General features: G+C 40.2%; 1 protein-coding gene and 1 long non-coding RNA gene across 2 annotated transcripts; both read left to right on the forward strand.

The window, feature by feature from the left end:
- Positions 1 to 17979: 17979 nt before the first annotated feature.
- Positions 17980 to 18444, forward strand: LOC127160585 (uncharacterized). The gene is made up of 3 exons (XR_007826788.1): positions 17980 to 18040; positions 18153 to 18233; positions 18322 to 18444. It is a non-coding gene; the product is annotated as an uncharacterized LOC127160585 (long non-coding RNA).
- Positions 18445 to 38211: 19767 nt separating this feature from the next.
- On the forward strand, positions 38212 to 41157 carry LOC127160584 (uncharacterized). The gene is made up of 5 exons (XM_051103220.1): positions 38212 to 38516; positions 38841 to 39167; positions 39264 to 39587; positions 39851 to 39894; positions 41038 to 41157. Exons 1-5 carry the CDS (start codon positions 38456 to 38458, stop codon positions 41155 to 41157), a joined length of 876 nt encoding a protein of 291 aa, XP_050959177.1. The 5' UTR covers positions 38212 to 38455.
- Positions 41158 to 69424: the final 28267 nt, after the last annotated feature.

The raw sequence follows: 69424 nt of genomic DNA on the forward strand, positions 1-69424 counted from the left end.
ATCAGTGTTTTGCAGTTGCTCTCAGATGCTGTTTTCTTCTATGAACTAGTGTGCTTTAATATTTAACCAGTAAGTTTGTTTTGAAATGTTTTTATTTTGTTAAAAATGGAACAAAGTCACACTTCTGGTGCTCACGGTTAAAAATGACCAGCCTACAAAAAACAGCTTATAAATATCTTGTTATGCTATATAGTCACCAAACATTGGATCCAATCTTTTTGCCAACATGTTTTTTCTCAATTAGGACAGGTTTTGTATGTATTTTTTAAACTCATTGATCATAGTTCCACATTGATCTGAGGATAAACTTAATCTTTGTGAAAAAGAAAGTATATAATACACAAAATAGTTTGTGAACATGAGTGTGTGTGTGTGTGTGTGTACTTGTTTGTGCTACATAGTGGGACCAAATGTCCCCACAAGAATAGTAAAACCAGAAATTTTTGACATTGTTAAAAAATTATTAAAAATAGTAAATGGTGTTTATCTGAAAGTATAACAATGCAAATATGTTTCCTGTGAGGGCTAGGTTAAGGGTTAGGGTTGGGTTAGGGATAGATAATATCGTTTTGTCAGTATAAAATCTATAGAAGTCTATGGAAAGTCCCCACAATTCACAAAAACAAACGTGTGTGTGTGTGTGTCACATTTATGTCTGTTTATGTCTTTTGGTTTCTCTCATTGTCTCCCCCTGTCGATCTGTCTGTTTTAGTTTAACCCTAATTACCGTCATCCCCTACACCTGTGTTTGTAATTAGTCTCACTCTTTATAAGTCTGCTTGTGTTTTGAGTTTGCTGTCAGTCCTTAACGTTATTTGGAAGTGTTTGGATGTATCGTTGTGTTCCTGCCTGCTCCTACGAAGATTTTTATTAAATTGTTTTTTGTTTGTATTGTATCTCGTCTCCCGTCTCGTTCGTCCAGCACTGCACGTAACAGAAGGACCGACCGTTTATCCCCGGCGTTTCCCTGCTTTATTTTTTCCGTTTTTTTCTCAGTGTTTTTTTTTGTTTTTTGTTTTTCGTGATGGATAACCCCGTCGTCCTCCTCCTTCTCCTGAAACAGGGGAATCGCTCTCTCATGGACCACACTAGAGACTTTGTCCACCTCGTACCACTCACACACTACCCGGACAGCAGCCTTTGCACATTTTACTGTGCAGGACTGAACATCGCCACAAAAGCGCAGCTGTCTGGGGAGGGTCCACGAGAGAGCTTCGCCGACTACATGGAGTGGGTGCTGGTGTCCTGTAGATCTTCGTTAACCTGCGGAGGATGACACCAGCCCCACTCAAGACCCAGAGCCCAGCCAACCAGCACCCCGACACGCGGAGTTTGAGCCCGAGCCCACCGCGGATGACGAGCCAGTGATTGACTTTTCTACGGAAGTTCTAGAAAATAACTCTGGGGATTTAATAGACTTCTTTACAGAAATATCTACCTGTCACGTTATGCCTGCCTGTATGGAATCCCCACCCACCCTCCCTCTTCTGCCTATGTCAACATCTGTCTGCTCACCGCTGTCCCCTGACAGCCCCTCTGCTCACCCTCAGTCTTACACCTGTGCAGTGGGCTCACCGCAGGTCTGCCAGCTTCCATCGGCGTCAGGGCTGGAGGATCTCTCATCTCCACCTCCAGCCTCAGAGTCCAGAACTCCGCCTCAGCCCTCCGACCCTGCGGCTCCACCACGGCTCTCAGCGGCCTCGTCTCCATTGTCGCCCATCGGTCCACCAGCTCAATTATTAATGTAATTAAAAGATTATAAAAAAGAAGCAAATTTACCAACACAATGGAGCATAATTAAAAATAAATAAACATTTAATTTCAAGTGTTTTTTAATCTTTTAACGTGTAGTAAGAAATGCAACATAAATTGTATATATAATTATACTGAGTAAAACTAAAACACTGCATAGTCTTCACTGTATAAATCAAATGTGCTATGGGTTAATGTAATTATGTGTTTTATTGTTTATTTGGATCCCTGTTAGCTTCTACAAAGTGGTTGCTAATTTTCCTGGGCTCCACAACTCAGTCCAAAACAAACAGTCGTATAATAGATAAAAAGACAAAAAGAAAAGAAAAACACTTTACATCTGTCAGAGTTGTCGTCGTGTGAACGAAATGCAGGAGAGTGGAGATTCATTCAATGCAATTGATTCAAATAATCCAAAAGCACAAACTCAGGGAAACACAGGGAACCAGCAACCACGACAAGCAAAATAACATAAAGACAATATAATCACCGACAAGGGAAGTGAGGCACAAGGAACAATATATACACAGAAACAGGGGAGTGGTAACAAACGAGATAACAAGGGGAAGTACAAATATGGGCACGGACTAAACCAATAACACTAAACCAAGAGGGGGAGCAATCGGAACAAACCAAAAGAACAAGAAACACTGGGGGAAAAACACAAGGAGACATGTAACATTACACCCCCCTCCCGGTAGGTGCGTCCCGCACCGTAACAATACAACTGGGGAGGGAGGGCGGGCGCCCTGGAGGCTGATACGGGACAGGAACATAGTAGCCAGGGAAAGCCTCCAGGGCGGATCAGGGAGCCATGGCGGATCAGGGAGCTCAGGAGGCCATGGTGGATCAGGGAGCTCAGGAGGCCATGGCTGAACAGACAGTTCATGAGGCCATGGTGGATCAGGGAGCTCAGGAGGCCATGGCTGAACAGACAGTTCATGAGGCCATGGTGGATCAGGGAGTTCAGGAGGCCATGACTGGACCAACAGTTCATGAGGCCATGGTGGATCAGGGAGTTCAGGAGGCCATGGCTGGACAGACAGTTCAGGAGGCCATGGCGGATCGGGGAGTTCAGGGAGCCATGGCCTAGCACGCAGTCCACTGGGCCATGGCTGAACAGGGGAGTAGCCCCCCCAAAATTTTTCTTGGGGGAATTTAGGGTTCTGCCAGCCCTGGTGAGCGCTGGATGAAGCGCCGGCTCAGGAGGGCGCGCTGAAGGAGGAGCCGACTCAGGAGGGCTAGCTGGACAGAGCTCCGGCTCTGGAGGGCGAGCTGGGCAGAGCTCCGGCTCTGGAGGGCGAGCTGGACTTTGTCTTGGCTTATGAGACGCACCAGGAACTTGACTTGACTCAGGAGATGTAGCTGTGACGTGACTTGACTCAGCCGTGACGTGACTTGACTCAGCTGTGACGTGACTTGACTCAGGAACGCCCGCAACAACTTGGCTTGACTCATGGGGAACCGCTGTGACTTTACTTGATTCAGGAACGACAGCTTTGGCTTGACTTGATTCAGCCGCTTGACTTGACTCAGCCGCTTGACTTGACTCAGTAGCTGCAGCTGCAACTTGACGTGACTCAGAAACTTGACTTAACTCAGGAACCGCAGCTGTAACTTGACTGGACTCAGAAACTTGACTTGCCTCGGGAAACGCAGCTGCAATTTGACTTGATTCAGTAGCTGCAACATGACTTGACTCTGGGAACACAGCTACAACTTGACTTGACTCAGGAACTATAGCCGTGGCTTGACTTGACTCAGGAAGGCTGGGTGGAACCAGCGGAGGCTTAGGAAGGCTGGGCGGAACCAGCGGAGGCTCAGGAAGGCTGAGCGGAACCAGCGGAGGCTCAGGAAGGCTGGGCGGAACCAGCGGAGGCTCAGGAAGGCTTGGCGGAACCAGCGGAGGCTTAGGAAAATCAGGGGAGATAATAGGAGCCGTGAACTCCATAGGGATTGCCCTGTCCATAATGTTCATTCCAGTTATCATGGCTGGGGACTCAGGCTTGGCGGCCATCTTGGCCGGGGGCTCAGGCTTGGTGGCCATCTTGGCCGGGGGCTCAGGAACGGAGGCCATCTTGGCCGGGGGCTCAGGAACGGAGGCCATCTTACGTGCAGACGCTGGGGTGGCGGCCATCTTGCGTGCAGACGCTGGCGTGGCGGCCATCTTGCGTGCAGACGCTGGCGTGGCGGCCATCTTGCATGCAGACGCTGGCGTGGCGGCCATCTTGCGTGCAGACGCTGGCGTGGCGGCCATCCTGCGTGCAGACGCTGGCGTGGCGCCCTTCTTGCGTGCAGGCTATAGCGTGGCGGCCATCTTGCGAGCAGGCGCTGGCGTGGCGGCCATCTTGCGAGCAGGCGCTGGCGTGGCGGCCTGAGGGACAGGGCTCTGGGCGGTGGCCGGCGGATTAGAGCGCGGGGATGAGGCCAGCCGCATCGGGCTGAGGACAGCGGTGGAGCTCTGGAGGATGACTGGGGATTTGGGACTGGGCTGACGGTTCGAGCCGTTGACACGGTATGTGGAGGTTCTCGGCTTAGGGCAGGCGGGCGCGTTGCGCTGTGTCTGGGAGGAGACCGGAAGATGAGACCTAATCGGACTCTGAACTTCTTCTACTTCAAAATCAGATCCGTTTAAATAGAGAATCAGATTGATTAGCTCGATCAAGGGGAAACTACAAGTGGGAAGATCGCAGCGTATTGTCTCATCATCCAGCCCCAAAACAAACACAGCGCCGAGAGAAGCTTCGTGCCAGCCTACCTGGTGGGAGAGCTCGATGAATTCTTCCACATACCGTTCCAACTCACGACCGCCCTGCCGCAGTCTCCTCAAAGCTACCTCAGCCCGACTCATCTTCTGCTTATTTGGTCGGTGATTCTGTCAGGGTTGTCGTCGTGTGAACGAAACGCAGGAGAGTGGAGATTCATTCAATGCACATTTATTCAAATAATCCAAAAGCACAAACTCAGGGAAACACAGGGAACCAGCAACCACGACAAGCAAAATAACATAAAGACAATATAATCACCGACAAGGGAAGTGAGGCACAAGGAACAATATATACACAGAAACAGGGGAGTGGTAACAAACAAGATAACAAGGGGAAGTACAAATATGGGCATGGACTAAACCAATAACACTAAACCAAGAGGGGGAGCAAACGGAACAAACCAAAAGAACAAGAAACACTGGGGGAAAAACACTAGGAGACATGTAACAACATCTCAGTAGTAGCAGCACTTAAAGTGCCCCTATTATGGATTATAAAAGGTTCATATTTTGGTTTTGGGAGTCCCCAACAACAAGTTTACATGCATGCAAAGTCAAAAAACACCTTTATTGTCTTATAATATGCATTTATTTTTACTTTATTTGCTAGATGTTGCAGGGCATAACACACAACTACGTGTTTTGAACGATCGCTAGAAAATACACCATCAATTATTAATCACACTTACAGGCAGAGGTTCAGAGGAGCAAGACGGTCCAAATAAACTGGTCACTGATCCATCTTTTAAGAGCAAGCCTTTGGAGAATCCCGCATTGTACTTAGGTTTCAGCGTCTTCTCGACATGACGTAAAATACATGGAAATTTTACTGTGTTTCTGGGCGGCCAAGTTGTTCGCGACGTAGAACATGCAAATGTTCATTTGTGACGTATGGCCGTAAGAGAAAAAGATTTTAATTCCTGACGACTCGTTTAGGCAATTGTGAACCAACTCTTTTTTTTTTTTTTTGATAGACAATAACTTTATGAATCGTGTACTGTCGGCTTCACAACTTTGCAGATAGTTTATGTTCACATACAGCTACATGACACACTACATGAAAGGTTATATTTGAAAAGGCATAATAGGAGCACTTTAAAATATACATCTACATATTTATAAGCATATCTTCACATTTTCTTTAAATATATGTGTACAGTTACTCTTTCGTATATTTATGGGAACCATTTTCCAAACAACAGAGTCTCGATAAAGTATGATAAAGTCTTTTTCAACAGCCCATTATTAATATTTTGAACATTATATCACACACGATTTATAAAACTCTACTCTTCAGTTTGTCATTGTGAAATAGTAGTGATCAAAGATATATAATAATATAAAACTGCTTAAAAATCCTACATGGGTCACACAGGCCCTAATAGAATATACTATTTCATAAATCAGAATAGCCTAGCATGATCCATGTAGGAGTAATTATAATAATCAATAATGTCTTTAATTCAGGACAAGCTGAAGGTTTATGGTTTTAGTCTCATATAAAGAAGACATGAATTATACAGTAACACGTCTCTTCACATCAACTGCCACTGAAACACTGATGATGAAACACAAACTGTGTGTCATGTAATGATCAAGTATGTAAATATGATGTTGTTGTCTTACAGTATTATGATCTGAATGTTCATCTTCTGCAGCTCCAATCACTTCAACACTGATTCCAGTCAGCAGATCAAACTCTGAGACGACTTCAAGACAAACTACAGAAGCAGCTCCTGCACAAGGTTCATCATCACTGACACACATCAGCAGTCTCTCACTTCACTGACTTACACTTGTTTTATCACTTGTCACAAAATGTCACACACAAATATCTATAAATGAGAAAGAGATCACATTGGACAGAAAGTTTCTTTTAAAGTGTCATTAGATTAATTTTTGGTAAATGACAACCATCAGTTCCCCTTCAGTCGTTTCACTACGACGTTACATATGGGAACTCGCTTGAGAGTCCAATCATCTCTGAGCCTTATTCAAAAGGCCAATGAACATTCATGAACATTGGCGAGTGGTATTTGCATGCCGAGCCACTCCCCCGTACATACGGGTATATAAGATGGCGGAATGCAACCACTCATTCAGATTTTCTCTTCGGAGCCTCGTAAAAAGAAGAAAAAACAAAACAAAAGAGTTCCTGTGAGTTGTTGCTCTCTCTCCGCTGGCGTGCTGCCAGCACTAAAAGAGCTTTCTAAAAGAGCACTTGGCAGCCGCCAGCGAGATCCTGCGGGCGGCCGTTTACACGGCCAGAAAAAGCCTTTGCTTTCCAGCGAGCTTCCTCCGCTTGAGTGCACAGTTGTGCCGCGGTCCTCCCTAGGCAAACCGGGATACTAAAAGAGCTAATTTCTCACGGCCGTCGAGGGCATTTTTCCTGGGATGTCTCTCCGGCCGTGCGCTTCTCTATGCGGCAGTTTCCTCGCCAGTCTGGACGGACATGATCGCTGTCTCACGTGCCTGGGCCGAGAGCACGCCGAGGCAGCGTTCACGGATGGTTCATGCGTTCATTGCGAACGCATGACCATGGTCGCGTTGAAGTCCCGCCTCTCGTTCGCGAGAAGGCTCCCCTCGTCGTCTTCCCGCGGTACGTCGTTGAGCCGTCAAGGTTTTTCGGCTGCCGTGGCTAGGCACTTGGGGGACTTGCAGGTGACTGTAGAGAATGTTCCGTCGGCTAGCAAAGCCCCGCGGACTTCTGTGTCACCACGCGGTCCCGTTGAGCTACCAAAGCAGTACACTTCCCCGCTCGCCGGGCCGAGTGTCTCCTTTGGTGCTCCCCAGGAGGTAGAGATGTCTGCTTCAGCATCAGAGGGGGAGTCGGAAGGTGAGGCGGACGTCTCGGCGGAGCAGCGCCCCTCCGCGGTCGCTGTCCCGTCCGAGGCGGACGCTGAACTTTCGGCTATGCTCCTCCGAGCTGCCAGGGAGATCGGTTTGGAGGTGCCTAAAACACCTCCGGCCGATCCCTCCCGGCTGGATGATTGGTATCTGGGGAGGTCTTTCGCGGCAACGCCGCTCTCCCCCGGTACCTTTCTTCTCGGAGGTGCATGAGGAGCTGGTGAGTACGTGGCGGGCGAGTGGTGAGTTCCCGTTTCGAGCAATGCCTTGCTTCCTTGGATCCGGACTCGGAGGTCGATATCGCCAGCGCAGGAACCAGGGAAGAAGGTAAGCGCTGCCCAGTGCAGTTAGACTTTTCTCCAGGACGTTTTTCCTTCTGGGATCAGTCCCCTTCCCTTTCCCCCCCCCCAGGCTGCTCAGCCCCTCGCAGTGGTTGATTCGGACGGTACATCTCGGCTATGCGATTCAGTTTGCCAGGCGTCCGCCCAGGTACAGAGGCGTCCTTTCCACTTCTGTCCATTCGGACACACATGCCTCTGTCCTGCATGCAGAGGTTGCAGTCCTACTGGCGAAGGATGCAATTGAGCCTGTCCCTCCAGCCGAGATGAAGTCAGGGTTTTACAGTCCTTACTTCATCGTGCCCAAAAAGAGCGGCGGGTTAAGACCCATCCTGGATCTTCGAGCCCTGAATCGGTCCCTTCTCAGGCTGCCGTTCAAGATGCCCACGACGAAGCGCATGTTAACATGCATTCGTCGCCAGGATTGGTTCGCAGCCATCGACCTGAAGGACGCGTACTTTCACGTCTCGATTCTACCTCGACACAGACCCTTCCTACGGTTTGCTTTCGAGGGTCGAGCGTATCAGTACAAAGTGCTTCCATTTGGCCTGTCCCTCTCTCCCCGTGTCTTTACAAAGGTCACGGAAGCTGCCTTATCCCCCCCTCTGGTGGATGGGCATTCGCATTCTCAACTATCTCGACGACTGGCTTCTCATAGCTCACTCGCGAGATGTGTTGTGCGAACACAGGGACCTGGTGCTCCGGCACCTCAGCCATTTGGGCCTTCAGGTCAACCGAGAGAAGAGCAAACTCTCCCCAGTGCAGAGTATCTCTTTTCTCAGTGTGGAGCTGGACTCGGTCAACATGACAGAAATCGCTACGTGCCGTTCACATTCCAGGAGAACTCAACCGTGCAGCTGACCAGCTCTCACGGCAGTCCACCCATCCTGGAGAATGGCGACTCCACCCTCAGGTAGTCCATCTGATTTCGAGCCATTTCGGCAAAGCCCAGATAGATCTGTTCGCTTCCCCCGAATCCTCCCATTGCCAGCTATTTTACTCCCTCAGCGAGGCTCCCCTCAGCAGGGATGCACTGGCACACAGCTGGCCTCCGGGGTCCAAGTACGCCTTTCCCCCAGTGACCCTCCTTGCACAGACACTGTGCAAGATCAGGGAGGACGAGGAGCAGGTTCTGCTGGTTGCGCCATACTGGCCCACCCGGACCTGGTTTCCAGACCTCGTTTCCCTTGCGGCAGCCCCTCCATGGAAGATCCCCTTGAGGAGAGACCTTCTTTCTCAGGGGATGGGCACAATTTGGCACCCGCGTCCCGACCTTTGGAACCTGCATGTCTGGCTCCTGGACGGGACGCATCAGACCTCTCCGGCCTTTCACAGGCTGTGATAGATACTATCTCTCAGTCTAGAGCTCCCTCTACAAGGCAGGCCTATGCACTGAGATGGGGTCTGTTCGTTGACTGGTGCTCCTCTCACAGAGAGGACCCACAGAGATGTCCGATTGCAGTAGTGCTTTCCTTGCTGCAGGAGAAGTTGGAGCGCAGGCTGTCCCCTTCGACTCTCAAAGTGTACGTTGCTGCCATCGCAGCGTATCACGATGCAGTGGATGGAGCATCCCTTGGTAAGCACCAACTGGTCGTGAGGTTCCTTAGAGGTGCGAGGAGGGTTAATCCCCCTAGACCGCACCTCATACCCTCTTGGGATCTCTCCGTCACTCTCCGGGGTCTACGGGAGGCCCCATTTGAGCCACTCGCGTCAGTAGAGCTGAAATATCTGTCTCTTAAGACAGCGCTCCTGACCGCGCTGGCCTCCATCAAGAGGGTAGGGGACCTTCAAGCCTTCTCTGTCGACGAAGCGTGCCTGGAATTCGGGCCCGGCAATTCTCACGTCATCCTGAGACCCCGGCCCTGTTATGTGCCCAAGGTTCCCACCACGCCTTTCCGCGAACAGGTGGTGAACCTGCAAGCTCTGCCCCTGGAGGAGGCAGATCCGGCCTCTGCGCTGCTGTGTCCAGTCCGCGCCCTTCGTATATATGTGGACCGCACTCGGCACTTCAGACGCACCGAGCAGCTCTTTGTTTGCTTTGGAGGTCAGCAGAAAGGGAATGCTGTCTCCAAACAGAGGTTGGCCCATTGGGTGGTAGATGCCATCTCCCTGTCGTACCAAAACCAGGGAGAGCCATGCCCCTTAGGTGTTCGTGCCCACTCCACAAGGAGTGTTGCCTCATCCTCATCCCAGCCGTGTCCTCCCGTGTCTTAACATAGATATCAGGTAAGCGGGAGTCCGGCTGGTGTCGGCTTGCTGCGCCACTCCTACGGGATCCGTGCGCTATATCCCTCAGTTGTTCCCTCTGGTGAACCTTGGGTCCTCCATGCCCCGCAGTCAGGCCTAGCTGCGGAGTAGTGCCTGACTGTACTCCGGCTGGGTCTCCTTCGCCCAGCAGGTTGTGGCAACATGTCTCATTATTTTTCCAAGGTCAGCTAGAAGGCCGCTGTTTCCCTCATATATCTCTACAAGTTATGGATATATTGAATTATTTTTATTCCACATGTAGGGATCTCATGTGCTTCGCCCCCCCAACTTCTGCTTCAGTAGCAACTGGCATCCTTGTGGGGTCCCCTATTGGCCCTCAGGGCGTTGGGAAGGTTACGTTCATATCCATCTGCTGACACGTCCGCCTGTCAGCACGTGGGTTGTGCGTAACACGGCGTTAGGGTCGTGGCCTTTTCCATGGGTCTGTTCCCATATGTAACGTCGTAGTGACTTCTCATAGCTCTGAGCTCCCTGAAGGAGGGAACGGAGACGTTACATCCCCTGCCACGACCCTACGTCACGCTGACGCCGGGTTGCTTCTCGGCTCCTCAGCGAAAACCTGAATGAGTGGTTGCATTCCGCCATCTTATATACCCGTATGTATGGGGGAGTGGCTCGGCATGCAAATACCACTCGCCAATGTTCATGAATGTTCATTGGTCTTTTGAATAAGGCTCAGAGATGATTGGACTCTCAAGCGAGTTCCCATATGTAACGTCTCCGTTCCCTCCTTCAGGGAACGTCTCGGGTTACTTGACTGTAACCCTGTTCCCTTAAAAAGCGGGAACGAGATGCTGCGCCTCAATGCCGCACTGCAGGCGTGCCTGTACGTCCTTTCAGACAAAGGCATAACCTGCAGATGTGTTCGATTCACATCTATTTATAACCCGCAGGTGCACGTAATTAGTTACGTCACCTACCGAGGTTATTTAAGCCAATTCTTGGCGTGTTTGACACACAATCTTCACAACCGGTCGAACAAAGAATGTTCTCATTAGCGTATTGATACGCAGCATCTCGTTCCCGCTTTTTAAGGGAACAGGGTTACAGTCAAGTAACCCGAGACATTCCCTACCAAAAGCTACACTCGATGCTTCGTATCAATACGCTAATGGGAACGAGAATACCAACGCCGCCGCACTGGAAGTGTCTGGACCCTTCAAGGTTGTGTAGTGTGTGCGCACAAACATAGAAGAGGTCTCAGACATGACTCTGGGATGTTGACTCAAGGACATGAGAGCCCGGAGTAGCATGGACATCCAAACTATAGAATCTGATAAACGTGTGCGGTGAGGACCAGCCTGCTGCATCACACACTTGTTGCAGGGGGGCACCTCTTGCAATAGCCGTGGAGGATGCAACCCCCCTGGTTGAATGAGCCCTAAGCTCTAGAGGCGAAGCTTGGCCGCGCGCCTCATAAGCTAGGGCAATAGCATCCCTCACCCAATGGGACATAATTCGTTTAGTGGCGGCCGCCCCCCGGTTGCGGCCCCCATAGCATATGAAAAGTTGCTCTGACTTACGCCACTGGCTTGTGCGGTGGACATAAATTTGAAGAGCACGTACTGGACACAGTAAGTGTAGCCTTTCCTGCTCCGGTGAAGTGAACGGCGGAGGGGAGAAAGCTTCAAGAACGACCGGATTTATGGTCGAGAATGGAACTTTTGGAAGATAATTAGGGTGAGGGTGCAAAATGGCTTTCACCAGCCCAGGGGCAAAGTCCAAGCAGGATGGAGAGGTTGCCAGAGCCTGCAAATCCCCGATTCTCTTGAGAGAAGTAATAGCCATTAGAAAAAACATCTTTAGAGTCAGAAACCTGACATGTGCTGACTCTAGTGGTTCAAAAGGGGTCCCAGACAGACCCTCGAGCACTATCGCTAAGTCCCATGAAGGGACTGTTGCTCTGGTGGGCGGCCTTAACCGCCTGGCTCCACGAATAAAGCGAGCGACTAGTGGGTGCTTCCCCACCGAGACCCCGTCAATCAGAGTGTGGCAAGCTGAAATGGCGGCCACATAGACTCTGAGAGTACCAGGAGATATTCCTGAGGACAATTTCTCTTGCAGGAATTCCAGCACTGAAACAACTTGGCAGTGAACTGGATCTGCATGGTGTGTCACACACCAACTTTCAAAGACACACCATTTGAGGGCATAACTTCTTCTAGTGGAGGGAGCCCTAGCACTCAGAATAGTCTCTACAACATCAGCTGGAAGCCCAGCATCTCTTAGTTGGTCCCCCTCAGGGGCCAGACATGAAGGTTCCAGAGCTCGGGCCGGGGATGAAATATTGTCCCCTGCGCCTGAGATAGGAGATCTCTCCTGACCGGAATCGCCCACGGCGAGCCGTCGAGGAGGGATATTAGATCTGAGAACCATACTCTGGTCGGCCAACGGGGCGCTATCAATAAGAGGCGATAGCCCTGTTGACGGACCTTGGCTAGGACTCCCGGGAGCAGAGCAATCGGGGGAAATGCGTACAGACGCAGTCTGGGCCACATATGGGCCATCGCGTCCAGACCCAGGGGAGCTGGAGGAGTCAGAGAGAAGTAGAGGGGACATTGTGCTGTCTCCTGTGAAGCAAAGAGGTCCACCTCTGCTTCATAAAATCTTCATTTTATTATTTATTTCATTCTTTTAAAAGAAAAAAGAAATGAAAAGGAGCAGAAAGAAGATAAACTTATAATATCTGCCCCTTATCAACATAAAACAAATTACAATTCCAATGAAGAGCTCTTATACTTATCAAATTTACAGCAAATATACAATGTCATAATTCAAATATCTCATTTTCCAACTAATTAGAAGCACGATATTTCTCTATCAATAATGCTTTTACACACTTCTTGAAAACAAAAAACGATAATGACATTTTGATTTCATTGTTTAAATTATTCCACAAACTGACACCTTGCACCGAGACACACCTTTCCTTTAATTTTGTTCTAAACTCAGCTTTCTGAAAGACTTCAGTTCCTCTTAAATTGTAGCTACTAACTCTCTTGATAAATCTATTTTGCAAATTTTCAGGTAATGTTTTTTGGTGAGCTTTATACATTATTTTTAGTAAACTATATTCTAATAAATCATCGAATTTTAAGGTTTTTAATTGTATAAATATTGGATTTGTGTGGACCCTATATCCACTTCCATTTACAACACGAATAGCACGTTTTTGTAATTTAAAAACTGGTTCTATATAAGTCTTATTAGCACTTCCCCACACTTCAATGCAATAGGTCAGATGTGGAACAATCAATGAATTATATAACAAAAACAGAGCACATTTATTAACAGATTCTTTTATCTTATGCAGCACGGCTATAATTTGGGATACCTTAGATTTAACATATTCAATATGGAATTTCCACGTTAACTGTTCATCAATCAAAACACCCAGAAATTTTAATTCATGGGTCCTATCTATCTGTACTCCTTGTACTGACAATGCTGCATCAAAATCCTTATTTGTACAACTAAAGATCATAAATTTTGTCTTACTAATGTTTAAAGATAATCTATTAGCGTTAAACCATCTCATAATTTTCCCAAACTCATACTCAACAACTTGCAATACATCATTTATATTTTTGCCAGCATAAAATAAAGTAGTATCGTCCGCAAACAAAATACATTTTAGTAAATTTGAAACATTTACAATATCATTCACATAAAGAAGAAAAAGTACTGGACCTAATACCGCTCCCTGGGGTACACCACAAGTAATTTGACAATTTTTTGATTTTGTATTATTGATTTCAACAAACTGCTCTCTTTCTTTTAAATAACTTTTAACCCACTGATGAGCTATGCCTCTTATACCATATTTATATAATTTACTCAATAATATTTCATGGTCTATGGTATCGAACGCTTTTTGGAAATCCACGAAGACACTTACAACGATCTGTTTCTTTTCCATAGCATTCGTTATTTCTTCTACCAATTCCACTATTGCTGTAGCAGTTGAATGATTTGAACGAAATCCATATTGTTTATTATTTAACATATTATTTTTATCCATAAATTTAATTAATCTAAACACAAATAATTTTTCTAATATTTTGGATAACTGTGGTAACAAGGAAATGGGTCTATAATTCGAAACATCATTTTTATTTCCTTTTTTGAAAAGTGGAACCACTTTAGCTAATTTCATACGTTCTGGAAATTTCCCTATTTGGAATGACAAATTACAAATATAAGTAAAAGGTTCTACAATTACATCTATAATTTGCTTTATCAAAGACATGTTCATATCTGTATAATCATTTGACTTTTTATTGGCAAATTCATTCACAATGTTCAGAATTTCACTCACTTGTACGCTCTCTAGGAAAATACTATTTACACTATGTGGAATAATACTACAATCAATGTTTTCATCTGGGATGTTTTGTACTAAATTAGAGCCAATATTTACAAAATAATTGTTGAATTCATTTACAGTTTCTTCGGTCACATATATATCTGAATTGTTTTTAGTTATAAAATCAGGAGTAATAATTTTGGCCCTGCCTTTATGCAAGACTCTTTCCCAGATTTGACTGACTACTTCGGGGTGGAGTTTCCATTCCCCGTGTGTCACAGCTTGTCTGGACAGAAAGTCTGCTCCCATATTCATATGCCCCGGAATATAAATCGCTCTGAGGGACAGGAACTTGTCCTGTGCCCAAAGCAGAATCTGCTGCGCTAACCTGTTCAGGCGGCGCGAACGCAGTCTGCCCTGGCGATTTATGTAAGAGACCACCGCTGTGCTGTCCACCCGCACTAGGACATGGTAGCCTCTTAACTGCTGGAGAAAGTATTTCAGGGCCTGAAATACAGCCATCATTTCGAGGCAATTGATGTGCCAGTTGAGATGATGACCTCTCCAGATCCCTTGGGCTGGACGGCCATTCAAGACCGCACCCCAGCCCGTGAGGGAGGCGTCTGTCGTTAGCATCTTGCGACGACAACACGGACCTAGAGTGGGACCCAAAGTCAGAAACTGGGGTCTGAACCACATAGAAAGGGTACGAACCCCCTGGCGCGTAACCCTTATTTGCCTCTGGGGATTGGCCCTTGGATGAAATCCCCTGGCTCTGAGCCACAACTGAAACGGTCTCATGTGCAGAAGACCCAAAGGTATCACCGTGGATGCAGCTGCCATGAGACCTAAAACCCTTTGAAAGTGATGTAGAGTAACTTTCTGACCTAGCTTGATATTCTTTAGGGTGTTTAGAACGGATTCGACCCGCGCAGGAGACAGTTGTGCCTGGCTTGTAATCGAATCCCATACAACCCCCAAATACGTTGTTCTCTGGGCAGGAGAGAGAACGCTTTTCTTGGCGTTGAGTCTCAACCCCAGAGATCTGAGATGAGCTAGGACGACATCCCGATGTCGAAGCGCAAGCTCTTGAGACCTGGCCAGAATGAGCCAGTCGTCTATGTAATTCAAAATGCGGATGCCCTGGAGTCGCAGAGGAGCCAGTGCTGCATCCATGCATTTTGTATACGTGCGGGGTGACAGAGCTAGGCCGAATGGAAGAACCCGATACTGGTAAGCTTCGCCCCCGAAAGTGAACCTCAGGAACTTCCTGTGTTGTGGCAAAATTTCTACATGGAAATATGCGTCCTTGAGATCGATTGTCACGAACCAATCCCTTGACTGGATCTGGGAAACAATTATTTTGATTGTTAGCATCTTGAACTTGTAAGTTCTGAGGTAGTGGTTTAACCCGCGAAGATCCAAAATTGGACGGAGCCCCCCATCTTTCTTGGGAACCAGAAAGTATCGGCTGTAATAGCCTGACTCTCTGTCTGGCAGGGGAACATGTTCTATGGCCCCTTTGTCCAGCAGAGTCTGCAATTCCTGTGTCAACAAATGCACTCGTTCCGGTTTCACGGAAGTGGAGACCACGCCGTTGAAACGCGGAGGACGATATGCAAACTGAATCCTGTAGCCCTTTTCTACAGTCCTTACGACCCAAGGAGAGATATCTGGCAGTAACTTCCACGCTGCCAGTTTCTCTGATAGGGGCACTAGTTTTGACACTTCGCTTATCTGGGGGGATGTTAGATGTACGGTGTCCTGAAACATGGCAGGAGGCAACCGACCATGTAACACTTCGTCGGAGACCGCTGCCCCCCGAAACACCAGTGGTGGCGGAGGTAATACAGTGGTCTCCTGAGGGTGCCGGGAAGGAGCCCCTATTCTCTGCTGGATTTTTACGCGCCCCTCCCCGAGGGGACACACCCCCACGGTCCTGGGCGCACCACCCTCAGGACCTTTTCTTAGTGAGGATGCTCCTCAGGTCTGGCCTCTTAGAGGCGGACTGTGGAGTGCGACGAGCCGCTCCCCAGTCCTTGCGAGGAGGCGCACGACTCGCCACACTCTCTTTCTGGACATCCCGCCTCAGGGAGACCAGACCTGGTCGGGACTGGGTGGCCGACGGCCCCGACGCTTGAGCACGGCGGGGAAGAAACCTCACAAACGCTTCTTCATGGCGCCTCGCCTCCCGGAACCTGGTGACGACCGAGTTAACGGCGTCACCAAACAGGCCGGAAGGCGAGACTGGGGCATCAAGGAGGAATGATCGGTCCCTCTCCTTGATGCCTGTGAGGTTGAGCCACAAATGCCTCTCCGTGGAGACCATAGCAGCCATAGAGCGGCCGATGGCACGGGCCGTCTGCTTTGTTGCACGGAGAGACAGATCTGTGGCCCGGCGAAGTTCTAAAAACGCCTCTTCGTCGATGGTCCCGCCTGTGCTCAAGTCTTTGAGCAGGTCAGCCTGGTACGCCTGCAAGACCGCCATGGTGTGCAGGGAAGCACCAGCCTGACCCGCTGCCTGATATGCTTTCCCCACCAGCGAAGATGTTAGTCTGCAAGGCTTGGTGGGGAGCATGGGTTTTTTAAAGATGATGAGCTCCCAGGGGAGAGATAGCCCGCGAGCGTCTCTTCTACCTGGGGCATCATCATATAGCCCCGTGCCTGTGAGTCCACGATAGTCGAATAAATCGACGTCGAGGGCACAAAGACACGGGACGAATAGGGCTTACTCCATGAACGAGCTAGCTCGTCATGGAGATCGCCAAAGAAGGGGAGAGACCGTCGCTGAGGTCCCTCCCCCCGGCCACCTGACAGAAATCTGTCATCCAGCTTCGAGCGTTTGAGGGTCTCTTGCTCCTGCGGCCAGTCTAGTTTTAGCCGATCAACCGCTCGAGTTACCACCCCGAGTAACTCCTCATACGCTTTGTCGTCGCGAGAGGAGCGCTCAGAGGTGGCGCTCTCGAGGTCAATCTCTGCAGAAGCAAGAGAGGAAGTGTCCTCCGCCCGCCGGGGCGCGCTTCAGAAACGGACGCGAGGACCTCCTGATCCGGCGAGATCGCGAGAGAAAGAGGCGTGCCCGTCTCACGCGCCTCAGCCAGATCAACACGCGACCCCCAGGACTGCAGCGAGGGAGCGGCGGCTCGCTCTTCCCCCAAACACTCGAAGCAAAAACCATGAGGATCATCCTCCGAGATGAGCCTTACACAGGGAGGCACGCATCTCCTTTCTGAATCCATCATGATCTTTTTTTTTTTTTTTACTTTACTTTACTTTCTTATATATATATATATTTTTTTGTAAACACTGCAAAACAGCACACACACACAAAAACGGTCCTTGAAGACAAAGAAACCTGCAGATGTGTTCGATTCACATCTATTTATAACCCGCAGGTGCACGTAATTAGTTACGTCATCTACCGAGGTTATTTAAGCCAATTCTTGGCGTGTTTGACACACAATCTTCACAACCGGTCGAACAAAGAATGTTCTCATTAGCGTATTGATACGCAGCATCGAGTGTAGCTTTTGGTAGGGAACGAGGGTTACGTTCGTAACCTAGACGTTTCCTCCTGACACCTTGAGATTGAAATAACATGATAATAGATGATGGACTCATGAAGCAGCACAAGTTCATTTATCATTTCTGTGATGTGAAGCTCAAGTATGATGTGATGATGATGATGTTTGGTTTATATGTCAATTATCACAGATTCAGCACAAACTGAAGACAGTTGGACTGCTGGATCAATATTCAGAGGTACAACACGTCTTTGCAGTGTTGGTTGTTTTATACCTTTGATTTCTTTCTATTTTCACAGATTGAGTCTGTTTTTTTTTTCTCTTGATTGTGTGTCTCATCTTTCCTGCAGTGATTGTGATTATTGTTGAGTTTGCAGTGTTTGCTGCTCCTACTGTGATTCTTCTTCAGATCATCTGTGCAAGAAGAGCTGGTGAGTTTTTGAGATGATTCACATTGATCTGGAACAAAGTCTTTAGTCATGAGAGCTCAGTAAATGCTTTTGTTGAATTATTTTGCAGGGAGGAAGAACTTACAGCACTGAGAGGAAATAGTGAATAAAATACTCTCTACTAATAAAAGGCCAAATTACAGCAAAAATGTATCTTCATCTCAATGATGTTATGAATATTTGCTGCAGCTTTGTTTGTTTATACTTGTAATATCTGTACATTTTCTAAACTTGATTCATCTGATCGTTACATTAAACTTTTAAGGCTTTTTACATGTTGTAATAGTTGATTTTAACTGATGCTGTGACATGTCTGTTAATTATCATAAAACATAGTTACAGATGTATCTTAATGTTTTGATTAATTCAGTGATCATTTCACTTCATAGACAAATGAATCGTTGGATCTTAAAGTGATGTTGGTGTGTGTTTCTCTGCTGTTCCTGTCTGGAGTTACCATTTGTGGAGTTTATTAAAGAATTTTGTTATATTTTGTTTTTCCTATGTCTCATTCTACACACAACATGACGCATGCAGTGACTTTATTTTATTATTATTATTATTATTATTATTTGTTATATATATATACATATATATATATATATATATATATATATATATATTTGTAAAATACAAAATGCAGAAATATAAATTCACAATTCACAAGCATCTTTTCTGGTTTTCAGATATGTGTTTATACAGATATGTATTTAATATTTTCATATTGAATTTATGGTCACATGTTAACATTCAAAAACAAGTTGGAAATTGTAATAAATGTGGTATTTCAGAGACAGTGGAGCAAATCTTAATTCATTGTGAAGCATATGAAAGAAAAATAATGCAATTAATAGAAGAATTAATTTAGTTGAATACTGAAAATATAACAATTAAGTCAATACTGAAGAATGTGCAGTGCAATATAAGGTCTATTATGCAATTGTTAATTATTTGAAAGCAATAGGTATAATACATAGAATTTGATCACATCACATAATGAAGCATGAAAATAATTGTGTCTTTATTTAATACTCCTTTAGTTGGTATTAGTATTACAGTGAAATACAACGAGTTTAATCACAAATGGACATGAGTTTAAAAAGTAATAGAAGATAAAGAATATAAACCTCAGGTTAAATGTGAACAAGAGACCTGATTGAAACCTCATTTAGACTTTGTGATACAAGGATATACAGGTATTAGTAGAGATAGACAGACAGGTAATGCTGGAGTGGTGGATATATTTATTAAAAATGAAATAACATATAGGGTTATAGAATTGAGTGAGTACATATTAATTACAGTAGAGGTATTTTTAAAGTGACAGAATGTTAAGGTCATTAATTTTTATAATCGATGCAACAGGTTAAATATTGAAGTATTAGAAAAGGTAATGGGAAATCAGAAAGTGATATGGTGTGGAGATTTGAATGCATATAATACTTTATAATGAAGTGATAATACTGATCATAATGGTAAGATAATAGAAGAAATGATTGATTTGAAGGGTTTGATATGTATGAATGATGGTAGAGCTACTAGAATTGATGTGGTCAGGGGTTGATGCTCTTCTATAGATTTAACACTGGTGTCTGAAGGTTTATCAGGGAAATGTATGTGGGATATTTGAGAGGATTCAACAATAGAGAGTGATCACTGTGTTATTAGCTGTAAAATAGGCATGAATGTTAATGAAAATATAGAGGATATGATAGATAGATGGACATTTTTAAATGGCTAACCGGGAGACATTCAAATACATCAGTGAAGTAAAGTTACAAGAGTTAAATTTTAATGAGGAAATGGAGGATGCTTTGGCTGCACTAGCAAAATCATGCCACTTTTTACAGACAACTTCCCACTCTCTCTGTGGACTGGAACTTGATGCTGCCATTTTCTATGGCTATGCTTTCCCAGAGATCTGTTGTTGTTGTTGTTGTTGTTGGACACTGTTGTCTTTGTGCCATTTCATCCATGAATGGCTATTCCGGCTGGAGTAAAGCTGGGGCTCTTCTCTTTCTGTGTTTTTTGTCTGCCATAGTCGCTGTTGATTATATGTTTTGTGTGTTGTGCTTTTATTGAGAAGGTCATCAAACTACAGAAATTAGTGATTTACACCAATAATGTGATTCAGCTGCTGCACAATCAATCTTGTTTGTGGAGTAAATGAAGAGACTATGGCAAATATATTATGATAATATAAATGACCCTGCCACTGTATCAGGTTAAGACATGATATGTTTGGGCCTGAGGTTACATGTTTGCACAGTCATTACAAATTATATAAAATATTAAGGGTTGAATGTAGTGTGCGATTTGGGTTATTTTTTATAAGATCCCATTAGTCCTGATAATTGCAATGTCAACTATTTCTGAAGTGCTTCTTGTCGAATATCACTCTTACCAGAATGTTTTTCTGCTGAAATTGTGTGTGTGTATATATATATATATATATATATATATATATATATATTTTTTTTTTTTTTTTTCTTTTTTCATTTGTTAAAAGCTGTCATTTATATTTTCCCCTAGTATTTTATGTGGTGACCACTGGGAGGTTCATGGTTTTAAGATTAAGTATGAAAAGTCTATACCTAAGAAGGTTGTTGTTCAGCAGTATTTGGATCAATCATATACTCCTCAATGCTTCATATATTCACTGATGGTCAAAGGATCCTGTGTCAGGACATACAGCTGCAGCCGTATATATTCAGAGATTCAGAGTCAATATTTAGAAAAGGAAAACTAATTCATACTCTATATCAGCTTTAATATTTTATATCAGCTATAATAGTTCATCAAGTGGGCTATCAACAACAAGGCAATTATTAATATAAATATAAATCTGCTCAGAATACAAAAAAAAAAAAAAAAAAAAAAATGGGTACAGTACTGATGTTCACGTTGTTACCTGCACATGTTGGAGTACAAGGTAATGAAACAGCTGATAAATCAATGAAATCTTGGGAAATAAAGGCCTATATAACATTTAAAAACAAGTTGGTAAAGGGAGAGTATGCCTCAACAATAGGAGAGAAGATATTATTATTACACGACTGTGAATAGCACATTCTGGTTTAAATCACTCATTGTTCATAATAGTGAAACATCAAACTGGATTGTGTTTATCCTGTAGTGAAGCGGAGACTATTGAGCACTGTCACGAATCCTGTCCGGTCTGTCCACCACCAGAGGTCGCCTGTGCATTTTATTGACATTCACATTACACAGACTGTTGCACTACACCCTGGACTACATTTCCCATGATCCACCTCACCGAGTACACACACAGGTGTATCCAATCAGACACACTACAAATACGAGGCCGTCACCATCATTCTGGGCCGAGTGTCGTCTTGTGTTTATTGCGCTCCTCGTGATAGCAACATTACAGAGCCATTTCCAGTTTCATAGTGGAGTTTAGTCTTGTTTCTTGTCTAGTCATTCGTGTCTTGATCCTAGACTAGTTATATAGTCTTGTGTCATCAGCAGCCTGACCTGGAATTAGCAATCACCTGTTGTGGATTCAACCTTTGTTTTGCTGTTTCAGACTCTGTTTGCTCCTTGTATGAACTCTCATCTGTTTAGTGGATTCTCCTTTCGTTGAGCCCCCTGGATTACGTTCGCTGTTGATCGACCCTCACTTTGGAAGTTAAAATTGAATTGAATTTATTGTAGCATCTGGACCAATCAGACATACAGTTATTTGTTACATTTAACAAATAATCTTTAAAACCAACAACCCAGCTATATGCTGGAGTTTTGAAGACAACCCCCCAAAGCAACGAACACCCCAAAAGGGCTTAGTTGCCACGGTGACTATCTGATAAGAGGTTTTATTGCTTCAAGGAATGCACATCTGCCCATGCTACATTTGCCACAGGAAAGACACAATGCCTATAGACTCTTTCCTATTCATTCCCAGACAAACCTTTCTTTGACGTTCCTATCACACATAGCCCAGGTCATTGTGTACAGTATTACTGCATTGTATTTTAATTTTGTCTGTTGTATTTTTATTTGTCTTTCTACTGTTTTATGCATGCGTTATGATAGATGACTAGTTGTATAAAGCACCTATGTCATGTTTGGTCTCTTTTAATTCGTATGTTGATGATCTAAAAGATGGTGTAAATTAGATGTTGATACCTATGCAACATATTAGTGTTTTAAGAAACCTAGTAGTTTTTGCATCAACACCCAGTCGAATTACATATGCAAAATACCATGCTCACGGACAAAGAGTCATAAACTTTCTCTCCGAAGGTGAAAGTTACCATTGGTTCATGGACCTCCTGGAGGCGCAGCCTCCAGAGAGCTTAAAGGCAAACGGTTGACCGCCTCCCTAGTTCTTCCCTTTCTTCCCTCTCTTCACTCGTCTGCAACATCTACCGATTGCTGCCCGTGTGGAGGAACCCACGGGGAGCCTGAGCCGGCACAGGGCGTGCCTGGCAGGCCCGACAGGCCCAACACTGGCTCTCGACCACTAAGAGCCAGACACTTCCACTCAACTCCTGAATTCATTTTTATGACTCGCCTCAGTCAGTCAGTGGTTCTTTTAGAACCTAAGAAGATGAGCTAGAACTCTTCAGGACTTCCCTAAGCACGCGCCAGGCCTTGCGGCCTTGTCTTTCCATTCCCCAAGGATCACAGGACTTCAGCTGAGTCCCTCTCAGCTCTTGGTTCTTCTTCACTTTTCACATGGGATGAAACTCCCAGTCACCATCGAGTCAGAACATCTTTGGAGTTCATCACTCTTCGGACCCAGAAGAACGTGATCACGATTCCAAAACCACCACTGCTCCAACCATCAAGACCTTCACCAGAGACTGCATTTGGACACTTGTTCAACGACCAAGGCAATGCAAGTATCGTACATTTAACTAAACAATACAGAGGTTTAGTATAAGCTGTAGACAGCACTGATGGTTTCACAGCAGGTGGTTAACTGACTTTTTTCCATAGCTTCATGTTCCTTCTCTCTCTCTAACTGCTTCTCACTGACCCTTCCCCATGTATGAGTGATTTCATGTTTGTTTGTTTAGATTAGTTATGTGTTAGTCCTTCGTTAATAAACTATTGTGCACAAATTACATGAGTTTTGATTCTGATTCTGCCTTGCAAATTAATGTCCCTTTACGATTCCGATTCGAGCTACTTGCTCTAATGCAATGGTACTTTAAGAAAGTTATTTTCTGTGGCCAAGAAAATATCATTTCTTAGAGTTGATATAAAGATTATACTGAATGTTCGCTGAGCGAACAGATTAGTTGATGGAAAATTGATTCTGCTACAGTTACTACTGGCAGCTGATACAAGTAATTGTAATTAATCATAATTAATTGTAATTATTTATATATATTTCCCTTTGAGCTAAATTCGCTACATTATTTATTTATTGTTCCATGTTGATGCTTCACACTCCAGTCCAGATGTGTCCAGACGGGATCCTGCAACACAAATCTTGTGGCAGTGGGCAGTTTTACCTTCATGCAGTCCTAAAATTTGGCGCATAACAATGATGGTGATACATAAACACTAGTCTTGCTGTGGTAGAGTCTGTCCCCACCATCACCACTGTTGTTTTTGTTCTTTATCTTTTTCTAAAGTAGGACCTAACCATATCAAAACTCAAAATATGTCATTTCTATACCTAAAATACACATTTTACAGTCACTGTTATGCACATTGAAATGAAACATTTTACATTCTAGATGACAAAATACAAGCTACATGATTCTACATGAGAACATTTCAGTCAAATGTAGCATCTTCATCAGAAGCATCTTCATGAGTTCACTGTGATCAGTCTGTATCCAGATACAGTCCAGGTAAGAAACTCTGTTGAAGGGATAAATTGGGTTAGTGTGAGTTTGATTTAGCATGAACACTTAATGTGGCTTGTAATTATTTCAGTTCTTCTGAATGTCATTATAAATGACTAATGCTGAAACAAATGCACAGTCCTGCTGTCCTGATGTTTGTCAAGTGTCCAGCAGGTGGCGTCAGATCTCAATTCCAGAGAACTACTGTGGGGATCGACTTATTATTAACCCATTTAATCCCACCGGTCACAATTGTGACCACAATTTTTGCTTGCATATTTTTCTGTAGTATTAAAAAGCAACTCTTATTATAAAGGACATGTTCATATATAATGAAAATTTAAGATGTCTAAATGAGTTCAGGGCAGGTCTAACATGATTGGGTAGTTTGGCCATGTGACCATAAACATTCATTTCCTAGTACTGCCCTCTGAATGGAAGGATAATGTCAAAGCTCAGAAATGACAGGTAAGTTTTCTAAGTTCATTTTTAAATAGCCAATACATCTTTTGCATGCATCATCATGAAAGGATTATCTATACATACATATTAAAATTATATTATTACATTGTTTTTTTCTGTTGTCAAACTGCTGATAATTGAAGACGGTCACAATTGTGACCGGTGGTATAACACAGGGAGTCTAGGTCTATAGTGTAAATGCATTTACAAAATTAAAAATCTCCAGCCAGCAATTAGTTTAAAGACTGGTTTAACTTGTTGAAATTTGTTTTATTCCATTAACAAGAAGTAAACATTGTCTGGCTCAGTTTCAAAAATAACAAAATAGCAATCTTATGCAGCAGTTTAACACAAATATTCAAATGAAATGATGACAAAATTACAGATTATAAGAACATAGAGGAAATTATTATAAACTTCATTATAAACGGAAATAAATAGCATAGTAATGAAAAAAATGTATATAACAATTAAGGAATAGTGAAAAAATAATAAAAAAACAAATGATGAAATATGAGCCTAAGGTAGGAAACATGTAACAATGTCTAGAAACATGGAACAATACATTAATACAAACCAATTCACAAAGTCACTGTGTTGGAACTGTGTTCCAAGTCACCAAATGTGTGCTGGTGTGGAACTCGTTAATTAGATGACATCTCTCTCAGACATGGAGGAATTATTACAAAACAATCACAACTGTGTACTGGTTGAACTCATTGAACTTATGGATTAGATGACTCCCCCTAGACATTATGGAACTTCTTGAAGCACTCAATGTGCATTGGCCTGGCATACGTAATCTGCTTGCCTGTGTTTATTGGCCAGTGAGCAACACCATCAAACCTGTGTATATCAGTCACAGCAGCCAACATTGAGGATGGCCTCCCATGACCTTTTGGTGCAGTACCAAATTTTTTCAGGAGACTTTGGGCAACTACTCGCTGAAATCCAAGAAGATCGTAGTCACCATTCATGACATCTCTGTGGAAAAGCCAACTGTTGACCACAGCACTGTGAAGAGTCCATGCATAAATTGGCCACCACCACTTTTTTGATCTTATTGTGCTGTGATAACGGGACACCTGAAGATCATGTAGATCTACTCCTCCCATTTGCTGGTTGTAGGAGTGGATTATTTGAGGTTGCTGTAGGTAGTCATATGCCTTTCTTTCCTTGTTCCATCTCTTAACTGGTACCTCAGAGTAGACATCTTCCACATTGCTTGCAACAGGGTATGCACTCCAGCATAAGGCTCCATGTGGTAAAGGTAACCCCCTGAGGATGCCAGGCTCCAAACCTTATAGCCATAGCGGATTGGTTTTCCCTTTATGAACTGTTTGTACCCGTGGCGCCCATAGTAGGGAATCATGCTCTCATCAACTGACAGCCACTTACTGAATGGCAGAATTTTGTATGAGCTATTAAGCTCCTGAAAGATTGGCCTCACTTTAAAGAAGGGGTCATTGTTGCACTTTGTGTTGTCCACTACATGGATGGATGCCATAATCACATGGAGCCTTATGCTGGAGTGCATACCCTTCTTCCAGAAACCGGGCTAGGTCAAGGGCCCAGCGTAGTCCTGAGTTTGGCTGAACAAGCTGGTGTTCCAGGAGGATGCAACTTCACACATGACAACCTCTTCACCACATTATCCCTGATTGATGAGATGACAAAGCGAGGATATGGGTGCACTGGGACCTTGCGGCAAAACAGGTTGTTTGCTGTGCCATTCAAACCAATGGGTGAATTCCAGAAGGCTCCACCGAAGTTCTGTCTGAAGGAGAAAAGCTACTGGTGAGGTGGAGAGACAACAGTGTGGTCACTGTTGCAAGCAATGTGGAAGATGTCTACTCTGAGGTACCAGTTAAGAGATGGAACAAGGAAAGAAAGGCATATGACTACCTACAGCAACCTCAAATAATCCACTCCTACAACCAGCAAATGGGAGGAGTAGATCTACATGATCTTCAGGTGTCCCGTTATCACAGCACAATAAGATCAAAAAGTGGTGGTGGCCAATTTATGCATGGACTCTTCACAGTGCTGTGGTCAACAGTTGGCTTTTCCACAGAGATGTCATGAATGGTGACTACGATCTTCTTGGATTTCAGCGAGTAGTTGCCCAAAGTCTCCTGAAAAAATTTGGTACTGCACCAAAAGGTCATGGGAGGCCATCCTCAATGTTGGCTGCTGTGACTGATATACACAGGTTTGATGGTGTTGCTCACTGGCCAATAAACACAGGCAAGCAGATTACGTATATAAAGATGTTTTCTGAATCATAACATCTGCAAATAGCTATATAAAAGCTATGTAAAAGATAAATAACGGTCTAAGTATTTCTTTTGTTGTGCAGGAAATAGGTTTGTCAGATGTCGTGTCTGTGACGGTCGCACAACATTTTCCTGTGAGAAGTGTGCCAGGCCAATGCACATTGAGTGCTTCAAGAAGTTCCATAATGTCTAGGGGAGTCATCTAATCCATAAGTTCAATGAGTTCAACCAGTACACAGTTGTGATTGTTTTGTAATAATTCCTCCATGTCTGAGAGAGATGTCATCTAATTAACGAGTTCCACACCAGCACACATTTGGTGACTTGGAACACTGTTCCAACACAGTGACTTTGTGAATTGGTTTGTATTAATGTATTGTTCCATGTTTCTAGACATTGTTACATGTACCTTAGGCTCATATTTCATCATTTGTTTATTTATTATTTTTTCACTATTTATTCCTTAATTGTTATATACATTTTTTTCATTACTATGCTATTTATTTCCGTTTATAATGAAGTTTATAATAATTTCCTCTATGTTCTTATAATCTGTAATTTTGTCATCATTTCATTTGAATATTTGTGTTAAACTGCTGCATAAGATTGCTATTTTGTTATTTTTGAAACTGAGCCAGACAATGTTTACTTCTTGTTAATGGAATAAAACAAATTTCAACAAGTTAAACCAGTCTTTAAACTAATTGCTGGCTGGAGATTTTTAATTTTGTAAATGCATTTACACTATAGACCTAGACTCCCTGTGTTATACCACCGGTCACAATTGTGACCAGAGATGAAACCCATTTTTTCATGGACTTTTCAATTATTTTTATAAAAAATTGACATTGATTGTTTAATATCCTTACAAATACCACACAAATTCATATATGTCATCTCTAGGAAAAATTTGGGATTAAATGGGTTAACTGTCATATACATTTTAATTGTCATTTTTTGTGCAACATAAATCTAACGAGTAGTTCATCTACCTGGAATCACTCGGCGATGCTGATTTTTGCTGCTTGTTCTGATTACTTTGTTCAAATGAGATGAAACAATTATTGCTTCTGCTCAGTTGAGGTAATGTTTCTAATACAGTTTAAGGGCCAGATTTACTAAGAGTTTATACCAGCACAAACCGTCTTTTGGTGTTAACATAGTACTGTCAGGATTTATTAAATATGTGCAGTGAAGAATTAGCATTGAAAAGGCATGGACAGTTCTTTTTGCACCTGACCTTATTGAATATGCAATTGTAGGAATTTTCCTTTTAGATGCAAAATTTATGAACGGAGAGTATTAAAATGAATCACGCAATGCAATTTACTAACATTTGTGCTCATCAAATTTATGGAATTTGTGCCATTATTTAACGCCGACAAAAAGCATGTCTTAATGCAGACTTGGTAGATTGCCCTGTTCAGTATGGAAATGTAAATCTGTGTGTGTCTGTGTTCTTCATTGTCTATCTGTGCTTTTATGGAATTGTGCTTTAATGCTAATTTGCTCTGTTTAGTAAATCTGGCCCTAAATTTCATCATGTTAGCCTGTGTGGAAAATTTTAGGCTGTGACAACTAGCCCCGCTCTGCCCTAATGTGCTCACATACTGTAGATTTATTTCATTTAATAGAAATTTAATAGACATTACATTCAACTGAATTTTGTTGTCAGTTGTTGTTTTTAGGGGTAGTCGTGGCCTAATGTTTAGAGCGTTGAACTTGTGACCCACAGGTCACATTGTCGGTGGGGGAGTGAATGACCAGCGTCTCTTCCTCCCTCAATACCACGACTGAGGTGAAACTTTTGAGCAAAACACTGAACCCCCAACTGCTGAACACTGAACCCTGACCGGCCTGCAGTCCCCACAATGCGGTCTCACAACTTATGAGAGGAGAAAATGAGGACGGGAACGGGCTCTGCTTATAATGAAGATGTACACTATTTAGATGAGTCATAATAATAATAATAATAATAACAATAATATTTATTATTATTATTTTTGTTAATGTTATTACTACTACTACCATTATTATTACATTTATTTTGTTAAATGAAAAGTATCAGAAGTCAAGCTGACACGTTTAAATTTTTTCTTCAATCGATTATTCTTCAATAATCGATTAAAAAAAAAAAACTTTTAGTGGCAAACAATAGACTTTCTGCCCTTCCCCCAAACTGCAGAATTTTATTTATTTACTATTTTATATATATATAAAATTGTATTTTTTTTTTTCAAAAATATTTTTACCATATATATATATATATATAAATGGTAAAAATATATTTTACATAAAATACAAAATAAAACGATATTTCAGGAAGACTTTGCTGATTGTAATGAGTTTGTGTCACTTTGTGTCCTTGTTTGTTGCTGAACCAGTACTGGTCCTTGTAATCAGAGAATTGTCAAGGTCTTTGTCAAAATATATGCATTATATTTAATAAATGGAGGCACAAGTTCCACGTGAAATCCAAATACGTCATTTATGCAAGTAAATGCAAACACATTTTCCCGGGAAATGCAGGCACATGATAATGTGGGTTTCATTCAGTTGTTTACTGTTTAACAGCAATTGGGAATTTACATATTTATCAAAGTAACCAAATTAGTCATTGAGCTATATGAACTACACTCGATTTTAGTATTTTTTTAAACTGTGTCAAGCTCCAAAGCTGACAAAAATATTATGCAAATAGTCCATGTGAATCTAGCTCATTATTTTTAGTTTTGAATTGACATCATCTTGTCACAAAAACAGAAGAACCAACAACATTTGTGTAATTTTTGTAATCTAAATGACTTTTAGATATATTACATGTACTGCCATTACATTAATAAGAAGCCTATGAAATCATGTGTCCTAAACTAACAGTATTGGTGATTAACAGAATCAGTTTTGGTTTTCCTGTAATGGTTAATCTAACATAGAAAAATATATACAAACATAGAAAGCAATTTATTTATTTCTATTTTTTTTTTTTTAAATTCAGATGCCCAGTTATTCAATAAATATAGTCTTAAATATCTTAAGCACACACTGTATGTGCTTTACAAATTTATTAGGTCATCTGTCATAATAAAGACAAAACACAAAATTGGGCTTCTGCACTGAAAGATAAAGCTATTATTTAATTTTATTTTTTACTAATGTGACAAAAGCTACACATACTGGTAATTAACCATTACACAAACATCAAAAATGAATTTTATAAATACCAATACTGTTAGTTTAGAGCACCTGTGGCACAAACCTTACATGTTAAGCGGTGTATGTAAATAAATAAATAAATAAATAAATAAATAAATATAGAGAGATATTAAGTTATAGTTCAGTTAATGATGTGGTTGTTTATAACATTCACCTTATATTTCTTTTATTTTTATTTTTTTCAGCCATTACAGGACAGCTGGCCTATGTCACAATCCTAGGAATCTCAAGAAATAAAAGATGAAAAAAAATCTAAACAGGATGCAGAGCATTACATTGCTTGTAAAATGGATAAACCAGGGCTTCAAGAGCAATTCATCAGCAAATATAAAGGAAAGATGTTTCATTATTTACAACTAAGCAAATTACCAATAATATTAATCTGCAAAGCTGAGAAGGTAATGTGTAATGTATATTTGTGATTCCTGAAAACAGTGCTGCATGAATGAATCCTAAAACACAGAAACAAGTGATATGTTTGCGCTTACATGTTTGGGTTTTTTGAAGATCTGAGTTGACCAGAAGCTTAAGATATTTTCACGTTTCATTCTACAACGTTAAATACATCAGTAAAACCCCTTGTATTTATAGTGTTTACAGCTTTTTACTTCTGGTGATAGTATTTAGGCTTCAAAATGAATAAAAGTTGTGTTTTCTTGTAAAGAGAATATCATGATGAACAAAACCTGAAATAATTATAAACTTTTGTCACAGAGCTTATTTTCTACAATAATCCATTAGCAGATGAAAACATTCTTCTGGGATTTTGTTGAGGGAACCAGATGCAAACCTGCAGATTGACCTGCAAAAATATGTCATCCGTACAACACTCTATTCTGTAATTCTGCAGTATTTAGCCACTAAATGGTATACTAAATATTTTCAGAGGTATTTAAAGTGTTAGTTTACCCAAAAAATGAAAATTCTGTCATTAATGACTCGCCCTCATTAAGATACGGCTTTCAAGGCAAGACAAACTGACACAGTCAAGGCCCAGAAATGTAGTAAGGACATTTTTTAAATAGTCCATGTAACTCAATCATAATTTTAAAGAATGCTTTTTGTGCACAAAAAAAACAAAACAAAAAAAAAAAAAAAAAACTTTATTCAACGATTTCTTATTTTCTGGGACAGTCCACCACCATTATCAAGAGTATGTGGTGCTGCTGATGCAGAATGTGTATGTGCTGTGTCTCATTTACGAGCAGAGGAAAACACGCATGCATCGTGGTCATCGTGGTTGAACCACTGATGTCATGGACTATTTTAACAATGTCTTTACTACCTTTCTGGGCCTTGAATGTGTCAGTTGTGTTGCTGTCTATGCAGGATCAGAAAACTCTCAGATTTCATCAGAAATATCTTAATTTGTGTCCCGAAGATGAACAAAGGTCTTACAGGTTTGGAACAACATGAGGGCTAGTAATTAGTGACAGAATTTGCATTTTTGGGTGAACTAATCCTTTATATAATTTTCATTCACTTATTTCCCTTTTACATCATATAACATATATTTGCACATTATTTGGTTGGTATAGCAGAGAACTTTTAGTAATAATCAAAGTAATAGTTCACCTTAAAGAAACTGCTGAATGAATAAACACATCAACTTAATCGATTACATTGACCACGAAAATGAAGTTTATTTGCGTGGAATACATATGTGTTCACTGAGACATTATTTGCATTCATCTGAAGATCTGCCGGAGATCCACAGCAGAGTTGTGAGTGTGTGCAGTGTTGGGCAGGTTACTTTACAGAAGTAATTAGTTATAGTTACTAGTTACTTCTCACAAATAGTAACTGAGTTAGTTACATCATCATAAAAGTAACTAATTACCAGGGAAAGTAACTATTGGGTTACTTTTTTAAAAAATGTTCAAATATGTCTAATAAATTGGATGCCCCCAATATTAAATATGTTAAATGAATTCAATTTAAATTAATGGAATTTTTAATTTACTCACCAGACTAATATTAAATATCTGATATACTATTATATAGTAATCATTTGAAGTAGATCAGAAAAGTTCATCTAAGTTGTCCCAAGACGAGAATGGTTATTGTTTTGGTTTTAGGACAATTTTGATGAAAGGTTTTGATCCATCTTAAATGTTGACTGCTATACATATATAAAACTTAATGGCACCATTTTTTTTAAATATCTGAAAGTACATTTAGCATCAGTCTGTCAGTTTTAATATAAACTCCCAGTGTTATGGACATCGCCATTTTTGATACGTCACTATGGTCTCCTTAACTCTGTTGTGTTCTTATTTTCAGTCAATGTAACTGAGTAAGAGAACGGATAGTTTCTGCCCTACATGTCTTACATATATAAAAATTCAAAAGTTGTCTTATGCTTTGTGGTAATTTTATGTATTTATAGCATGGATGCATCTAAAGAAGACAGATCTTTGGGAAGGACTAGCCAGCAGTTTTGGTCAGCAGAAATGGGCAAGTCCATTTAAAACCTCTGTATCATTATTGTGTATTCTTGACTTTCTGAACATAGTGAGACTGTCCAGCTGTGTGTGAGCTAGAGGAATGAACCTGTACTAGTTTTTCTGTCCTTTACAAATATTTCTGATTTTGGTATTTACTGATTTCTTTTTTGACATTCAGTCCCATCATGCTGCTGCTGTTTCCTCAGCAGATTTGGACACAAAGAACATCAATGGTCCACATAAGCAAGTTGAGCCACAACAGTCAGACAAAGCAAGAACATCAGGAAATAAAACCGTAACCATCTCATAAATGCAGCAACTATCTACTGATATCTATTGAGGGTTGAGAAAACAATTTAAGACAGACTCATTGACAGCTTTTCTTCTGTCTGATCCTAAAAATGTGTGGAAGTAGTGCTGAGCAATATGAGCAAAAAAAATTCACACATTTTTTTCATATCTGTCGATATCGATAATTCTCATGCTAAAATGCAAATCCTTAAAAGCAGATTTTTGCTCCTAAATGAAAGTTGTTGAAAGCAAACGTTAATATTAGTTTTAAATGACTCTTTACGGTCAGAACATGACAGACACTTCACGTAAAACCCCATTTTTTGAATTCTGTGAAAAACTTCTAAGTACATTTAGTATAAATATGCACAAACGCTATAGCTTAATCACAGAAAATATTGTAATTATATTCTGTTACATCTTTAATACATGTAATACATATCTTCATTAATGATATAATAAAATTCCAAATGAATATCCCACATTTCTGCCAAAATACCAGGGTGCAGTTAGTGTTACTACAGTAAATCTATGGTAAATGATGGTGATTTCTAGACTGTATTGTGGTGTACAGTGTTTCTCCTGTTTGTCAGCGTTGTTTCATCTGACTTTAAACTAGTTTAAATCAGCGTTTGTGACTGAGACTCATCAGCGAGTAAACGCATCTGCTCTCGTGAGCTCACAACTGCTGGGGTGTTATTTGAGCTTTGAGCCGAACAGATGACGCATGAACATATTAAACATTTATCACACTCCTGTTATTGCTTTATTACTTTAGAAAAATTATATTGTAATAATTATCCTTACCGTTTTATTGCCCAGCCCTCATTTGAACTGTATAAGCTCACGTAATTGTGTCTAAGTAAAGGCATTTCTTTCAAGATGGTCAGATCTTGCTAACACATATTAGCAGGTCTAAATTCATATTCTGTGAAGAATGGTAGTCTATGTCAGGTAGAAATGAAGGTATTCATCCAAAAAACATGGTAATGCCATACATTGTAATATTTGAAGTGGTTTAATGGAGATTTATATTCATTACCTTCAGTACAGAATCTTTTCACTGCTACACACGCAGGTGTTCAATAATAAAGATCATCTTTATCACTAACAAATGATATGATGTGTTTTAAAGTTTGGTTTTAGTTAATTGTAGGTGAATACAATCATCCAGCACTCTTTATTCTGTCTGTTTTATGTAGAGAGAAACTGCTTCAGATTCTACATTATTCCATGTCATTCTGTGTCAACTCAACCAGAGGCCCCTTCTCTAATTTTTATTTCACTAATATTTATTCTTAAGAAAGATAGACTTGTATAGTGATGAAAGCCAAAATATTAAATGTCATTGAATATTTACTGAGTAATCCAGTTACAGAGGAGTAAAAATGACTTCAGAAATCTGTTGACTTTAGTCTTCACTGCATTATGTGCCAATGGTGACCATTCAAAAACAGGGAAACGCCACTTTTCAAGTTTTTCTCCAAAGTTTGCATGCCTGTAATGAAAAAGTATTAAAGATATCTTAATGCCCTTTTAGATATTGGGTCTTAACAAACTTTCCTTTTGGCTTCTTTAAGGCCTTATGAGATTCGCTTCCAGAGATATTGGAATTTCAATATGGCTCCAGGAGTAAATTATAAATTAGTAAAAATTGCAAAAATTTTCAGTTGTTAAAAACCAAATGTGGGTCAGTTTGCAAAAAAATATGTATTTTCTTTTAAAGAGGAATTTCTGAATGTTGAAACTAGAGCTGTATCTTGTTTCATTTTAATGACTGGAGCCATATTGTAATTCCAATATCTCTGGAACATTATCTCAAAAAAGAACAACAACAACAACAACAAAAAAAAAAAAAATCTAAAGTTTAAGATATCTTTAATACTACTTGAGTTACAGGCATGCAAACTTTGGAGAAAAACTTGAAGAGTGCTGTTTCCCCATTTATGAATGTTCATGATTGGTACATAATGCTAATTTGATTTTACAAATAGTCTTGTCAATCTCTGTGTAAAAATAACATTATGATGCTGCCATCTTTCTGAAGTCATTTTTATCCCCTGTAACTTGACTCTGAATCTCAATTTTAATCCACTCTACAAAATAATGGATTACTCTGTAAATATTCATCCATGACATTTGATATTTTGGCTTTCATCACTGTACATGTTTATCTTTCTTTAGAAAAAAAAAAAAACATTGGCAAAATCAAAAATGTAAAATTTGTATCTTTTTGGTTATAGAAATGTACATGATTAAAAATAAAAAGTACCCATAATTAAACCTACTCTCAACTTTTTCCTTTAATCAAGTAGATGATGAAGTGAATGATTTAGCATGTTACCTTCTACCTCTGCTTCTTAACTAGTTATTTGTGTTGTGAGTTTTGATGCAACTCTTGTCACAAGTTAGCTTGCAAATATTTTGTATAAATGTTTGGCTAAAGTGTCTAAAATTTGATTTAAAATGATCTTCAGTGTTACAAAAGAATTTGCATTATCTTCATAAATTTTTCATAAATGCTTTAAAAGGCAACCAGAGCAGTGTTTACTATAATCTTTATTTTTGAAATTTATTATTTTATTATTTTTTTTTTTAAATTCACCTCTGTAGTGTTTTTTTTTTTTTTTTTTTTTTTTTTTTTTTTTTTTTTTTTTCATTGTAGCAGTCAGTACTGTTAATGCACATTTTTCTCCTGTCTTAAGATAAATACCTCTTTCTATATCTGCAGAAGTGGTTTCAATCAAGATTGTCAAAATTACGACAACATCATGAAGACTGCGATGAGCAGGAGCAGAATAACACTGTCACAGAGAGATTGCTTTGGTGAGTAATAATGTGAAATGGTTCTCACACTGCTGTGTGATTTATACACAAGTGAGTTGACAGTTGATTATTGTTATATTATATATTGTCATATTATGTTTGCTTAGTCCTTATATTTTTATTTTTATAATTTTTCTTCTGTAATAGCCTCATCATCTTCCTCACCTTCTTCTGCACTAGTGTTGTCACAATACCAAAATTTTGACTTTGATGTGATGCCCCACTAAATTATCACGATACTACTACTGAACCGATACTGCGAGGGGATTTTTTTCAAGACATGTTGGCTTGAGAAAGCTGGACCAGAAAGTTTGAAAAAGTTTAAAAAGTTCAAATTTTTTAAAGAGTTTAAGTTTTTTAAGAAAAAAATGTTTTAAGTTTGATGGTTTTCAGTTTGAAATAGTTTGAAGTTTAAAGTAGTTTTAAAAGGTTAAAGTTTGAATGTTTTGAAGGTCTCAGATAGATAAACAGATAGATATGATGTTAACATGTTACTAACATAATTAACATGTAACTAGCATGTTATAATGATTAGCAAGTTACTAGCTATCATGTTTTTAGCATGATTAACAAGTTGGTAGCATGTTTCTAGTATGATTAGTATGATTATCAAGTTGTTAGCATTTTGCTAGCATGATTTGTCATTAGCAATTAGCCAGCATGTTTCTAGCATGATCTAGCATTAATCATGCTAGATTAGTAAATATTTTTTTGGTAAATATTCCTTAAACATTGTATTAATAATATTTTTATTAGTGGTAGTAGTAACTTTACATTACGTAATATTTTAATATATTTCTGACTGTCACCGAACTTTTATTTTGACGGGTTGCTGTGAAGACCTTTAGGATCTTCATTATATGACCATAGTTTTCTGCAAAAGAAACGGAAAAACATTCATGAAGTGACTGTCAGAGCAGTTCTAGAGATGATGTTCATGTTCATGAGGTTGAAAACACAGCGAGTGTCACACGTTTGTCTGTAGTAAACAAAACTGCACATCTGTGCCATTCACTAAAACAGACACGCAGAAATACGGCTCTTATTAAAAATCCTTCTTAAAAGTACTTTATTGCTCTCACCTTGTGCCTCGTCTGCACCTCTAATTAGTTCATCACATTTGTCCGAGACACTCCCATAAACGGAGGCAGCTAAATTATAAATCTCTACATGTAGGCATACTAATATAGATGTAACTTAGGATTCTCCTTGATTTTATTACAATGTAAAATCTAAAAAATAATTTGCTGAATTACTGAATTATTACCTTTAAATAGGATGATGTGTGCATTTTTATTTTATTTTTCTATTATTATTATTATTATTATTATTATTATTATTATTTTATTTATTACTCCACTTCAAAAGCTACATAAACACTGACATGTTTCTCAGAAGCCAAAATAAGTACAATTTACCCTGATTATCCAATTCAAAATAGTTGCGTATGTACGGTGACGCATTGCTGCCACATATATACTATTTTTTTCCACTCAATTATATCATAATAACAAGATCTTATGTCGTTAAATATTTTTTTTTTCTAGTAATAATGACATATGTCATAAAAACAAAATGCTTTTCCCATTCTAGAAGATTTGATTACATTATGTGAGCGAGATTGTCCACGCTGCTGTTGCCACAGTCCTGACATAAAGGAGGATCTGCAGGGGGACAATAGAAATACACTGTTTTAAATGAAAAACAGATAAGCATATTTTTTGTTAGTGAGTAAAAACAAATGAGCTGATGCTTTAATATTTAATATCTTGGTTTCACATGCATGAGTGGCCTTGATACTTTGTCTGATTATTAATTATGTATTATTTATTATATTTTATTAAATTATATCTTTAAATGAATCAAGCCGCGTCGCATCCTTTTTCTGGGGTAAATTCCAGGCTTTATACTGTAGGTAGGAATAGGCTGCGCTTTGCTCTTTTTGGATTTATACAAATTAAATACAGATTTGTTTTGTATTTGTTTTTGTTTTGTAACAAATATTTACAATATTGTGACGTAACCAGCAGCACTCCTTTCGCAGTTGGGGGCCGCGCTTGGTAAAAGACTGAGTGGAGTGATTTTTGTTGTTGTTCTTAATCCAATCTCATGGTTATAGAGTTTTCTATAAAAACTGATGTGAAAACAACCACCCAAAATGTCATTTAACCGGAGTTTGTGTGTTTCAGTCCTCAAAATGTCATTTAACCGGAGTTTGTGTATCTCGTAGTCCTCAAAATGTCATTTAACCAGAGTTTGTGTGTTTCAGTCAGTCATGTGTCCTTATTTTGCAGTTAAGAGGGTGGGTGGGTGGGTGTGTGTGTGTGTGTGTTCCGGCATTTGTGGTTTGTGAGCACACAAATGTGTATAATGACATGGGTACTACAATGTAACCATGGTTTATGAGGACACTTCCTGTGTCCCCATAAAACAAAAGGTTTAAAAAACATACTAAACAGTGTTTTATGAAATTCAAGAAGTGTGCACTGTCTCCTGTGAGGGCTAGGTTTAGGAATAGGGTGATAGAAAATACGGTTTGTACAGTATAAAAACCATTACGCCTATGTAGAGTCCCCATAAACCACAAATGCAAGTGTGTGTGTGTCAATGCATCTTTGAAAACAGCAATCATGAGTGTCGTGGTTCAGGTGAGATTCAGAGCAAATATCAGCAGTAACAGTGTGAAGATCAGTCAGAATATGATGCTGATTCAACACTCGTCCATCATGCAGTGATATAGTGTCAGTCAAATAAACACTCAGCCAATCAGATCAGAGGAAGTGAACAAACACAGGAAGAGCTGATAGTATTTAAAGAAAGAGTTGTGAGCATATAATGAAGAGGAAGACTGACAGAAAGAGAAAATGGCTGATAAGTGTCATTTGTGTCTGCTGGGACTGATCATTCTCTCTTCACTTCTCACAGGTAAACAAATCTCTGTTTTCTCTACAAGACATTTAGTTTAATTAGTCTGGGAAAGAGTTCATTTCAACATGATCAGTTTATTCTTGTGTTACATAAAGAACATACTGGATTATTACTGATGCACTAAAACTAGACAGATTCACACTCAAACATCTGATGCTGAATTATTTTCATATTAAGAGTGAGTTTGTGATTTCAACAGCTCTCTGATAAAGAAAAAATAGTTTATTTTGTTTTGAATCTTGTCATTTTTATGCTGGTATTTTATTTATTTATTTATTTATTTATTTATTTTTATTAAAATATCAAACATACTTGTTTCAGGTACCAGTGGAGTGGATGTGACTGATGTGTTCATCAGTTCTGGTGAAAATGTCCGTCTGCCCTGTAATAATCATCTTCATGACTGCACATCAACTAGATGGATCTGTAACAGATTCAGTCATTCAGTAACAGATGAACTGATTCGTGATGGAATAAAGAAGAAAGACATCGAGAGTCATGAGAGACTGAGTCTGGGGTCTGACTGCTCTCTGAACATCAAGAACATCATAAAAGAAGATCATGGACTTTACAGCTGCCAACAATGGACACGTGTGAATGGACCAAGACTGAGACCAGATGCAAGTGTTTATCTGCATGTTCTTCATGGTAATTTTATGATTATGTGATCATAAGGGGTAAATTCTTAATTTAAACTCATAATGATTATAAAGTGTGTGATTTGTGTGTTATTTTGTGTTTCAGTCTCTTCATCATCCTCACAGACTGAAATCAGTGCAGGCAGCTCTGTGACTCTCTCCTGTCAGTTGTATCCATATTCATATTCATTTTCTGGAATCTCTTGTGATGATTGGATCCGTTCTGCAGAAATGCAGCTGTTCTGGGTGAATCAGGCTGGTGTTAAACTGACAATATCAGACTCCAGATATGAGATATCAGCTCCAGGACACTGTATCATCACTCTGACTACAACACTCCTGAATGAAGATGACAACAGAGAGTGGAGATGTGAAGTTACTCACAGAAATCAAGTCAAGACCTCAGTCACATATACTGTCAAGAGTTCAGGTGAGAAAACAATCTCATCAATCATTTTAAGTTCTCATAATGTCAGTAACACTAAGGACTATTAGTATCATTGAAGCAGAACAAATGAAGGAACAAAATCTTCTTTCAGTCTGACAGAAGAGAAACTCAAATCAGGTTTAATTGTCCAAGAAGTGCTGCTGTAAATAATGAACAAATTGAAACATAACAGCAAAAAACTAACATTTTATATAATGTGATCATCAAAGTTAAAATATAATCTGAACAAACATTCATCCTTACAGCTCAAGATAAAACAACAACAGCAGTAACTTCTACACGAGGTACAGTCAAAAAAAAAAAAATAAATAAATAAATAAAATTAATAATTTTTTACTGTTGTTAGTTTTACTGAATCCTCTCTTGTCTGTGTTATTTAACAAATGCACATAATCACTTAAGTAAAATCAAAAGAGTTGAAATAAAGTGATGAAAATTAAGTGTTATATTATGCATTTTGAGTAAAGGTAAATCTGTTTGTGTTTAATGTTCAAATGTTGTTTCTGGTGTTTTGAGGAGTTTGTGTTGTTGAAGTTTTGTGGTTTTCATTGTGCTGAAGGGTGGAGCTCGTGGTTTGGTTGTAGATGATGATGATGGTGTTTGTTGTTTAATGCAGTGAACATGGAAGTGCTGATGTTAATGCAATGATAAACAGTGTTTTATTTGTTCACTGCATATGATCTGTTAGCTGCAGATTTGAACTGAAGTCAGTATGATTAGCTGGTTTTGTGATTGTAAACTGTATACAAAGAGCATCAGTCTGAAAAAAAGTACTAATGAAACTAAATATTTCATTTTAATTATAACATTGTCAGGTAAAACAAACCTATAAACTTTTTTTTTTTTTTTTTAACCTTCAGAGTCTTTGTCCAATGTTCTTAAGTTTCTCTACTTCTGACAATTATGAATTGTACAATCTTAAAATGCTGGGTTATTTTTTCCACCCAACTACTGGGTTGAGCCTGTTGGCTCATATGCTGGGATGATTTTCCAATGTTGGGTAGTTTTTGTGTTTCTCAGGCGTTTGGTTAGTGTTTGGGTCAGTTTCACTGACCACCGAAACTATACACCCATTCCCAAGATAAAACGCAGACTTACTTCAACACAGTTATTGTCCGAGCACAGGCTTTTTCATCCTCTACAGGAGAGAGCGGTTCTCATCGCCGCCTGATTGCTGCACTTCTTCAGTGAAAAAAAGGTTTGTATACATTTTATTTCATTTATAAACTCTTTACTGTGCTGTAAATGATATTATTGTATGCAACACAACATACAAGAATGAGATTTCAGTCTGTTGAATAAGTTTCACGTGATGGAAATTTAATTTTTCTTGCATAATATAAAATTTTATTTATTATTATAACACTGAATGTAATTTATTTTTGTTGTTAAAGTATGTTCTCTAATGTCAGTACTGTTTGTTTATGGGCAGGTTATTGAGTCAGTTACAACATCTTTCAACTATGAGTCAAACATGAGGCGACAGCCTGACATTCACAGTTCCCCCGGTGAACAGCAGCCCATCACGACTCAGATTACAGAGAACAGTTGAATACACTTGAATTAAAATGTTTAAATGATACATTGAATGAAATCCTTTTTTTCCCCCTAAAATTCTCATTAAACGAATATAATGTATGTAATATTGTAATCTATGCTGTATTCACTCAAATTCAATTTGTCTTATATTTTTGTCCATGGCTGTTATTGTCCTTATTATTAAATGTTCACCTTTTGATTGTTGTGGTCTCTAATAATTTTGTGTTTGATTTTTAATTTCCAGCCCCTGTTAATATTTATTTATTTTTTTGTTAAATAGAACAACCCAACATGTTGGGTAAAAACATTTAACCAAACCAGCTGAGTCAAAATAACCCAGGATGTGTTCTGTCTAATATTTACCCAGTGCTGGGTTGCCAAATTACCCCGCATTTTTTTTTTTAGTATGTAAAATCATATTTCGTGGTATAAGACATTTTATTTTACAGTAGTGATATATATCTCGATATAGTTTGTTTTTGTTTGTTTGTTTTGGCAGCAGCTATTTTCATTGAGTGCAAATAACAGGATCTCTGCTATTTATTGCTGTTACAGCGGCAGGGAGACGAGAGGCGAGCGGATCCAAATGCATGCTTTTATTGAAGGGTTGAGACAGAGACATAGTCGAGGCAGGAAGAGTCAGAGCAATGGCGAACAGGTATATAAACAGGAAACACAAGAGGAGTCCGTGAGACAGGCGTTAGTCCGATCAGGGGCGAACAGTGTCTGAGGTGGGCGATCCGAGAGATTAGTCAAAACGAGCGAGAGTCCAAAAGGCAGGCGGCAGACAAACGTAAACGATAAAGCCAGGCAGGAACGATAAACACAGGAAAACAAGGAAACTCGGGAACTGGGAAACAACAACAGCACTGCAACAATCCGTGACGTGTATGGGAAGATCCGGGGCTTTTATAGTGCCACTGATTGGCCACAGGCGTCCGGCGTGATCAGTGAGGTGGAGGATGGGAGATGTAGTCCGAGACGACGAGTGACAGTCTGTGTGTAGTGAAGAGGTGAGCGTGACATCTGGTGGTGAGCGGTCAGCAGAACACCGACTCGATTCGTGACATAGGCTGACACCTCTGGAGGCATTGGCGCAGCCTCTCTGACCGAAGGGAGTTCTGGAGCGGGCTTGTGATTAGACCAGAACCCAGGAGAGGTCTTGTGAACTGACGTGGCCACTGGAGCTGATGTGTGAAGGGACGTGGCCTCAGGGGCACAGTGTGCAGCCCACACGCACCAAATGGCAACCGCCATTAAAGGAAGAGCAGCAGCGGGAGGTTGTGGTGGGTCCACTACGCTGGCTATCCTGATAGACCGTGATCTTGGGATGTCTGACGAGATGTGACGTGTCCTGACTCTGGGCCGTCAGACGGGGCATGGTAAGGCTCTGGGTGGTCAGCCGAGATGTGGCGTTGATCTGGATGGACAGACGAGACGTGACTAGGCCCTGAACAGACAGACGAGATGTGACTTGGTTTGTGAAGTTCAGTAGTGGGTTGACTTGGGAGCGTGAGCTCTGGGGTTTCAGAAGAGACGTGAGGAGGCTCTGGCCAGACAGGCGAGACACAGCGTGGCTCGGGAGACACATGACTTGGACTTGAAGGAACGGCTGTGACTTGACTTGGCTTTACAGGAACAGCTGTAACTTGACCTGGCTTATGGAGGTCAGCTATGGGTTGACTTGGCTCGGGAATAACAGTAGCAACTTGACCTGGCTCATGAAGATCTGCTGTAACTTGGCTTGATCCAGGAACAACAGCTGTAATGTGACTGGACTCGTGGGGAACAGCTGTGACTTGGCTTGGCTCGTGGGGCACAGCTATGTCCTGGCGTGACTCATGGAGAATGATAGCTGTGTCTTGGCTTGGCTCATGGAGAACAACAGCTGTATCTTGACTTGGTTCATGGGGAACAGCTGTGTCTTGGCCAGACTCATGGAGAACAGCAGCTTTGGCTCGACCTGATTCAGTTGCTTGACCGGACTTGGAAGCTTGACTTGACCCTGGAGCTTGACTTGACCCTGGGGTAGCAGCCGTGACGTGAAGGAGTGCCATTTTAGCTGCCCATACAGCCATTAGGGGTGAGTCCAGCACGTGGGCCATCATGATAGGCCGTGATCTTGAGATGTCAGACGAGACATGGCGAGGCACTGGGCCGTCAGGCAGGACGTAACTCATCTCAGGGACCACGGCTGTGACTTTGCTTGACTCAGTAGCAACAGCCGCTGTTATGTGACTTGACTCAGGAACTGCTTCAGGAAGGGCGGCCATGATGGGTGCAGACTCGATAGCAGAAGACATGACGTGAACAGGCTGTGACTTGACGGAGATGTCCTGAGCAGGCTGTGGTTTGGCTGACGTGGCGTTAGCGGGCGCTGGCTTGACAGACGTGGCGTTAGCGGGCACTGGCTTGACAGACGTGGCGTTAGCGGGCACTGGCTTGGCGGCCATCTTTGCGACAGATTCTGGTGTAACGGCCATCTTTGCGACAGGCTCTGGCATGGCAGCCGTCTTGTGCAGTGGCTCTGGCGTGGCAGCCATCTTGTCAGTGCTTGGCTCAGGAAAGATGGCTGTAACTTGACTTGAGACAGAAGCGACAGCTGTAATTTGACTTGACACAGGAACAACAGTTCTGGCTTGATTTGACACAGGAAACACAGTTTTAACTTGACTTGCCTTAAGAGCAGTTCTGACTTGACTTGACGCAGGAAACATAGCTCCAGCTTGACTTGGCACAGGAACAGCAGCTGTAGCTTGACTTGACACAGGAACAGCAGTCGCAATCTTGCTTGACTCTGGGGTGGCAGCTGTGACTTTACTCGACTCAGGAAACACAGCTGCAACTTGACCTGACTTGAAAACTTGACTTGACTCAGGAAACTCAGCTGCAACTTGACTTGACTTGGAAACTTGACTTGACTCAGGAAACGCAGCTGCAACTTGATATGTCTTTGGTAGGGCAGCTGTGACAGCCAAACTTGCCATCTTGGCTCAGCTGGCACGCTCCGACACGGCCGCAGCTGCGGCATGACCGCCAATCTGCGAGTGGGACACATGACTTTGGTAGGGCAGCTGTGACCCCCACGGTGATGGAACCCACCCAACAAAGCAAAGTTTATGAATGCCTCTAGTGACGAGTGCGGACCCACGTGTCTCAATTTCGCCTTCAGGTGCTCATTTACGCCGTCACAGAAAATGTCTATTTTTAAACAGTCCGGTAGGGTGGAGTAGTTGGAAATGGAAAGAAACTCACGGATGTATTGATCCAGTGTGTGCGGTCCTTGTTTGATTCGGCAAAGAATCCTGTCTGTGTCCATATCCTGTGAATGTCCGGGTAAAAGGCTGCGGATTGGCCACAGGCTCAGGCGTGATCAGTGAGGTGGAGGATGGGAGATGTAGTCCGAGACGACGAGTGACAGTCTGTGTAGTAAAGAGGTGGGAGTGACATCTGGTGGTGAGCGGTCCGCAGAACACCGACCCGATTCGTGACAATTGCAAATAAGTTGTTTATTTAGTGTAATTAGCTTTTTCCAAAAAGGCAGATTATTTGCCTTTAGTTTAAATAGACACTCCATTTTTTTTTTTTCAGGCAGCAGATATTTAGACTAAGTGTGAACATCAATTAGATGTTATTTACACTAAGTGCAAATGGCTATAGACTGTATTTGCATTATGTTAAAATAGCAGGATTTTCTATTTATTCTACTTATTGCAAATAGTGGCAATATCTGCACCTCAGTATTGTAGTACATTATAAAACAGTATGCAGTAATAACTTAAATGAGTGTAAAATTTAATTTTAATTCAGATTATTAAATGGACGCCACCGTTGTCACACTCACACACAGAGAAGGGGACGGAGGAGACGAAAGATGAGTGGCAATCCAGTTCAAGTCTTTATTTACAAATGTCTTAAAAAAAAGATAATGCAGAGGCAAATAAACAGAGTTCTTAACTGAATGTCCAAGAATCAAGGAGATGCGTTGAAGTCCCCGATAGCCACGCCACACAGTCCAAAAACACACAGGAGGGAGAGTAGAATACAGCATGTGAATGGTAGACCAGACGATGAGCAAATGCCAGCGTGCTCTATTTATAGGGCGTGGCTAACGAGGAACAGGTGAATGCAGTCAGTACTCCTGTGACGCTGAACAAGTAGGTGGGGTTACCGGAGGGGTGTCAGATGGAGGTGGCTGTGGTGAATGCCTGACACTACCCCCTCCTCCAGGGGCAGCTCCCAATGCCCTTACACGATGCTGAGGGCAACCATGACCACGAGGGGCAGGGCAATCTGGATGGTCACGGTGGAAGTCTGAAAGCAATGTGGGGTCCAGTATGTCCTCTCGAGGCACCCACGATTGTTCCTCTGGTCCGTACCCCTCCCAATCCACTAGATATTCTAGGTGGCCCCCTCGACGCCACAAATCCAAGATCTCGTGAACTGTGTAGATGGAGAGTAGTTCCAGGATTTCCGGAGGAGGGGGTTCCGCTTCAGCTCCTAGGGTTTTGTGGCAGACGGATGACAGGGTTTCAGTAAAGATACATGGAATGTGGGGTGAATGCCTGGGTGGGAGCTGAAGCTGGAACGTGACGTCATTGATGCGTCTCAGGATCTTGAATGGACCAATGAAGCGGGGACTCAGCTTGCGACAGGGTTGCCGGAGACGGAGGTCCCGTGTCGACAGCCAGACCAGGTCTCCTGGCTGGTACTTGGGTGCCGGTCTTCTGCGAGCATCTGCAAACCTCTTATGCTGTCGCACAGCCCATTGGAGGTGATGGTGAGCGGAGTCCCAGACTCTCTCGCTCTCTTGGAACCAGTGGTCTACAGCTGGAACATTGGATGGTTCCTCCGGCCAGGAAAACAGCGGAGGCTGGTACCAGAGTACGCACTGAAACGGTGTTAATCTGGTGGTATCCTGGCGCAGGGAGTTCTGTGCGTACTCGGCCCACGGGAGGAACCTGCTCCAGCTGTGTTGGTCCTCTTGACAGTAGGTCCTCTTGCACATCTTAGAAAATCGATCCACCATGACAAGAATACAGGTATTACTTTCGGCTGCCGGGAGATCGGTCACAAAGTCGACACCAATATGAGACCAGGGCCTCTGAGGAATGGGTAGTGGGACCAACTTTCCTGCAGGAAGATGACAGGGAGAGGTAGACATGGCACAGACAGAGCAGCCCTGGACGTACCTGATGGTATCTCAGCGCATACTGGGCCACCAGTACCGAGATTGTAAGAGCGAGAGGGTCCGTTGGCTGCCAGGGTGGCCAGAGCCCGGAGATCGATGAGCTGTGCCCAGAAGGCCTAGTCGTAGAGCTTCAGTCATAGAGCCCACTCCAGAGGTGGAAGCGTCGACCTACCGTAAAGGGAAGTTCAGGATCTGGGTGATGTAACAAGGGTGCGGTACTGAAGATCTTCTTGAGATGGAGGAAAGCTTCTTGGGCAGAGGGGTTCCAGCATAGTTCCTTGGGTTTACCCCTCAGGAGGGAGGTTAACAGAGCCGTGATGGAACTGTAATCCTTGATAAAACGCCTGTAGAAATGTGCAAATCCTAGAAAATGCTGCAGTTCCTTGACGGTGACAGGTTGTGGCCATTCCATTATGGTGGAAACCTTCCCCTGGTCCATCTGCATGCCCTCGGCCGTGATGATGTAACCAAGAAATTGTACTGACGGGCGATGGAATTCACATTTTTCCAGTTTGAGGTACAGACTGTGATCGCAGAGCTTGTGGAGGACCTGCTGGACATGTTGGCGATGTTCAGCCAGGTTCCGGGAGTAGATCAGAATGTCGTCAATGTAGACAATTACGAACCGATGGAGAAACTCCCGGAACACCTTGTTCATAAACGTTTGGAAGACGGATGGGCTGATGGAGCCTGTACAGCATGACCTGATACTCATAGTGGCCACTAGGGGTCACAAATGCAGTCTTCCGATCATCTCCCGCACGAATACGAATGAGGTTGTAAGCACTCTGCAGGTCCAGCTTCATGAAGACTTGGGCTCCACGAAGCTCTTCGAGGGCGGCAGGAACCAGAGGTAGCATGTAGGGTTGCTGGATGATTTGTGAATTGAGCTGACGGTAATCGGTCGTAACCCCCCATCCTTCTTGCCCACGAAGAAGAAGCTAGAAGAGCCGGCGACATAGATGGTTGAATAAAGCCCTGCGCCAAAGCCTCGAGATGTATTCCTCCATCGCCTGGCGCTCGGCAGCAGATCGATGGCACAATCCCATGGCCGGTGTGGTGGTAGACGGGTGGCTGCTTGTTTGCTGAATACATCCTGGAACGCCTCATACTCAGCTGGGATCTCCGGGACGGAGTCTTGGTCAGGGCTTTCGATGCATGTGGAAGACAGAATTACTGGTGCAGCAGATGACTGGGGTAGGTTGATCAAGCAGTTCCTATGAAAATGTTGACTCCACCGCGTGACATCACACGGGCCCCAGCTGAGTTCGGGTTGATGTTGATAAAGCCACGGTTGTCCCAGGATGATGCTGGCGGTGGAATCCTCCAGTACCAGAAACCTCATCTCCTCATGATGGAACATTCCTACTTGCAGGGTGATGAATGGTGAAGAGAACCGGATTTTCCCACGCCCCAATGGCTTTCCCTGTATCGTCCGTACCGCCAGCACGTGGGTATGTGGTCGACGGGTGAGTTGGAGTTGGTTTAGACATTCTTGGGAGATGAAGTTACCAGACGGTCGAGTCGACTAGCGCAGAGACACAAAAGGATGAATTAGGAGTATGCAACGTCACAGACAACATTGTAAGTGAGTCAATCTCCTACTTCAGTGGAAAGGGTACTCACCACGGGGCGTGGGGGTTGGACAGGACACTGACGAATGCGATGGCCGGATTGTCCACAGTATAAACAGAGTCCATTAAGCAATCTTCAGTTCCGTTCCTCACGAGATTGACGTGTTGAATCGATTTGCATGGGTTCTGGTACTGGGGAACAAGCAGCCACCGAGGCGGGCTGAGGAGTGGTAATGGTGGGCTGGCAGGCGGCTAGGTTTTGGGCAACACGAGTTGTTCTCTGTAGAAAGGCTTCTAAGTCGATGCTGTCGTCGTATAGTGCCATGGTGGCGCGAATATCGGGATTGAGGTCTTGTCTGTATGCCCCCAGCAGTGCTTTCTCATTCCATCCACTAGCCGCTGCCAGTGTTCGGAAGTGAAGTGTGTATTCAGCGACGGATGACTTGCCTTGTTGTATTCGAAACAGTTGATCAGAAGTGGAGAGATGTCCGGTTGTGGTACTGAAAACCTCAGAGAAATGGTTAGTAAATGGTTCATAAGAGTGAATGATTGGGTTGTCGGCGTTCCATATAGCCTTTGCCCATTGCAGAGCTTTGCCGGTGAGGAGAGAAATGAGGAAAGCTACCTTGGTGTCTTCGGAGGTAAACAGTTGTGGTTGCATCTTTATGAAGAGTTTGACTTGAAAAAGGAAACCGCTACACTCAGCCACCTCGCCCGCGAACGTAGCGGACATGGCCATGGGAGATCCTGAGACTAATGGTGGGGCTGATGGAGGTTGAAACGCTGCCTTTAAGGCATTCACCAACTCGGCGAGGGGATTTGTGGCGGCGGGTGTTTCGTTGTTCTGTTTTGCGGTCTGGTCTTCTGTCACACTCACACACAGAGAAGGGGACGGAGGAGACAAGAGATGAGTTGCAATCCAGTTCAAGTGTTTATTTACAAATGTCTTAATAAAAAGATAATGCAGAGGCAAATAAACAGAGTTCTTAACTGAATGTCCAAGAATCAAGAAGATGCGTTGAAGTCCCCGATAGCCACGCTACACAGTCCAAAAACACACAGGAGGGAGAGTAGAATACAGCATGTGAATGGTAGACCAGACGATGAGCAAATGCCAGCGTGCTCTATTTATAGGGCATGGCTAATGAGGAACAGGTGAATGCAGTCAGTACTCCTGTGACGCTGAACGAGTAGGTGGGGTTACCGGAGGTGTGTCAGATGGAGGTGGCTGTGGTGAATGCCTGACAACCGTATTGGGAAAATAAAGCCTTCCCTACACCTATTCTAACCCTACCATACTTTATTTTCAACTTTTAGATTTTTCCTTCATTTTTATTAAAAAAAATAATGCTTTTCTGATGTGATATGAAATTTGAAAAGGGAGAAAAAGTTTGGTTGATCATGTCAAAAGAAGCATCACATACACTTTACCATCTGTGTCATTGACACTTGTTGATTAATAACTGTCTTTTGTAATGTCTTCAATCCCAATCACATGTTGTTGGAGTTAGTGTAAACAGCCTCTGGCAACATTTTTATTAATGTAATTAAAAAATTGTAACAAAGAAGCAAATTACCAACACAATGGAACCAAGTAAAGTAAATAAATAAACAAACATTTAATTTAAGTGTTTTTAGCTTTATTTAACGTGTAGTAAGAAATGTGACAGGAATTGTATATATAATTATATACTGAGTAAAACTAAAACACTGCATAGTCTTCACTGTATGAATCAAATGTGAATCGATTCTTATTAAAGATCCAAAAGTGATTCAGTCAAGAGCAGTGAGTGATTTTTTTTATTTTTTATTTTTTGATTTACATGTTTACTGACTGCATTGTTTATTTATTTAACACAAATAGTCCAACTGGGTCCACAACTTCCAAAACAAACATGTATTAGATAAAAAGACTAAAGGCTTTACATTTTAGTAGCAGCATTATGTGTTTTATTTGTTTATTTGGAGTCCCCAACAACAAGTTTACATGCATGCAAAGTCAAAAAAACACCTTTATTGTCTTATAATAAAAATATATTTTATATATTCTTCCTAGATGGTGCAGGACATAACCACAACTAGAAAATACACCATCAATTAAATCAAACAGTTCAGAGGAGCAAGACGGTCCAAATAAACTGGTCACTGATCCAAAAAGACCTTTGGTGAATCTGGCAAAGGATAAACATGACGTAAACCACATGGAAATTTTACTGTTTGTGGGTGGACAAGTTGTTCGCGACGTAGAATGTGGGTGGACATTATGCAAATGTGTTACTTTGTGACGTGTGGCCATAACAGAAAAAGATTTTAATTCCTGATGACTCGTTTAGGCAATTGTGAACCAACTCTTTTTTTTTTTTTTTTGATAGACAATAACTTTATGTATCGTCCATTGTCGGCTTCACAACTTTGTAGATAGTTTATGTTCACATACAGCTACATGACACACTGCATGAAATGTTATATTTGAAAATGCATAGTAGGAGCACTTTAAAATATATATCTACATATTTATAAGCATATCTTCACATTTTCTTTGAAATATGTGTACGGTTACTCTTTCGTATATTTATGGGACCCAAGCAACTGAGTCTCGATAAAGTATGATAAAGTCTTTTTCATCGAACTTGTTTGTGGATTGAGTCTTACTCACTTGATGTGTTTTATAATCATGTCTAAGTCCCACATAAACAAGCTTTTCAAAGAAAAAACAAGGAGTTTGATACTTGATTACCTTGTGAAAAATACACTTCAACTAAAATGTTACTTTTAAATGATACATTTTTTTATTTCTCAAATAACTATTAAACAAGTTTAAATGTAATATTGTAATGCATTTATGCATCACTTCATGCATTAATATCTCATGTACTATCAGAAGCTAACAAATCATCATTAATTTGTGCATAAAAATAGCATTATTTTGTGCAGGTAAGACTGCTTTAATTATTAAAGGAATATACAAAAATGCACATTACCTCATGCATGAATACAGGCTAAAACAGTATATGGATTAATGTGAGAACTAATGTTTTTCATTAATTATGATCAGAGTTATCAAGCATGTTCATATATTCTTCATAGTAGCTGCAGGTAAATGGACAGACTCCAACATTGGCCAATCACAGAACATAACACGTGAATTCTTTTGACATCCAAATACAGTATCATCATTAACTAAGCATTAGTTTTTCATGACTTCATCATGTGTGTGGCCCCTCAACTAAAGTGGGGACTTGGTCCATTGAAATACTGAAAACAGTGTGTGAAAAAACAGTTGATATGCAGTTTTAGCCTGTATGCACACATGAGGTAATGTGGATTTTTGTATATTCCTTAAATAATAATTCAAGTAGTCTTACCTGCACAAAATAATGCTAATTTAAATAACACTATTTTATGAACAAATTAAGAAATTCACGATGATTCATGTACCATAAGCATAGATTTATCCAAAGTGGATGGTAAATACTTTTTTTTTTTTTTTTTTTTTTTTTCTTGTGAGCAAAGAAAACATCATGATCATGCATAATAAATCATAAATCATGATTATGATTATGATTATTAGTTAATGTCTTCTAGTATTGGGCAGCCGTGGCCTAATGGTTAGGGAGTCGGGCTCGTAACCGAAAGTTGGATAAATTAAATAAAGGTGGACTTTAGTATATTTTATATGTACTTCTGAATAAGCAATTACTGTGAACTAAAAATATATTTCAATGTCATTTCAATGTACTTAAATGTCATATATCTCTGACAATGAAGTTTAAATGTATATTTAAAATTGTATTTAAAAAAAAAAAATCTCTGAATTACATAGTTCCTCTCAACACAAACACAAGATAGAAAACCCTCTACATTTATTGATAAAACAATCTTGAAAACAAATACACATGCTTTTTGCTGATGCACAATAAAAACCATCACTATGGGCTTTTTAATGTGTCCATTGAATGCACCAACAAACGCTGTTTCCGGGTCCAAACCCAAACTCATTTGACTTGAGAATACTATCTCAGCAGCCATTTATGAGCACTGTTTATTCATATTAAACCTTTAAGCTAAACATTTTCACTTGTATTTACGGTGTACACTACAGTCTCCGTGCTCACAGTGTCCCAAACACAAATAATATTATACTCATTTATTTATATTTATATTTTCATTGTATGGCTATCTGGGATTAATTTTGGGATTATCATTTTTTGGTAGTATTATGTCACATTGTGAGTTTATAATTAGTACCGTTTGTTGTTTTCTCATGTTATCTGATATAGCGTTTGGACCCGGAAGTCACAGAAGAGGTGATGCTTGACGTCAGACTTAATAAGTGGATACACAGTTACAACATTTTAACTCAATTAGTAGGAGTCTGGAGAACAATCCAAAATCACTTACATACTTGCATACAAAAGTACCTCATCTCACCATCATAGAAAACATTCTGTATGATTTATAAGCCTGTTTCCTCATTGGGGACCCAAAAATGTCGTCTGGAGGTCGTTTGACCAGTGGGAAGGTCAAAATTTACTGGTATTACTACCCTTGTGGATTCATTTGGTCTCCATAATGTATACAGTAGTCAACATTTAAAGTGGATCAAAAAAGTGCAGCAAAGTTGTCCTAAGACAAGACTGGGTACTGTTTTAGTTTCAGGACAACTTTGATGAAAGTTTTTGATTCACTTCAAATGTTGTTCAAATGCAGACACACACTTAATCAAAAAAAAAAAAAAAATCAACAAAATTATCCATGTACAACAAATGAGACTTTATTGTAAAAAATGACCAAACTGTATTGTACCCCCGGTTTCACAGAGAAGGCTTAAGCCTAGTCCCAGACTAAAATGTAAATGTTTAAGAGGTTTCAACTGAAAGAAACTTGTACATACTGATCTTTTAAAAATATCAGTGCCTTTGTTTTGTTTCAAGATGCACCCAGTAATGTTTTTCTAAGGCATGTTAATGAAAAATACTTAAATGTCCTTATTGAACTATGGCCTAATCCTGGTGTGAAGTTGTTTGTTTAATATTCATTGTTTTCTATTTTTGCATGTTTCTGTCAAGGACTTTTGTTTTGCGTCCTCTGAGAAGGAGGGTCTTGTAATGTGAAGGAGGAGAGCAGAGTAGAGTTTGGCGGCTCAGAGACTGCTGTTGTTCACTTCCCCACTTCTAGGACTTTGCTCAATAAAAACTACTTGTCGTCTGTATTTTCAAGTCCATCGTTATTTACATCCACCCACGAGCAGCTGAAACCCCACACCTTACACTGGCTCAGTCTAAACCCTGTCTGTGAAACCAGGCCATAAGTTATCAAACCTTCACTAGCACCAACATTAAACAGGACTGAAAGTTTCTTCTAAAATCTTGAATGCAAGTTTGACTAAATTAATTAATTAATTTAAAAAAAAGAATTCCAGATGAACTTGCTGGGAAGTGCTGTCTGTCAATGTCCCAGAAGCTCTTCATCAGCAGTACCTTTATTTTTTTCTCATCTTGCTGTGTAAGCTTCTCTCGCACATTTTCATGAAGAATGTTCCTGTATTTATCATGGCTGGCACAACAAAGCTGAAGACCCCTTCCTTGGGTTTGTTAGCTGTAAAATATATGATGATTAGTGGTGGATCTGTAAATGCACAGGTAGGAATATATCACTCACAAATGGAAAAGATTAAAATTGTTTAAAATCCATAGGTATAGTGACTTCATTGCACTTTTAGCTGGTAATGTGTGATCAGGGTGAGCTGACTGGACAACAATTCATCACAAAACTAACATCACCTCTTCAGTACTGGTCTGTGTTTCCACACTGTATCTCCAGTAACAAATCTTTACTGATCCTGCAGCATAAACTCTAGATAACTACAAAAATATTACGTATTACAAACACAAACCACTCTTCATATGCATAAAGCAAAAAAAACAACATTATTTCTAGAGGTGGCTGATATGTTGAATCACATCTGCGATCACATTCCGTCTTTCATAGTTTTATTCTAGTTGTAGTCGACGAAAAGTCATTGCATTTTTGTCAGATTTTGTCAGTTTTTACCCACCTGTTTACGTTCACTTAAGCCATAACTTACATAATGTACGTGAGATACTCACATTTGGACTACTGCGTGTGCATTTTTTAAATGTCCGGTCGTCCTCAAATAATGTAGATGATGACTATGAAACAGCCATTAAAGCTTTTGTCCAGTTTACTTCAGTTTCTCTACTTCAGACATCTTAATTATAGATTTAGTAGTAGGAACTACTTTGAGTGGAATCACTTAACTCTGTTTTGCTTTTTGTTTGTTTAACGACTGTTACCAAAAAAAAAAAAAAAAAAAAAAAAAAAAAATCACTTGTTTTAGATTTGTGCTGATTTGTGATGAAACAGGAAAACGGCTCAAGGGAGAAATTGGTTTTCTAGAAACCACCATGTTGGCTACTTCCTACAACTGAGTTCTTACAGTAAACGTTACGCACTGTGAAAGCACCTAATGCATTATTAGTTAATTATTAGTTAATATCTTCACAAAAAAAGAGAAAACCCCTGACAGGCCATTTTTAATACACACATCAGCAGTCTCTCACTTCACTCATTTACACTTGTTTTATCACAATTGATCCGACCACAATAACATCAACCTGCTAATTCATGAGTTCAGCATTGAAACCTCAAAGGATTGATAAACATTTATTCATATTTATACATTTATTGTAGGTTTTAGATGCTGCCAATACATAAATATTCTACATTTCAGTGTTCATGCAAACTTGTCACAAAATGTCACACTTTACACACAAATATCTATAAATGAGAAAGAGATCACATTGGACAGAAAGATTCTTTTAAAGTGTCATTAAATTAATTTTTGGTAAATGGCAACCATCAGTTTCCTCCTGACACCTTGAGATTGAAATAACATGATAATAGATGATGAACTCATGAAGCAGCACAAGTTCATTTATCATTTCTGTGATGTGAAGCTCAAGTATGATGTGATGTGATGATGATGATGATGATGATGTTTGGTTTATATGTTCATTATCACAGCAGAAAATCTCAGCTGGACTGTTGGATCAATACTCAGAGGTATGACACGTCTTTGCAGTGTTTGTTGTTTTATACCTTTAATTTCATTTCTATTTTCACAGATTGAGTCTGTTTTTTTCTCTTGATTGTGTGTCTCATCTTTCCTGCAGTGATTGTGATTATTGTTGAGTTTGCAGTGTTTGCTGCTCCTACTGTGATTCTTCTTCAGATCATCTGTGCAAGAAGAGCTGGTGAGTTTTTGAGATGATTCACATTGATCTGGAACAAAGTCTTTAGTCATGAGAGCTCAGTAAATGATTTTGTGTTGAATTATTTTGCAGGGAGGAAGAACTTACAGCACTGAGAGGAAATAGTGAATAAAATAATCTTTACTAATAAAAGACCAAATTACAGAAAAAATGTATCTTCATCTCAATGATGTTATGAATATTTGCTGCAGCTTTCAAGGATATTTGTTTATACATATAATATCTGGCCATTTTCTAAACTTGATTAAACTTTTTAAGGCTTTTTACATGTTGTAATAGTTGATTTTAACTGTGTCACACCCCCGTGGACTGTTTAGTTTGGTTTCTCCCTCTTGTGCCCATATTTGGTCATTCCTGTTTCCTGTCCTCGATTAGTCATCATTAGTTAACCTTGTTTCACCTGTGCCTTAATTTAGTTTATTGTTATAACCTGTCTTTATAAGTTGCATTCTGTTCAGTGTTCGGAGTCTGGTCTGGTCTATGTTAACATCAATGTATGCATGTTTTTATCTTCCTACTGTGGATTTATCTGTTTTGGATTTGCCTGTGGAATATAATAAAGACTTTATCTTTGACTTTCGTCTTTGTTCACCCCTTACTCGAACGATACATGACAGAAGACCAGAACATTAAAGATGACAGAGGACTGTGGCAAGGATATAATAATAATAATAATAATAAAAATAATAATAAGTGATAGTAGTGATGGTGGCCGTTTCTAGATTCAAAGAAAAAATATTTTTTCTAAAATCTTTGTGGCAATAGTTTTTATGGGTGACGACCACCTTGGGTGTGCATGATTTTTGAATAATTCCATTTTTTAATCCATTTAGCAGATCTAGCACTTTTAGCATAGCTTAGCATAGATCATTGAATCTGATTAGACCGATTAGATCTGATTAGATAGCGTCTCACTCAAAAATGACCATATATAATAACACTATTTTTTTCCTATTTAAAACTCAACCCTTCTGTAGTTACATTGTGTACTAAGACTGACGGAAAATGAAAAGTTGTGATTTTCTAGGCTGATATGACTTGGAACTATACTCTCATTCCAGCGTAATAATCAAGGAACTTTGCTGCCGTACCATGGGTGCAGCAGGCGCAATCTCATTACGCAGTGGCTGAAAGTGACCGGCACTAAGTTTGTGTAGATGCAGAGTGGCCGCTGACAGAGTTGGCGGCGTTGTAATATCATTACGCTGGCTGCACCCATGGTACAGCAACAAACTTTCTTGATTATTACACTGAAATGAGAGTATAGTTCCTAGTTATATTGACGAAAAAATCACAACTTTTCATTTTCCGTCAGTCTTTGCACATGATGTAACTACAGAAGAGTCAAGTTTTAAATAGGAACAGTATCTAAAATCTTTGGTCATTTTTGAGCGACATGCTAACGGTCTAATCAGATTCAATGAACTATGCTAAGCTATTTTAAAAGTGCTACTGCCAGACCCAGAGATTGGGTGAATGGATAAAGAAAACGGTAATACTCAACTGTTTAACTCTAGGGGAGTTGAAAAATGAGCCTATTTTCAAAAAAAGTGGAGTGTTGCTTTAAAGTCCCATTCACCAACATACCTACTCCTTTACCCCCACCCTTGAATTTATACATGTACTATAATGATGCATAAAGTCAAGTCCTGCCATATAATTTATCACATTCTAAAACCTGTTTCACTCTGAAATATGTCACAAGACATAAGACAGCCATAACTTCTGTTACATGACACTAAGTTTGCTAAGCAGAGCAGGACAATAATTATGAGATGGTGTGATGATAAAAATCAAAATGGCAAGACCCACTAGAGATTTGCTTTTCTTGCATTTCAATTGACATTGTGTTTTTCTAGTTGTATAGGTTAAAAACAGGGGTGCCCAAACTCGGTCCGCGTCTTTGGTTTAGCTCCAAATTGCCTCAACACACCTGCCAGGGGGTTTCTAGTATCCCTAGTAAGAGCTTGATTAGCTGGTTCAGGTGTGTCTGATTGGGGCTGGAGCTAAACTCTGTAGTACTCCAGCCCTCCAGGATCGAGTTTGGGCACCCCTGGGTTAAAATGTGTGAAAATGTGTGAAAATTCACAGCTATCAGTCCAAACTGGGTCTAGAGATGATCTCAGATCTGTGTGGGTTAAATTAGCTTAAAGTGCCTATTGTTATTAGTATGACTCAAGTCACTGATAATGAATAACTCTTCAGTAACAGTTTTATTACTACTATTTAAATTATTTTATTTCTAGAATTTAACAACAGATTCAACTGAATCATAGTTATTATTATTTTTTTTTTTTAGTCCAGAAAGCTGGTTTTGGTCCATTTTATATACATTTTTTTTTTTTTTTCTAATTATTTATGTAGGTTTATTTATACTTCTTTTGTGATTTTTATTTTATTTATCTTATATTCTGAATTTTTTGAGGAAAAAAAATCTGTATATTTTTGCCCCCAAAAAGCAAAGAAAGACCTCATTTTGGTCCATTAATACTGTGTACATGAAAATCCATCAGGAACTGGGTCACCGAGTTTCTCTTGGATGAAAATGACATTACATTGCATTTTTTTTTTTTTTTGATTTCCGCCACTAGAGGAGCCTATAGAATCCTATGGGGTTTCTTAAAGTGCCCCTATTATGGATTATAAAAGGTTCATATTTTGGTTTTGGGAGTCTTTTGTGATTGGTTTAACGTTACTGCAGTGAATTTCAAACACGGAACACACATCACCGTTACTCTCGCCCACAACAACACCCAAACAGCCATAGTATATGCGTCAACCCAACGCAGAAACATATTGATAAAGCACTGCAGCTTGTACACCAACGTATTGTTCTATTCTTTATCAGAACTTCAAGTAATAACAACGACAAACATTCAATATTCATTGACACATTCCTAGACAATAGTGAGTGAACAGATAAAGCTGCTATTAGTCAGAGACCTACGAGCTGCGCGGAGTGAACACAACACACACAACTAAATATTTTACATGATACAGAGTAACGTTACATGAGAGCAACAAGTTTTAAAGGATTACTCCACTTTCAGAATAAAAAATTCCTGATAATTTACTCACTCCCATGTCATCCAAGATGTTGCAGGATATAACACACAACTACGTATTATCACTAGAAAATAAAACCATCAATTATTTTTAAGAGCAAGCCTTTGGTGAATCCCGCATTGTACTTAGCCAAGATACAGCGTCTTCTCGACATGACGTAAAACACATGGAAATTTTACCGTTTGTGGGCGGGCAAGTTGTTCGTGACGTAGAATGTGGGCGGACATTATGCAAATTGTAACGCCAAGCCAGCAGAGGGAGCGCTCACCCTAGGACTGCTTGCACGCTCCCTCTGCTGCTTCTACTGTTACTTCCTGTTTGGGACTATTTATAGACTGGCCATGTGCTTTCTGTATTACTCTGTTGGATTACCTGAAAATGGGCATCCGATGACCCCTACACACACTTAGATTGACTGTCTTGCTTTGTCTTTGTCTTGCTTTGTCTTTGGATTATTGAGTTCACTGATTACCCCTGTCGGATTGTTTGCTGGATAGAACTGTCTTCACGATATTCGAACCACTGCCTGTGTATTCACTCTGCTGCTTGGTCTACGTTTACATTTTTGGACTGCTTTCCTGGTTATTGACCCTCTACCTGTTTCTATGTGTATGTTTGCTGTTGTTTACAATAAACTTCTGCAAATGGATTCTACTTCTGCCTCAGCGTCCACGTTACACAAATGTGTTACTTTGTGACGTGTGGCCATAACAGAAAAAGATTTGAATTCCAGATGACTCGTTCAGGCAAATGTGCACCGACTCTTTTTTTTTTTTTTTGATAGACAATAACATTATGTATCGTGCACTGTCGGCTTCACAACTTTGTACATAGTTTATGTTCACATACAGCTACATGACACACTACATGAAAGGAAATATATGAAAAGGCATAATTAGGAGCACTTTAAGTTGTGCAAAAAAGTGAAACCTTGAAGTAGACTTTCCATTAAGACCCTAAAGAATTGTATCATCTTGTGGAAAATGGGCATCCGATGACCCTCTTTAACCGATCACACTTAGATTCTGTTCATTGGCACTAGAGTAAAAATTTTCCCTGCACTTCACTCGGACGGCTCGTGGGTGATTCCCATTTATATCATTAACCACTGGCCACAAGCTTTGGGGCTCTGCTCTCACTGAGCATATTTATTTATATAGCATAGTTTATTTTATTTGAGATCAACTACAAACAATGTTTAATTTATAAAGTTTAGTTTTGAAATGTAAGGCAATAAAAATAGGCTGAAGCCAGAGCCAATGGGGAAAGTTGGGCGGGAAGTTGCAGCTCATTTTCATGTAAGGGAACAAACCCCTGAAACAGCACTTTTTTAGACCCGCCCCAAAATCGACACTTTTCAACACATTATAATAAATGATCTGTATTGTATCTGGATCTGAGACTTCACAAGAACATTCAGGAGAGCCATTCGATTAATATTACGTTTTGTAAAAAAAAGGGGCATAACAGGTGCCCTTTAAGTAAAAGAAATGTTTTAATGCTGATTTTTCTATTTCCATTACAACAACAACACTGAATCCAGACACCACACCAATATCTCTGAATCACGGTATGTATATCATCCTCATTTCAGACACTAGATTCACACTAGAATCAGAATCTAAATGTAGTGAATCCTCATGAATCCTCTGAATCTTTTTTTTTTCTTTTTCATGATAAATACAGATAATTATGCTCTTAAATTTACCATTTTATTTGTAGTTTGTAGTTTTTCTATATGTTGTTAAACACAGTAATGCTGAATGTGTGTCTCTGTATCGTCTCAGTGATTGTGATTGTTGTCGGCGCTTCATTCGCTGTTCTCCTTCCTGCTCTGATTCTTTGGCTGATTCGGAAAAAAAGAGCTGGTGAGTTTTTAGAGTTTCTCATATTCTGGTACAACAGAAAAAAACATCTGACTTAGTATTTACAGATAAAATGAGTGAACACAAATAATGTTTCTATTCTGCAGCACTAGAATTCTGTTCGACTCTTTTAGAAATCGATTGGTTTGTGTGTTTGATCATAACTATTCTCATGACATTATTTTTCAGGTGTCAGAAGAGCGACTGATGACTCTGTGGTGAGTTTTGTAGGCTGATGTAATGAGGACTCGTAGGAAGCATATAAGATCCAAGTGCGAGCTTTAATAACCAGATCGTAGTCAACAGGCAGGGTCAATATCGAAACAACAGTGTGACGAAGACAAAACAATAGCGTAAACCCACAAAACAGGCACAGTCCAATAACCGGAGAGAGCAGTCCGAAAAGGAACAAATAAACAAGGCAAGGTACAATGGCAAAACTAGACATAACTATGGCATGAAACAAAAGCAAAACTATGACAATAAACAAAACCATGGCAATGACAAAAACAGGCCAATGAAAACAGAGATAACAGTTTGGTAGAGTCTGCAAAAGCAAAACAATACTTTGCAGATTCCTGTTTGGAAATTGCCTCCTTTTATTGCCACCAAACAGGAAGTAACCAATGAAGCTGATGCTGGCGTGGCGTTACAGTTGAACATGAGCTGTTGGTGTCCATGAGCTCCACAGACGACTGACTCTGAAATATCACACTCTTATTAGTCACATCAGATCAGGACAAGTTACTGTATTTCTACTGTTTCTGCTCTAAAGCTCACAGATAGAAATAAAATAATGGAACCAATGACACAATCAACATTTCTATTCATCCTGTGCCCAGTGAACAATATGATTCATCTTCAGTGATTTTGTGAATGTTTTCATATCTGTGTATATTTGACAGTTACTGTGGTAATTTTCCTGTCATGTTACAGTAGGATCTGTCATCCTAACCTCGTGTGTATAATAGATTTTCACTAAACCTGTGGGTTTTACACATACTTTACTTTAACATTTGCAGCTCCTGAGATAAATAATTAGTCTGCTTCACACAGTAGTGATGGATGAGCCTTTAATAACTTATTTTCACTGATGTTTAGGAGCAGACAGATGATGTGACTTATACTCAAGTTACTGTGAACAGGAAAAGCCGAGCTAAAAAGAACAAGGTGAGCAAACACTTCCTCAACATGACCTATATCAGTTTTATTATATGCAGTTCTTCTAAATGTGTCTTGAATTGAGCTCAAACAACATGCTGTAATAGTTGTGTGTTAAAACAGTAACTGTGATGTTGATTCAGGTTCGCTGTGATGATAAAGTGACTTACGCTTCCATCAGAGGAGCAGAAGCTGGAGCTCAGGAAAACTACAGTCAACTTTATGCCTCTGTGAACAAGAACCATCACAAATCAGACAAATAATTATACAAAACCAAATATTATATACTTGACTCCTAATGATTTTGTTTAGTGCCATTATAAATACTGTCAGTGTCTTTTACATATTAGGAAACAAGCTCTTGTTCATTTGTAGTTATTGGTTGTTCTGGTCATTTTGTCATGTTATTTTGTACAGTAGCTGTCTTTTTTTTTTTTTTTTTTATTAAGCACAATAAAACATAGATAGACAGCAACATGATGACACAGACTGAGACCAGTCACAGATATATACACATATATACGCAAATGAGACACAGAGGGGGAGAAAACTAAATAAAACAAGGCAAAAAAAAAAAAAAAAAATTACAAGAAGATGGGAACAAAGATGAGGAAAAGACAAAAAAACAAGCTGTAAATGTATGGATGTGGTAGTTTACATGGGTACAGAAATAAGTCAAATCATTCGATTTCTGTGTTGTTTAGTAAAAAGAATTAACTATAGACATAACTGTACTAAATATTGAATGGGAAGCAATTCAATATACAATAGTAGTGATATTATAATACAATGTTAAACAGCAATCGGAGCAGTAGATGTTAACCTCAGTATAATGACACAGATCCAGGATGCAGTAACATCAATGACAGATGATATCCTACTTTTTACGTGACTGAGCAGATAATTAAGAGGAGCCCTAGTAGAAATATAATAATATAATGAAACCAGTAATGGACACAGAGGTGGAAGCAGTGGGAGCATCGATGATTGTAATAGTAATAGCACACTAGTATAAAATAGACTAATTGGTAGAGTTATTGCTAATTATTGCAAATGATGTCTCCCATCCCCTAAGGTCCAGCAGTCTCCCCATCCCCGCCAGCGAGCACATCCAACACACCCATCGGCACAGACCCCAACAATGTCCCCACTCCATCCTGTCCCTCCACCTTGTTTCTCACCCTGCCAGTGACTAGACCCCACTCCTATGCCAGTGAATGCCATTTTATATAATGGTCCACCACACCATGCACCTCCAGAACAGGCTCCCCCAGTCTGTGCGTGATCTGATGGGTGACCGCTCATTATTAGTACTGTTTTTATCCACTGAACCCTTTTTATGTTGCAAACTGGCCGTAGTCCTGGTGTTCATCAGTCAGCTCCCCAACCAAAGACACCACATCCAGCATAGTTTCAATTTTGATTTCGTCAAACTCAGTAAGATGGGGCAATGCTGGCAGGAGCAGCAAATGGAGGGGTCAGGTTACCTTAACCAAGATACCGATAGAGCCCGTGCCGCCCAGATGTGCCCGTCAGACCCACCGATAGGGACAAAGCAGCTGCAACACCCTGAAAGCTTATGTGCTATCTAAATTAATACATAACACATATACAACCACTGCCTCCAACCCTGTTGACTATAATAATAATAATAATAATAATAGCAATAATAATAGTAACAACAGAAGTAGTATTAATATTAGTAGTAATATGCGGATTTACAAATATCAAAAACAAACAAATTTCATTTTCATCAAAGTCAGTTATCATACAGCTATCATATAAATATAATATCATTGTTTGTATTTGTATATCATGAAATTAGTTTGAGGCATCAATTATAAAAGGCTTAATTGGGGCATCAGCTCATCAGCTAGTTTTATTCAATATTTAATGGTGAAAACAGAGGGCTGAAAGTTGTATTAAATCTGAGTAGCTGGTTTTGTTTTTGTTGTATGTTGTTCTTGAATGATATGTTCCCTTAACAAATGTATCCATTGTGTAACTGAAATTTGGCATTTATTTTTCCAGTTAAGTAATATAGTTTTCTTGGCGATAGCTAGAGACATGAGTAAAGGAACTGGGTGTTTAAAAGCTGGGTTAATTTGAGATGTGTCACCGATAAGGCATAGTACTGGGAGCATTGGGATAATAGTTTTGAAGATTTCTGTTAATTTATTTGTGACATCTGTCCAGAATTGATTAACTGGTGGGCATAACCAAACTGCATGAAGATAGGTGTCTTGTGTATTTAAACTGCAGTTGGTGCATCTGTCAGAATTTTCTAGGCCCATTTTAAACATCTTGTGTTGCGTAATGTGTGTTCTATGTACAACTTTATACTGAATTAATTGGATATTTGTATTTGTGCTAAAGATAAAAATATTTCTGCAAACTGTTTCCCAAAATTCCTTATCTGTGCTGATATTAAGGTCTTTTTCCCATTGTTTGACTGGTGCAGCAGTGTTTGTGTCTATAGATGATATTAAAGCATATAATTTCGAAAGCGGCTTTGCAGAGTTACTGATTGTGCTAATACGTTTTAAAATTGGAGGAGGTTGTGCTATATCATTGATTCCTGTTGTGGTTTTAATAGAATTTTTAATTTGTAGATAGTAATAATAGTGTTCTTTTCCTAGATTAAATCTCTGCATTAATTCTGTAAATGTAATGAAGGTGTTACCCGGAAACAGATGATGTAAGTGTGTGATGCCTTTCTCCTTCCATTTATTATTGCTGAGTGGACTATGGTTGATAGTAAAATCCGGGTTATTCCATATGGGTGAATTGATATGTGGAATGAGCACATGATTTGTCAGTGTATTAGTTTGCCACCAAGCAGTGAGAGTTGTTTTAATCATTGGATTTGAAAATAGATTTTGTTTTTTAATTTTTTTAGTGAGTGATGGGAGGTCAGATATAGCAATGTCTTTACATTCTGCTTGTTCTAACTCTAGCCATGGGTTTTGGGTAGTGTCATGTCTTATCCATTTACATAGGTATTGTAGATGAGATGCTAAATAATAATGTAGAAAGTTAGGTGCTGCCAAACCACCTTGAGCTTTATTTTTTTGTAACTTTTGTAAACTTATTTTAGGTTTCTTGTTTTTCCAGTAGAATTTACTTATAGATTGATTTAATGAGGTGAACCATTTCTTCGTTGGCCGTACTGGTGTCATGGTAAATAAGTAAAGAGCTTTTGGTAGTATACACATTTTAACTGTTGCAATGCAGCCTATAATGGAAAGTGGTAGATTCATCCATCTAGTTAAGTCATCTTCTATTGTTTTTAGTAGTGGAATAAAATTAAGGTTAAATAAGTCAGATAGGTTCTGGGAGATTTTTATTCCTAAATATGTTATATTATTTATTGAGAATGGTGTATTCTGTATACTATTGTCATGTGAATTCAAATTCAGTGGTAAAATTGTTGATTTGGTCCAGTTTATGGAATAATCTGATAAAATTGAATATTTATTGATGAGTTTAATTATTTCTGAAAGAGATATTTGGGGGTTTTGTACAAACAGTAATATATCGTCTGCGTATAAAGAAATTTTATGATTAGTGTTATGTGATGTAGCTGTCTGTGTGTCATTATTATTAATTCAGGTTCTGCAGGCTTGAACAAAGTCTAAAACATTCCCATTCACAATCTTATTCTCTTATATCATTCTCATTAAATCATCTAGAGCTGGTTGTTCAGAATGAATCTGCCCAGATAGCATGCCGATGTGGGCCACTTAAGGCAATGATACGGCACTGTTGGTCTTCTTATGGACTGTACAAAATAGTTGCAAGCCTGAAGTGGCCCAAATGTATCAAATCACAAGTGGGTCTCTGTAAGCAAAGATGTGGTGTTGATGATAATGTGTAATCTGAATGTGACCCTAAAGTGGTTCATAGTGAATATGCCCCAAATAGTGCCAACCAAATGTGGTCCACATATGTTTCAGCAAATGTGGCCCAGTTATCCTAAAATTTATCTGGGCCAGTTTTGGCAAAGAAAGGGCACAGTCAGGACTCACTAATCAGTGTGTAAGCCTAACCTGTCCCACATTTGACATGGCAAATATGCCCCATATATTATAAAACAGATCAGGGCCAATTCTGGTTTGGATGTAGCATCTGACACTGGCTAACTGAGATACAAGTTTTAAATTGTAAATAGAATTTGGCTACTTTTAGTAGGATCATAGGATGCAACAGTTAACTGATACAGGCTGATCTGGATATGAGTCTTAAGAAGGCTACAGTACAAACCCAGCAATTATTTTTTTAAAACATGCTTTTTTGATGCACCATTTACTTTGTTGTGTTGATTGTCTTATTCAGTTCAGGTGTGCCTAGGTAATAAACCTTGTTTTGTCTGAGTACTTATGTTCACTTTGATGTGATCGCTTGTTGGATTTACCCTTGTTGGATTAAAGACTTATGATATACAGGTGCTGGTCATATAAGTAGAATATCTTCAAAAAGTTGATTTATTTCACTAATTCCATTCAAGAAGTGAAACTTGTATAATGTATACATTCATTCCACACAGACTGATATATTTCAAGTGTTTATTTCTATTAATTTTGATGATTATAACTGATAACCAATGAAAACCCCAAATTCAGTATCTCAGAAAATTAGAATATTACTTAAGACCAATACAAAGAAAGGATTTTTAGAAATCTTGGCCAACTGAAAAGTATGAACATGAAAAGTATGAGCATGTACAGCACTCAATACTTAGTTGGGGCTCCTTTTACCTGAATTACTGCAGCAATGCGGCGTGGCATGGAGTCGATCAGTCTGTGGCACTGCTCAGGTTTTATGAGAGTCCAGGTTGCTCTGATAGTGGCCTTCAGCTTTTCTGCATTGTTGGGTCTGGCATATCACATCTTCCTCTTCACAAACCCCATAGATTTTCTATGGTGTTAAGGTCAGGCGAGTTTGCTGGCCAATTAAGAACAGAGATACCATGGTCCTTAAACCAGGTACTGGTAGCTTTGGCACTGTGTGCAGGTGCCAAGTCCTGTTGGAAAATGAAATCTGCATCTCCATAAAGTTGGTCAGCAGCAGGAAGCATGAGGTGCTTCAAAACGTCCTGGTATACAGCTGTGTTGACCTTGGACCTCAGAAAACACAGTGGACCAACACCAGCAGATGACATGGCACCCCAAACCATCACTGACTGTGGAAACTTTACACTGGACCTCAAGCAACGTGGATTCTGTGCCTCTCCTCTCTTCCTCCAGACTCTGGGACCCTGATTTCCAAAGGAAATGCAAATTTTACTTTTATCAGAGAACATAACATTCCAGAAGATTCCAGTCTTTTTTGTCTTTATCCCAGGCGAGACGCTTCTGACGCTGTCTGTTGTTCAAGAGTGTCTTGACACAAGGAATGCGACAGCTGAAACCCATGTCTTGCAGACGTCTGTGTGTAGTGGTTCTTGAAGCACTGACTCCAGCTGCAGTCCACTCTTTGTGAATCTCCCCCACATTTTTGAATGGGTTTTGTTTCTCAATTCTCTCCAGGGTGCGGTTATCCCTATTGCTTGTACACTTTTTTTCTACCACATCTTTCCTTCCCTTCACCTCTCTATTAATGTGCTTGGACACAGAGCTCTGTGAACAGCCTCTTTTGCAATGACCTTTTGTGTCTTGCCCTCATTGTCCAAGGTGTCAATGGTCATCTTTTGGACAACTGTCAAATCAGCATCTTCCCCATGATTGTGTAGCCTACAGAACTAGACTGAGAGACCATTTAAAGGCCTTTGCAGGTGTTTTGAGTTCATTAGCTGATTAGAATGTGGCACCAGGTGTCTTCAATACTGAACCTTTTCATAATATTATAATTTTCTGAGATACTGAATTTAGTTGGTTTTCATTAGTTGTCAGTTATAATCATCAAAATTAAAAGAAACTTTAAATTTTTAACACTTGAAATATATCAGTCTGTGTGGAATGAATGTATACATTATACAGTGTATACAAGTTTCACTTCTTGAATGGAATTAGTGAAATAAATCAACTTTTTGAAGATATTCTAAGTATATGACCAGCACTTGTACAACGTTTCGTCTTCATTGTGTGCTCTTTAACACAGCATAGCCATGACAATTATACATTGACTGTGTAGGTCGAGTCTGAGTGAGAAGCAATTAGGGTCGAACTTGTGAAGAACTGTTTTTAAAGTCTTGGAATGTGCCTTTGAATGTTTATCTGTGACATCTGCTTGTGCAAAACTTGGATTGGGTTGATTTTACCAAGTAGGACACATTTCTGGAACTTACTGAAATATTTAGGGAGGACATTTTTAAATTTCTCTTTACAATATGTTGAGTATTGTTGATGCATAACTCACTTAAGGCTTAGTGTGGCCCAGATAATGTATATTTATGGTTTATTTGGTTCATAACTAGCTAAAATGTGGCCGTGCAGTGGCCTGTTTGTGGACCACTGCCAAAATGCCTCCATTTCATGCAGCATGTGGACCACATGAGGAAAGTGAGGAAGACCAGGGTTAGTATAAAAATGAACTGTGACCCACATTAGAGCCAGTTTTGGTTTATTTGGTTGGCTTATGCAGCAATGCTAAGACTTACTTGAGGCCCAAATCTGGCAAACAGGAGTGAACCACCCAAATGCCATCAGTCTAAACAGTGGGCCGGAGCAAGGTGTCGGATCTGAGCCAGAATTAAAATCAGTGTTGCCCAGATTGGGCCAGTTATGGTTTATTTTATTTATTTTCATGGCTGACCAACCCATTCTCACTCCCGAGGCGCCAAAAACTGCAGAACGGTCAAGCGCCTCTAGCGTCACTATGAAGACGTCAACGGCGCCCCTCGGCGTCACTATATCGACGAACTGGGACCTACATTGATTTCAATGGGAAACTTTTGGCGTCAGAACACAGACGCGAAGGACATGAGATGATCGCTATGAAATCACGTTCAGGAAGTCTCATTCAGCACACATCGCGATATTTGCCATCAGTTTACATATGCCGAAGGTTGGGTGAGTAGTCGTAAATACGCTGTCTTAATGTTTGTTTTAAAATGTGTCCTGTCTTCTTTATTAATCAGATTAGCGCCGTATGTTTATTCGCTTAATTATATCCGTCTTTGCGTTTCATTGTGTTTAACTAAATGAACACACCTGTTAACTGAGGCGATTAAACTCTGTCTGTCACGTGACATGTCAAAGACCTTCATCAGTTTTATATTCATATCAGGGTCAAAGATGTAAGTTGTATTTGTAGTAAAATCATAGTAACCACAACACTTACAACAGTTGTTGTAAGTTTTACTGTGATATTTTAAGTTAAAACACAGTAAACAGCATACTTACCATGTTTTTACCCTAGTAACTGCAGTTTTACTGTGATATTTGAAGTTAAACACAGTAAACAGGGTAACTTACCATGTTTTTACCCTAGTAACTGCAGGTGTACTGTCATATTTTAAGTTAAAACACAGTAAACATGACACTTACCATGTTTTTACTACATTAACTGTAGTTGTACTGTGATATTTGAAGTTAAAACAGTGTAAACATGACAATTACCATGTTTTTGCCACGGTAACTGTAGTTGTACTGTGATATTTGAAGTTAAAACAGAGTAAACAGGACAATTACCATGTTTTTACCACAGTAACTGTAGTTGTACTGTGATATTTGAAGTTAAAACAGAGTAAACAGGACACTTACCATGTTTTTGGCACACTAACTGTAGTTTTGCTGTGGCAGTTTCAGTAAAAAAGCACAATAACCACAACACTTATTATGCTTTTACTGCAGTATCTTTAGTTTGACTGTGATATGTATAGTAATAGCACAGTGATCACCAAACTTACTATGGTTTTACCACTGTAATGCTTTGATGTGCTTTTACAACAGATACCACATTAATCACTACACTTAGTATGCCATGCTTGTAATACCTTTTAATGTAAAAACCAAAAAAGAGTAAAAAATTAAAAAGTAATAACTAAAAGTTATTTTTTTAACCTCCTGCAGTTCATTCATATCAGTTTAGAACTTAAATATGTTGCTCACAGATCATTATTAACATTCTCTATATAATTGTATTTTCTTCCCCCCTTTTTTTTTTTTTTTTTTTTTTTAGCTGAGGA

This window comes from Labeo rohita, unplaced genomic scaffold, assembly GCF_022985175.1.
Source record: "Labeo rohita strain BAU-BD-2019 unplaced genomic scaffold, IGBB_LRoh.1.0 scaffold_394, whole genome shotgun sequence".
NCBI lineage: Eukaryota > Metazoa > Chordata > Actinopteri > Cypriniformes > Cyprinidae > Labeo > Labeo rohita.

Coding starts and splice junctions, on each gene's coding strand:
- LOC127160584 (XM_051103220.1), top strand. CDS start 38,456: ATGGCTGATAAGTGTCATTTGTGTCTGCTGGGACTGATCATTCTCTCT. Junction 39,588..39,850: donor ATATACTGTCAAGAGTTCAG/GTGAGAAAACAA, acceptor TCATCCTTACAG/CTCAAGATAAAACAACAACA. Junction 39,895..41,037: donor TAACTTCTACACGAGGTACA/GTCAAAAAAAAA, acceptor GTTTATGGGCAG/GTTATTGAGTCAGTTACAAC.